The sequence below is a fragment of the Hippoglossus hippoglossus genome, chromosome 1 (genome assembly GCF_009819705.1).
Source record: "Hippoglossus hippoglossus isolate fHipHip1 chromosome 1, fHipHip1.pri, whole genome shotgun sequence".
Taxonomy (NCBI): domain Eukaryota; kingdom Metazoa; phylum Chordata; class Actinopteri; order Pleuronectiformes; family Pleuronectidae; genus Hippoglossus; species Hippoglossus hippoglossus.
Window position 1 is genome coordinate 10,279,272 of NC_047151.1, and position 59,366 is coordinate 10,338,637.

The 59,366-nt window shown below is 42.3% G+C and overlaps 5 protein-coding genes and 1 long non-coding RNA gene across 9 annotated transcripts in view; 4 read left to right on the forward strand and 2 right to left on the reverse strand.

The window, feature by feature from the left end:
* Positions 1-291: 291 nt before the first annotated feature.
* On the reverse strand, positions 292-4,700 carry LOC117761480 (basement membrane-specific heparan sulfate proteoglycan core protein-like). Its single transcript, XM_034585410.1, is given in 9 exon segments — positions 292-845; positions 943-1,209; positions 1,302-1,481; positions 1,576-1,657; positions 1,660-1,761; positions 1,855-2,027; positions 3,220-3,354; positions 3,795-3,941; positions 4,524-4,700. Coding segments are annotated over 9 exon segments (1,140 nt in total). The 5' UTR covers positions 4,573-4,700; the 3' UTR covers positions 292-840.
* Positions 4,701-8,325: 3,625 nt separating this feature from the next.
* On the forward strand, positions 8,326-14,584 carry mvb12a (multivesicular body subunit 12A). 2 transcript variants are annotated; one of them, XM_034585450.1, is made up of 10 exons: positions 8,326-8,447; positions 9,856-9,945; positions 11,209-11,292; positions 11,400-11,499; positions 11,954-12,083; positions 12,215-12,355; positions 12,502-12,608; positions 12,695-12,753; positions 12,920-12,985; positions 13,548-14,584. In XM_034585450.1, the coding sequence occupies exons 2-10, from the start codon at positions 9,856-9,858 to the stop codon at positions 13,632-13,634; spliced, it is 864 nt and encodes a 287-aa protein (XP_034441341.1). In that variant the 5' UTR covers positions 8,326-8,447; the 3' UTR covers positions 13,635-14,584. The 2 variants fall into 2 exon arrangements, with proteins under 2 accessions (XP_034441341.1, XP_034441349.1); XM_034585458.1 differs by having other exon boundaries at positions 8,389-8,545.
* LOC117761535 lies at positions 8,810-9,113 on the reverse strand. Its single transcript, XR_004613844.1, has 2 exons — positions 8,928-9,113; positions 8,810-8,870 (listed from the first exon to the last, which is right to left on the reverse strand). It is a non-coding gene; the product is annotated as an uncharacterized LOC117761535 (long non-coding RNA).
* Positions 14,585-17,212: 2,628 nt separating the features above from the next.
* On the forward strand, positions 17,213-26,244 carry LOC117761485 (transcription factor AP-4-like). The gene is made up of 7 exons (XM_034585424.1): positions 17,213-17,600; positions 20,119-20,284; positions 20,453-20,551; positions 20,887-21,057; positions 22,524-22,670; positions 22,759-22,929; positions 23,419-26,244. The coding sequence occupies exons 1-7, from the start codon at positions 17,512-17,514 to the stop codon at positions 23,572-23,574; spliced, it is 999 nt and encodes a 332-aa protein (XP_034441315.1). The 5' UTR covers positions 17,213-17,511; the 3' UTR covers positions 23,575-26,244.
* A 1,018-nt stretch (positions 26,245-27,262) lies between these two features.
* Positions 27,263-44,478, forward strand: LOC117761458 (sarcalumenin-like). Its single transcript, XM_034585378.1, is given in 10 exon segments — positions 27,263-27,350; positions 33,944-34,095; positions 34,097-35,036; positions 37,596-37,697; positions 38,344-38,442; positions 40,326-40,442; positions 41,129-41,157; positions 41,160-41,364; positions 42,228-42,577; positions 43,159-44,478. Coding segments are annotated over 10 exon segments (2,550 nt in total). The 5' UTR covers positions 27,263-27,292; the 3' UTR covers positions 43,657-44,478.
* Positions 44,479-51,372: 6,894 nt separating this feature from the next.
* The window catches only part of adcy9 (adenylate cyclase 9), a 36,369-nt gene continuing 28,375 nt past the window's right edge, over positions 51,373-59,366 (forward strand). For all 3 annotated transcript variants that reach the window (XM_034585351.1, XM_034585358.1, XM_034585366.1), the window contains exon 1: positions 51,373-53,465. In XM_034585351.1, coding sequence (XP_034441242.1) covers positions 51,578-53,465 — 1,888 coding nt within the window. In that variant the 5' untranslated portion in view covers positions 51,373-51,577. The remainder of the gene's footprint in view (positions 53,466-59,366) is intronic.

Genomic DNA, 59,366 nt, shown 5'->3' on the forward strand with positions numbered 1-59,366 from the left:
AACTCATAAATCAGTCCCGTAATATACCAGATCAAGATTTTTATCAAGATCCATGAATTATTCTCTGAGAAATTGTGTTTAAATAAAGAGAAAACATAATTGCTGGATCCGTCCACTGATCCAGATCCACGCCAAAATTGAATTGGTTCTTCCCTGAACCCTAACGCATCTTTCTACCAAGTTTCGTGGTGAAGGGACAGACAAAACACATTCAGATAAAACATAATAATTATTTACTTAACTGCAAGGGAAGACTTGCAGTTAAGTAAACAGAGAGGAGTGCAGATGACATTCCTTAATAGACTTATATTAATAACTTTTATTTACAGTCCCTAACTTGGATACACTGTAAACGACAGTTTCATAAATTATTTCCAACTTTATTGATTTAGCATTCAGTGGCACAATAAAGACTTCTTTTTATTATATCAGATTTTTGTATGTCTTGTGGCCTCCTTTCAAATTTGAACAGTGAAACAGCGTAAAGTCAGCAGATGCCATGAAGGGAGAAGGACGGGGGGGCATTCCAGCAGAAACACTCCCACGGACACTGCAGCATGTCAGACGTCAACACAGGCTTCCAAAGAAAAGCTCTCTGATATGTGACAGAGGCAGCAATAGCAACAGCATCCATTTTTTATAAAAGTATAAAATTAACTCATATGCACAATAATACCAAACGTCTAAACCATGTTGCTGTCTTCAACCTTCATTCATCAAAGTGTGAGAATCGATAAATATAATTCTGTGTTCAAACCATTTTCAATGTGATGGATCCGGGGTTGTAGAAATTGCAATGAATTGATGGTTTTGTCAATCAGACAATTTGACCACAGTGGATTAAGCTGTAAAAAAAAAAAAGAAGAAAGGAGACAAGATGAAGGAAAAGAAAGAGCAGATTTTAACGGTCTTTAAATTGGCTAAATATAAAGGCTAGCTCACCCTTTACGATGACCTTGGCCAGTGCCTCACTGGAGCCGATGTGGTTGGTAGCCTCACATTTGTATGTTCCGCCGTCGCTCAGTTTAACGTGGGCCACCAGCAGATTTCCATCCTTTGTGGTCACTGCTCCTGGGGGGAGGCTGGCCCGGCCCTCCCTGCTCCACACAAACTGCATGGGGTGCGAGCCGTGGGCGAGGCACTGCAGGCGCAGGGAGTCCCCCGGCTGGAGTCGCACCTGGTCAGGCAGGGAGGTGGCATACGGAGGAGCTGTGTGAAGGAGAAGACACTTTTTCTTAACCTGAGCAGGGACAAAGAATGTGGATCTACAGTATGTGTTGTCCTCTCCTCCGTCCACTCACTGTCCACCTCCATCTGCGTGAACGCCTCACTGTAGCCATGCATGTTGGTCGCGTTGCAGATGTATTGTCCTGAGTCTTGGCGCCCCACACTGGTCAGCGTCAAAACACCACCAACCATTGTGTGTTTCCATGGCAACGGAGCTCGGAGCTTGGACCAGGTGATGACAGGAGGAGGGGAACCTGGGAGGAGGAAGAGGAAGCAGGGGTAAAGTGAGAAATGAGAAATGAGAGCACAACTGGAACTGGAATATATCTACGCAAACCAACATCTTACCACTGGCCTGACACTCCATTGTGACTGTATGTCCCTCCACCACCGTCATCTCTGTAGTGCTCACTGTGGCCACTGGTGCTCCCGGCCCCCCTGAACAATGACTTCAACTTTGACCTCTGTCACCCCTTCATTGTTCTCAGCCTGGCAAATATAAACTCCTGAGTCCTCTGGACGCACCGCAGCCCACTGAGGATGAGATTGCAAGTATCGTATTATATCTGTTCAACTGAAATGAGGAAATGAATTCAAGTAATGCTGATGCACATGTTCATAATTCACCTGTATGGTGTTGACATTATTTGCTTCCGCGGTAACCAGCTGCAGGGTGGAGCCCTGGCGTATCCACTTCAGCTTGGGGCCTGGCCTGCCTGTGGCGCGACACCCAATTGACACAGGGTCACCAATCCTGACATGCAGGGGCCCAGTGGGTGTCAATCGCACTTTAGGAGCGTCTGAGAAAGAGAGAGGAAACAGTGATTTGATAACATTCATCCTTACATTTTTTAATAAACAACATCAGGATCTTTTAAGTTGATTTGGCAAACTTGTTAAGAAACTGTTGATTATATACTCATCTAGTTTTGGAGCAACATTATTATTCATTTGTGGTGACTTTTCAGGTCACCTGCCAAATGTTGGTCCAGTATTTCTTCTCTTTTAGCTCTTTTTTTTTATCTCAACCAACTAACTATGTCTACCTGCAGTTTGGTGCTGAGCAGGGAGAAAACAGTGGGTTTTATTACAGCTGAAAATGATGCAGTGAAAGAAGAGTGAACCAAAACAAGAAAGTCGTGGGCTGAACAACTAAATAAGCTGAAACTCACTGCGAAGCTACGTGAAGCTGAGGGGAACAGCGATTTTATGTCCATCACTGCCAGAGACCACTGGTACATAGTATAGGTGTAAAGAATATAAACTAAACACAAACCAAGTACTGCAAAAATAATTTGTGATGCAGTTACACACACACACACACACACAACCCCCAACCCCCAACATTTTGGTCTCAACTAAGAGTGAGAATTTTAGTCAAACTGCTTCTTTTTTACTGTTGCATTCTGTTTAGAATCATTTAAATAAATTTGTTATAAACAATTACTTATTTGCATACAGCACAAGCTAAGTACTAGACAGCTAACTATTGAGCAACAGACGTCATCATGCACAAAACAATATTCTACATTAGACTTTGTGCATTTTAATAAACAGATGTTGAAAATTGGCCACATTTAGCTGGTGACCACTTAAAATCGACAAGATCTGACTGTCAAATGTGTGTGGCATTATGTTCGGGGCTTTAGCATTGATAGTAACACTCCAAAGTAAACTCTCATCTGAAATCCATGAATCTATTTCCCGTTGTTTGTAGACATTGTTAGTGCACACTCTTTTCTCTGCACGTTTTTTTTCATAAAAACTTTGTACGGTGCTTCATTCATGGTTATTGTTTAACGGCTCCACTTTCATATCATCAGCAAAATCTATGTCAAAACAAAAAATTCAGAAATTTAAAACATCTTATTCCATCTATCTTATACTTTTTGATTGTATATATAGTGGTATAGTATGCCATATTTGTTCAGGGGCCCCAGAGTAGCACACACACACAGTTGTGGAGAAAGTGAAGTGTGAAGGCGGGCTCACGTTTGACGTTCAGCACGACTGTGGCGACGCCGCGGCCTGCGGAGTTGGACGCCACGCAACGGTACTGGCCCTGGTTTGCAGCTCGGGAGTTGGCAATAGTCAGCACAGAGGAATCAGGACCAACCTTAGCATTGTCTGGAGGAGAAGAAACAGAACTCACCTAAAACTTCACACATGCTGATGTTGTCTGAGCAATACCTGCAGTTACAACATTTTAAATTAGAACTCAAGAATTTCCAATAATCAATCTTATGGTATATGTATAGGTACTATAGGGGGAGGTATGTATGTTTTCGTGTAGACACCATGAGCATGTACATGTGCTTCTGTGAATGGATATGTGTTTGCGTGTGTATATGTATACATATGTGTACTCTGGTTAGTTGTACTGCTGCATAATAAGTCTAATTCTAATGTTTTCTGTTTGTTGTCCTAAAGGCTCCTCTACACGCATCAGGAAATAGCAGTTGCTACAATTACTGTGATGCATTGCATTGGATTATTACCGTGCAATTCTCTATTTATTATATCTGACCCTATGAAATAAACATTCAAATTTGATTACTGCCCCTGACCTGGTAACGCTTGGTTATTGAGCCTCCTCCACTCCAGTTGGACTGGCTGTGCACCGCTCCCCACTTGGCACCTGAAGCTGACAGACTCCCCCTGGCGCACTGTGGCAACCTGGGGCTCCACTGAGACGACAGGAGCCTGGCCAGCCACTGCACAGAGAGAGGAGAGCTGGTGATACCTCACACACACACACACACACATGCAATTCTGTGAACCTTTAGACAGGTCTGGGATAAAACAGTGTAAACAAACAGCAACCCAAAGCAAACAGCCTGAGCAAATACACTGATTGGACAAATGTTTTTTTGATGACAAAGCAAAACGGAAAAGTACAAAACAAAGTGCAAATTTATATTAAGAAATTGTCAAGTCTCCATGCAGATAGTTTTTTCTGATATATCGGGAATCTGAGTTTTCTAACTTTCTTGTGGAGCCATAAAAAAAAAGGAAAGAACATTTACAATGTCACAAAAAGACAGACAGACAAAGAAAGGAGCAAATGATTCCAATAAAAACTACTGACAGCGATGTTTGTGGATTATCCAGATCAATATCATATATTGGTTTTATTGCTGTGCGACCCTTTAAAGTACCAAAATAATTCACTGCACATCTCTACAGGCATCACGCAGACCAACAGAGAAGCTGTGATAATGAAAGACAAACCTGCTAAACCCACAATATTGCGACAGACGTTTCTCTGTTGTCTTTAAATCAAATTAGATTCGTACCTGAACATAACAGTGAGCAGAGGATCAGAGCCCCAGGTGATAAATCCATGGTGAACAGAGAACAACCTCACTTTCTCCCCACAGTTAAACTCTCTCTCTCTCTCTCTCTCTCCCTCTCTCTCTGTCTCTCTCTCTATCTCTCTGTCTCGCTCTTTTTCATACAATCACTTTCGACCTTTAACCCCTGGCTTACCATTTACCCCTTCTCCTACTCAAACACTGTCTGTAAGTTTCGGTCACTTATGAAGCATTTCATTCAAAGGTTGTTATTTTTGTTTTTTTGATTAGTTAATATTTGTTTGCTCACAAAAATGATCACTGACATTACATGTGCAGACTTTGTAGGATATGTTCTGTTGAAAAGTACCAAAGCTGGACTTAATGACTTCGATAATTGACATGTGATTGCAGCACACAGGGATGTGGATTTCATTTAGTCATTCTGCTTTCCAAGAAAATGATTTAACTCCATGTGTGTGTGTTGACCTAAGGCCTTACAGCGGCTGATCAATCAGACTCTCAAAGCTTCCGCCGGCACGGAGGCATAAAAATAAAGAGAAATAAACCGACAATATCAAAAGGAAACCACTAAACTTCCAGATCAACATAATTGTAAAATGTCACAAAAATCCAAATGTTTTTTGAGTTTTTGCTTCGGAAACGACATGATTACAGACTTACTGGAGTACTGATCACTATAATCTCTTATATTATAGCCTGTATCATGAGATAAATACACACACAAATGAACAAGTATCCTTCACGCACACTCACACACTCACACAGAGCTGTTAATTAACACCAGCTCTTAAGGAGTCACTAAACACCCTTTGAAAAATGAAGGCTCGTTTGAGGGTTTTTTAATTTGCACAGTTATGTAAATTGTCTGGCAATTGGAAGGTGGTTCCAGAGATCGTCTCACATTCATAATCCCATAAAGAGTGCAATGACCGCCCCCACATCTGGCTCACCTCTACAGCACACACACACAAACACACACACACACTCCATGTGATCACCTTTACCGGTCCATCTTGCAGCAATGACATCTGATACACTAATGTGGCAGGTTAACTAGATCTCTATAACCCTGCAAAGAAGCACACACACACACACACACACATGAACACACACACACACACACACACACACACACACACCACACACACACACACACATGCCAGTACAGTCAATATTATGTTGTGTTATAAGAATATTTTAGTATTAGTTCTTTTATTTTGAAATCAACTTTGATTGTTGATTACTTGACACAGCTCCCCGTCACTATGTCGCTGGTCGCCATGGAAACAGTGGGGTTGTCAATAATAAAACTGTTTTAATTGTATATATATATTTATTTGGTTTCATCAGTTTCATCTTTATATAACAGGTCATTGTGTCATTATTGCCTTTGATTATAGGTTTTGTTTTGAAATACTCCATTATGATCAGTACACCCAAGTTGAAGGGAAAGCCTTCTATGTGGTGACATGTTTATTTCAATCGAAAGTGAGTCAGACTTTATACTTTTTGTCTTTGTGTGCACATTAGGTTAACTGCATGGGTCTGATCCTCACAGCAAGACACCAACTGGAGGGAAAGATAGATTAAAGGGATAGTCCCCCCCCCCCCCCCCCCCCCCCCCCCCCCCCCCCCCCCCCCCCCCCCCCCCCCCCCCCCCCCCCCCCCCCCCCCCCCCCCCCCCCCCCCCCCCCCCCCCCCCCCCCCCCCCCCCCCCCCCCCCCCCCCCCCCCCCCCCCCCCCCCCCCCCCGCTATCAGTTATTGAGGAAATCAAGCTTAATAATTTGGATAGTAGGAGACACATATCGAGATTTTATAACCTTTTGGCAGAGTATTCAACAGAATCAACATCAGATAGACTAAATGCTTGGAGAACGGACACTCAATTAATACAAGGTTAAATGAGTTGTTGATGAGAGTCTACATAACCCCTGTTAAACTTCATTATATCTCCCCTAACATTCCTGATGTCTGTGTTAAATGCCTAAATGAGAGAGGAACTCTGATTCACTGTAGTTAAATGTCTATCACGGTTGGTTAAAAGTAATATTCCACTGAGGCCAAAAATATGTATACTGGGAATCCACCCTGAGGACTTTAACAGAACAATGATGCCAACAGAAATGATTGATTTGGGACTTCTCCATACAAGGAGAATGATTGCTTCATGTTGGAAAATGTAGAACCACCATCACTTGAAATGGAGAGCTTGACATATATGGTTAAATGTAAACAGGAAGAATTTGTTTGTATTTGGGACTGATTTATGTCCTTTCTGGCAAACGAAACATGTATCACTGACTGAAAAGGAAATGTTATACGGGTAACATGGAATTATTGATCTTGCCTTTTTTATTTTTATTTTTTGTATGTGTGTGTGTGTGAACCTGTGACTGTATGAGGTTTTTGTTCAATGCTGTATACGTTTTGATATATACTCGAAAAATTCAATAGAAATATTTAAAAAAGGGATAGTTCACCAAAAAAAGAAAATTCACTCATCTACTCACCACTATGCCGATGGAGGGCTGAAGTGTTTGAGTCCACAAAACACTTAGAACTGTAGTTCTCCTTCTTCAGACGTAAAAAAAACACTAAAACACAGTGTAAATGAAGCTGTTTCGAGTCAAATTTGAATGCCGTGGTTACAGACACTTGGATGAAACCACAGGAGCAGTATGGAGGCATTTTATGTTTTTTTTATGTTTGTAGAATCAGTCACCATTTACTTTAATTGTATTGGATTTGTCTGCAACGCTGTTTACCCCTGAAACTCCTAAAGTGTTTTGTGTACTCAAACACTTCACCCACCCCTCCATCAGCATAGTGGTGAGTAGATAATGAGTGAATTTTCTTTTTTTAGTGAACTATCCCTTTAATCCCTGTGTTTAGAGAAAGCACCAGGGCAGTTTTAACCCACTCTGTCTATACCACTCACTAATAGGCTGCGTTCACAAACAAGCAGGCAGACTTTAGGACACACTCTCTAATTCCCCCTGTGTTTAGTCAAATTACAGACTCATCCTCATTGACTGGCCGATCACCCAATGAAGCTAAATGCTCTAAATTAACACTGATTTTCTTCTTCACCGAGATGGAACAGTCCACCTGCTCACAACAACAATCCCCTACAACCTCCCCCTGTGGTCCGTTCTTCATGTTGCCATGCCAACAGGGAACTGAGCACCTCTGGATGCTCCAGTCACGAGTCTTCTTCTCAATTTCACACATGTACACACACGACATTAAAGTTGATTCAGACGTGTATTTGAGAGAAGGTGTGTTTCCTGTAGCTATCAGGCAGTAGACCCTCAGATCAATATGTCCTCATGATCCATACTGAAATATGGAGTGAACCTGTGTTTTATGTATTAAAAGATAAGGCAAAATGTTTCTCACTGTCAAAACCAGAAAACCAGAAAATCATACATGTAGGTATGTATGTGTGTGTATGTATGTATGTATGTACTGTATGTATGTATGTATGTGCATATATATATCTATTTATGTATGTGTGTATGTATGTATGTGTTTTTATATGTACAGTATATATACATATATGTACTGTATGTATGTATGTATGTATGTATGTATATCTGCATATATGTACTGTATGTGTGTATGTATGTATGTATTTGAACGACAGCTGTGACATGGACCTGTTTATTCTAACACAGCGGGGATGCTGCCCTCTTGCGTTCAGCTTCAGACTTGACTTGGTGGTATAGACACGTCTGACCGTGTGACGTCATGCCCCGTGGCCTGATGGGAGTTGCAGTCAGATGGATTCAGTACTTCCTGCTTTGACGAGGAAGACCAAGACATTTCGACTGGTCGCTAAAAAGTAGTTTTCCTGTGGAGCCACAACCCCACGAAGAGACAGAAGCGAGCACACACTCAAAGTAAGTTTGTTCTCAAAGGATTGGACCTGTTTCCTCACCAGAAAGGAACTGGCCTCATTTTAAACAAGAAACAGCGAAGTTCAGTCAAAGGAACAAAGGTGAGCTGAGCTCTTCTTCTCATGGAGGGTCATGGGAAATGACTCAGAACCAGTTCACTCATTATTATTATGAATCATGTGTAACTTTGGAAAATCAAAGTGTGATCGTGTTGTTGTTAAAGTTTCCCGTGAAGCAGTTAAACTGTCAACCTCCAGCCAGGATTGATTTACCTGTGTATGAGTCGCTTTGACCTCACACCCTGATACTAACTCACCAAATAGGTTTAGTACACTGGTGTCTGATTTGAGAAATAAGCTCTTTGCTCAATCCATATTAACTTAATTCATATTCTCATAGTTATCATTCACTACCTTTTCTTGATTCCTGATTGTCATTTCTTTATTTAACTTTAAAATGTGTTGAGTTTTTTGAGGATACAACAAAAATCGTTAGATTATCATCATCCAGAATGATTGAGATAAATAAATAACAATAATAAAATATGTAATAAATAAAACAGAAACAAAACAAAAACAGCCATGGTCACAAGTGTTTATTTTCTGAGGAGGATCTATATAAGAATAATGTCTTGAAATGTGTACATCAGTTTCCCACTGTGTCATAATCTTATATAAATTCAAACCCCTGTTAAATAGTCAGGGTTCAGAGACTTGAATTTCATTTAATTTAATTTACTAAACTTTTCTCCATCTCGTGAAGACTGAGGGCAGTTTCAGCCTCTGAACATATGCAAAAAAATTCTACATATCAAACAATTTCCATACGTATATGGAAATATTTCATGAGGAGAACTGGTCAGCAATTCAAATCAGCAAACCAGGAAGGATGTTTTTGACTAGAATATGTGTTTTTACAAAACAAATCTCATTTAAAGGAAATGCAGACGGTCCCTGGTCAAACAGTCACTTTCTCATGAACTGACTTGCTGCTGGAGTTCGGGATGAATTCTTGCACTGAACACTTTCCCCTCTGTCCTTGAACGTTTAGCGCTGATGCAACTATTTAGACTGAATTGGGTCTTTCTGTCCCAGACAATGTCGCCTTGAGAAAACATCGATTATCAGACTGTGAATCGTAGCCTGCTCATTTCTGTGAGTCCACACTTTTTGTCACATGGACACAACAACTCTCATGATGCCATTAAGTTCCAGACAGAGCACGCACTCCTGCACCTAGGCCACCACAATCGTGTCGTCTGCACAACCGTGAAAATGCTTTTATTGGAATGTAACTGCGGACAGTGAGAAGACTGACAAGATTTTATTTACACATACATGTACGTGCCCACCATTCTGTTCTCTTTTCCTCCAAACTTCCTGATGTACATGTCTTTCCTTTCCTCCCTCAGATGTCTTTGATGGAGCGTGGGGCCGTCCGGCCAATTACGGCAGTGGCGTGGACCTCCAACACCAGCACCTGCCCCAAAGACTTCATCATGGTAGGAGCAGAGATGTAGAATAAAGGTTTATACAGTTAGTCGTACACAAGCCACTGGAATTCCATGTTAGACCATTTAGCTTCCAAATAAGTAGGAGGCGTAATGTGAGAATTACCAAATCTTCCATTCCTTGCTTTAGTGACGGATAAAATGAAAGATCTGCTCCCTCTCTCTTGTGGATTATACACTGAGGCCTAAAATAATGTTTGAAAAAACTCAAGAGTGGTATATTTTATAATAGATTATATCTGAAGGGAAAGAGTGTTGCAATTGTTTCTTGTGCTTGTAACAAAGGTGTGTTCAATATTTCACAAATAGAGAAAAGTCAAATTTTTTACACTAGATTGAAATGAAGAAAAGATTAGATGCAGCCTTACATTGGAAGTTAAAGTGGAAACACACACTGACATGATGTTTACATGCACAACAGTAATCTGACTGTTGAACTTATTCTGAAGAAACCATTATTTCTATAATCATGTTTACATGAGTCACTAATAGAACATTCCATATATATTCATGTTACACAGCATAGTCTGATAATAACATCAAGCAGTTGGCAACTGCTGTGCATTTCTCAGTTTATTGCCAAGTAGGTTTCCACATACATGGAATTGGCTGTGGTGTGTTAGTGCAATTATAAATATAAACAAATGTACTCGCTGTAGCCACCAGCTACAGTATTTCAGTGTTTCAAGTTGTACTGTAGATAGAGGGTGTTTACAATGTTATGTCAAATACTAAGAAAATGGAGTAACAGTTGACGTAAAAATGTAATCAGACGTAGCTGCACACTTCACGTAGGTCACTTTGTGTTTCGATGAGCTGTAAACTTGACCTTTAGAAACACACTGGTTGTTTAAACGTTCCATCAACTGACTGTAAACTTCCTCCTCAAAACACCCCGACAGAAAAACAAGGATGTTCTGCAGCCGCTCAATGTAAAAGTCTCGTGTTGTAACTTGATTGACCAACATCGACAAACTATAACGTAATAATTGTGTTCTTAATGGCACCCATTGGCGCAGGGTTGGTTTTTATCTTCTCTTCAAGTGGACTTAACACATTTTTGTTTCTTAATCCCTGCTTGCTTCTAATAAACAGGTACTTACTCAGGAAAAGCTCAGTCTCGTTTTGTTGACTCTCTCTAGTCTAAAGTCCAGATGCTTTCTCTTTCAATTTAATGAGATATGGATATGATGACAGATGTTTTATATGTCTCACTGCTCCCCTTCTCTCTTCTCTCTCTCTGTCCCTCTGCAGATCAGCATCACAGAAGACGGATCAGCGGCGAACTTCACACGCAGCTTTGCGATAAAGTCTGGATATTACCTCTGTTACAGCAAGGTAACGGTTAATCAGATTTCATAAGCATATTATTTTTGTCTTGTATGTATTTGTGTTTCCTTTGTTCTCTGCACTTGCCCCCCCCCTGAGTCTCTCTCTTTTTATAGGACTTGATGGGTGGTATGGTGGTTTCAGACATTCAGCTTCTCTCAGACAAAGATGCAATTCCTCATGGTTACTGCTTTATCGCAGAGCACCTTGAAGCAAGTGAGTGCGCGCACACACAAACACATTTTACACGTTTTACATAAACATTCCTAATATTTATTGCAGATTGTGTCTTATGTACTTTTTTTTTTAGATTGTTTAATGTTCTCTCTTTAGCAGCTTTAATATGTGCACTGAACTCTGGGCCGAGTGAGCACGTGTGAGAATACAGCAGGAAAATGTGTGGAAAATTCACAGCATGGGGAGTATTGATGGACGCCAAAAATAAAATAAAAACAAAAGGAATACAAATAACTTAAAACCTCATGTCCTGCCTCCTGCATGCTCTACCCAGACGCCACCACTCGCCTGAATGTTCTGGACATTTCCCCCAGACAATCCCCTGTTGTGTTCTCAACATGTGAAAGGCAAACTCTGGAACATGTCCAGAGCCAATTTTCCTGACTTTTTCTAGAGTTGGTGTCTGAAAATGTTTTTCCTGTTTGTGTGTCAGAGGCCTGCGTCTCTAAGAAGAAGCGGGTGTGCGTGCGTGTCGTCCCAGTTGGCAGCGTGGACACAGTTGTGCTGGACATCAAACTGACAGCCAAAAGCAAAATGATGTTGCAGCATTACACATACGTGGGGTATGCACGCATTCAAACCTTTGACTTGCACCTGTTGTATCAATGCATTTCTTAAATCCCATCAACAGAGATGTTATTTTCTTCTCTACTGTACGTTTATCAGTGTATCATTACATGTGTCTTCGCCACAGAGAAATCAATGGTTACGTGTTGTGGAGCAGAAAGGGACCTTTTTCTAACCCCATGCCTCAAGCCAAACCACGCAGTGTGACCTTGGACATCCGCAGAATCTCCCTGGATCAAACGTTTCCTCCTCTGCCCCTCAGACCCAGGTATAATACTTTTTATAAGATAAGAAAACAAGTGACAAGTTTGAAACCTCATCATTTGACTGTATATCTCTAAATCAAAAAGAAATAAGAGCGCATGGATTATTATTTTGTTCTTGCCAGTAATATCTTTCTGTTTGTTTCAACAGCAACCCCCCTCCACAGCCGCATGGTAAAGTGAGTCAGAGACGTCACAGCCTCCAAATCAAGGACAACTTGGACAAACCTGCTGACAGCAGCCTCCAGGGAATCACAGGTACTCAATACTGTAATGGATGTGTCACAGTTTGTCACTGGAGGCAGCCCACTCACTCCGCTCTAACCCGCCCTCACTCTCCGCAGCTCTCGATGGAGTTCCTTTCAGCCTGCACCCAAAGTTTGATGCCCAAGCGAACGGGGCGGTACGTTTGACATTTTCAACAATGTTCGATGGATTCCTTTTCAAAATCAAGCAGTTTCGTTGTTGTGGTCACTTTATCTCTCACTCTGACCTTTTTCACCTCAAGTGTAATTACATAATCATGTGCTGACATTTCTTTCTTCTTGTTGTATCTCCCTCTCTCATAGGCTCTTCAGCTGAACTCTCAATTAAACAACATTCGTATAAAGTCTCTCCAAGACATTGAAAATGAGGTAGGCTCACATGTGACCCTTCATTTCAGCCAAATTGTTGAGAACATTTTGTTCTCACCTCTCTCACGGACAGATTTTCACCAAACTTGTTGGGATTAGTACTTGGTAGGGCGTCTTTCTCTATATTTTGGTCAAGGTCAACAAATGTATAGTCTAAAAAATATATTTGTCCTAATTAATTCATGTATAGCTTAAAAAAATATTTTATAGATTGCATCTCTGCATCCTATAGGACTATACACATGACCTGAAGCTTATATAGATGGAAAAAAATATTTTCAAACTATCTAATTTGCGGGGAAATGGCAGAAATGAGCTCAGATGGGCTTTATCCCTGTGACCCTGAAAGGATATGAAGTCAGAAAATGACACCATATAGTGTAGTAAAGCATTACTTTGCATAACTTTATCAACCAATAAGATCAGAGCCATCATCTACAGCTAATTTACATCAACCAATCATTCGTCATCATATGGTACAAAAGACGTTATGATGTCATTATAAAATGGTGTGAACTGTAAACTTTTGTATGAATGTACTAACTGTGGTATTTTTTTTTAGTATAACTACACATTTGCTGTGGAGGAAATTGCTGCCAAGAGGACCAGACCATCTCTGCCAGCAGGAGGCGTCACATCAGATCAGTGATCGTTGCACTTATATCAGGGTTTCATGTTTTACTCTGTCCAAAGGATTTTTTTTAGGATGACATCTCATTGTGGTACATGGTACAGATGAAGGATTATCATACCTACATTTAGATTAATAATATTAGGCTTTAAAGATCATAATTTATCATAACGGAGCCGGTTGAAGGGTCATTGAAGGGCACTACTATTCTGAATGACAGTCAGTTGATCATTTCAGATGTCAGGTCATGCTTTTTTTTTTTTTCATCTTTCATGAAAGGAAACGCCTGTTTAAAAGAGATTATACGTGTCATCATATCGTCTGAACACATGTTCAACTGTTTACCTTTTGTAAGAATGCAGCCTTTATAGATGTTATGGGGTTTCTTATGTAATGTATCTATGAACCTGTAGAGTATCTGCTGTGTACCTGCTGCTCATCTTCACTTTTACTAATGTAATTATCGAAAAAAGAATTGTTACAAATGAATGCACTTGCCATTTATTTAAGATGTGTTCTCCTGCTCTGTTGTGAATGTTGCCTGCGACGCATCTTGAATTTGTTCGATTCTTAACTATTTCCTGACGTGGAGCTGTAACACTGTCAGTGCTTTGTGGATGAGCTCTGCTGCATCTGATAATCTGCAGATAGACTAACATATCTAAATGTAGGATGTAGTGCATTTCTTGTATGAGGAGTAGCCTATTATCAGGTGTGTAGTATTTCAAAAAAATATCCTATTTTAAGGTGTAAGGAGGAAAGTTATATATGTTACACTTTGTGTTTGTCATACTAAAAGATATGTGGAGAAAAGGGGAGAGTATCGTTTTTATAAATGTGGGCGGGATTAAGGGCCAAATATTTGTATATCTCCTTGTATAATCTATAATATATATATTTTTTTGTTTTTATTACGGTGTTGTAAAGTTTTATTGCATGGGGAAAAAATAAAAACCTATGAAACCCTACTTCAGGTGTGTTGGTTTTACGCACAGCTTTTTGTTAAGGAACAAAGTTTTCTGCATTGAGGCAGATGTCATGCTTGAAGACTGAGAAACTCAGAGATACGGTTTGAGAATGTGGATTGGTGACATGCAGTCGACAAGGAGAAGAGAGACAATACAATACAAGTACGTCTTTGAAAAATATTTATTATCGTAGCTCGGTGTGAGCAGTGAACAGTCGGTCAAATTGAAGACAAAGAAAAAAAGTGAGGAGTGAGCATGTACTAAGTTTGTTTTCAAGGCTTTGCGTCAGTTTCTGTTTGCACATTAGTACACTGGAGTTAAAAGCCTCAACATCCCACTGAGGAACACCAGGCCGTCTAGCAGGTGGACGAGGATGTCATGTCTCAGGAATGCCTAGAGGGAATGTCTTCAGTTTTGGCACATACATTGACTTGGCCTTAAGGTTGGACTGATTAGATTTTGGTGATCAGAGATCAGAGGTCACTGTGACCTCACCAAACACGCGAGGAATTCAGGCAATAATTAAATTCGACAGAAATGTTGAATAAGGTAAAATGATGAGGTGCTGACATTTTATATCCAGAAGGTCAACTTCACTGTGATGTCATTATGTTCGATTCAACCTGTGATGAAGCTCACATATCAGTCCTCTGTAAAAAAAAAAATGAAGACATGTTTGAAATTATTCACTGGATTCATATTAGTTTGACGACAATATATTAAAAACTTACATTTCACAACAAAAAAAAAACTTACACACAATACTTTTATTAAATTACTTAAATTCTAAAGTCTTCACTACATACACATGTATGCATAAAACCATGAGCCGGTAACTTTTAGTTCAAAAAGGTTTTTTAACATGTTTTATTTCTATGTTTTTATTTTTGACACCAATGACAGGACCAGCATGAGCGCTAAATCAGAGGAGCCTCTGAAGGAGATTATAATCTCTAGATATATCAGACCAGTCAAGATGAGAGAGAACCGGGAACATTACAGTAATTAAGAGGTTGTGATAATGATTCAGTCGAAAAGATCCAGCAAAAGAAATCCTGTCTGTCCCTGCACACATAGATTTTACACTCCAATTTAATAATACAAATATATCTCAGGATTTGCCATTTTTCAATTCAGGGTTATCAACTGAAAATTGTTGTATTATTAATTTTAGATCCATTCTATTCATTTTTGTTTCTACTATAATCTAAACATTGGCTTCACTGACAGGTTGACACCTGTAGAAAATGTAGCCCTACAGTTTTTACAGGTCTTTACCATTTTGACAATATTTGTCCACGTAAATGCAGCAATCCACGTTGTTGGAAACAAACGTTTTGGTGCAGTACTGCCACCTGCTGCTCGTTGCTGGTCTGTTCATGCTGTTTGCTAGAAGACATTACCTCATCGTCTCCCTCCATAACTAAATGTTCCAACCTGGAATTGAATGCACCTTTTTATAAATAATCTTTTTTTCAGTTTGCAACTTTCGTGATCAAGGAGTCAAATTTCACTGCTGCTAAATTTAATTACTAATTATTAATTGTGTATAACAGGTTCTAACTATAAAATTAAAAGCTGATTTTGATCGGGGGGGATTTATCTACCGGGGCAAAAAAAAAAAGGTGGGCGTCTATTGATCTGGCTTGAAGATGTCATCGTGATAATACAGGTGTAACCTTTAGAGCTCTACTGATTTCAGTTTTCAATGGGATTGAGTCATGGATTGATTATCCAAAGTAAGGCACTGGCCCATGGGCCCAATGGCTCAGAGGGCCCCTGTGCCAAATGCCACTGACAGACACACAAACAACCACAAAGAGACCCAAGGTGACAACAAGGAGATGCAAAATGACTACAAGACCAAAAAAAAACCACAACATGGCGTAAAACAATCACACGCAAGATGACCATGAAGATTGTATATGTCCGTGTCCATGGATTAAGTGATTAATAACCTATTAGCAAATATATATATAATAATATAACTAGCAGGGACATGATGAAGCTAAAATGTATGCAACCTATAATGTGAACATATGTCATTAGAGTAAAATGTAATAATTCTATATTATCTTTATCTATAGTAAACTTTCAGCATTAGTGTCATAGAAGTGACGTAGTGTTGTTCCTTCATCACTGAAGATTCAAGCTGTTTATTGACACACTGGTTATACATATGTTATCGTGCATAAAACCATAGCAACAATAAAGTAGCTATAGCCGTAAAAGACAAAACAGAGAAAAAAAGTGCAATTGTGAAATAAATATACTATAATTTATAAGAACACTCAGTATGAAGATGTGATAATAGTCAGACTTTTGTGAAGTTGAGCAGCCTAATTTTTGCAAACAAAAAATACACAAATATATATATATATATATATGTGTTGTATATCTCCTTGTATATATATATAGATGCATAAACATGTATGTATTTTTATATAATGCCTGAGGTGTGTGAGGGTCTGATTTGTTCCAGCACATTTACACAGAGAGGTTTGTTTGTTCTGCTTTCCGGAAAACGGTCTCTGATTCCAACCAGCTGTTTCCCGCCTCACACGGATCAGCTGCACACACACACACACAGAGTAGTAGGCGGAGGCATCAGACACACACACACACACACACAGTGAGGCAATAGGCGGAGGCAGGAGGCCACACACACACACACACACACACACACACTGGAGGGAACCCCATCAGCTGTGGCGAGAAGCAACACAGCTTCAACTTACGTGTGTTTTTGTGAGCGCAGCTGTCGACCATCCACACGCTCCTGCCGCGGGATCTGCAGACATGCGCCGCTGAGGAGAAGCGTGAGATCCGTGCGGGCGAGGACCAGAACATCGCAGCGTGTGAGCGAGGGACGCGGTGGAGGGAGAGGACACGGAACACACGGGCTTGGAGACGGCGGCTGTGAAAGCATGGAGTATTTCATGATGCCCACCGAGAAGATGTCTTCCTTGCAGCAGTTCAAGAAGACGGAGAAGGACGTGATCGGGGGTCTCTGCAGGTGCGTGAGCAGCTCTGCGTCTCCACACCGCGCCGCTCCTTCATGTGCCCGTAGCGCGTGTCTGTCCCTGTTGTGTGTGTGTGTGCGTGTGAGAGCTGCGGTCCGTCTCCGCTTAGCATGCTAGCCGTTAGCTCCGCCGCGGTGCCCTGGCAGCACGGTGGTTGTGGACATTAGCCGCTTGTTGTGGCAGCTGCCGCCGCCGCCGCGCTCCTCGGCGAGGGGACACGCGGTGTGTCCCGCCCGTGTCGTTACGTGTAACTCCCCCCGCTGACATGTTGCAACTCACCGGGCGCGTTTAGCCGCCGCTCGGCTCTGGGATATGTAAATCCCCCGCACGAAATCAATACATTTGCGTCCAGTGGAACAGCAACCACGTGGTAGTTAACGTGCTGCCCGCTGCCGCGCTGCTCCGAACACGATCCCCTGTTAGTAAAGACACGTTTCATCACACGGTTTAACTCGGTTTTATTGCAGTGATGTGGCGGCTGGTTCGGTGTCGAGGGGGTGAATAAGGATCTGAGGAGTTGGTGTTTCCGCGTCGTTGTAAAGCTCCGTGGCTGCGTAGTGTGCTACAATTAGCTTAGCCTGGCTAGCTACTTGGCTGCCAGTGTTTTCCTGCTGCACCGTGGATGTACACACCGACTTATTTTCCCTCACTTGAACCCGCTCGTTTCACTGACACACATACTGTTATCAGCAGGCGGGCGTGTGTGTGTGTGTGTGTGTGTCTGTTAGCAGCAGGCTAACGACGACGTGCTAGCTCGGTTAGCAGGAGGAAAGCATTGTTCTCCATGATGCCAGGGGGCCTGCGGCTGTAGCGGAGTCACATTTCCCCGCTGCTGCCGTCCAGGTGCGCCCTCCTCCGGCCATGGTGGAGGTCCGCAGCTCCTGGCGGCTCCAGCTGTCAACAGCGGATTTGTTCCCCTGCAGGAAACCAGACACGCTCACACATGTGGCTGTTTTCTAGCTGATCGATCGGAATCAGTTTTTTTTATTAATGGCTTGTTTATTTATCAACAACAATAAACAACAATCTTCACAAATGTTTAGTGTCAAGAAGTAGAGCGAATTGACTTGAAGGAGAAAAGAGAAAAACACTCAGAACCAGGTAAAAGACAAAAACATGAATATGCTCACGTGTATGTAAGAGCCAGTTCACGGTCATACAAGCAGATACTTTATTATTATCAATAATAAATATTATTTGATACAATTTCATTTATGGTTATTTTTATGGGTGGCACAGCCCCCATTTCAAGTCAAAGTCCTCCGCCTTATCAAGTAGATCTGAACCATTGTTTTAAACATCCTCATGAAGTGAGCACGTGTTCAAGAAATCATCTTTCATGGTTGGTTAATTTAGTCCCAATATAACATTTTAAATGTTGCAGCCACCATGAGGGGTTTAACCAGCAGATGTGTATATTGAGGGACTTTCCACATAAGATACAAGTACAAAATTACTCCATTTGAGGAACTTAGAGCTTTTGACATTGTCTCGACCGCTGTCTGTGCTTTTAGTTACTTGTAAACACTCGCTCACTTGTAAACACACAGCTTTAAATCAAGTCAGACTCTTTAAATTTAGCTCAGAGACCCCCCCCTCACACATACACACACTGATCTTTTTGTTGAAGCAAGCTAGAGCTGTGCCCTCTGTCAGACCTTTGTCAATGTTCTAAACATCCCAGATCTGGTTCTTCAGGTTTGTTGTCTTCTTGGTCCGGTGACCGTCTTTTTGCCTTAATGGTTCACCTATTTCCCAGCCTGAGTAAATATGTTAAGAGATGGTATTGCCCCCATAACATCCACCCTCGTGGGGTGGAGTTGAGTGAGAGGGCACAGAGTTCAGTCAAACTCAGAAGACCTCCATGCAGCTCGCCTCAGGAATGTAGAGAGTTCAGGAGGGAGGTCCGGTAAAGCCCCAGGTTAAAGGTTCTGAGTGTCAGAGATTGCAGGTGATCATGAGCTTTATTGTCGCAGAGCATCAGATTTATTAATCCAGGATTTGTCTCTGCTTTTATCTGTAGGGCTGCAACAATTAGTTAATTTAAACACATTTTAAACTACCTATTTGAAAATATTTCAGTTTAGTTAATTGGAATCCAATAATTTCCAGCTATTTTGGAAAATAAACAAACATTTGATGGTTTCTGGTTCTCTAGTTGAAGAAATGATTGCTTATCTTGATCGTACATTATAGTAGACTGAATGTTTTGCGGTTTTGGACAGTCGACAGTTGATAATGTCACCGTATGCCAATATTTTTGTGGACAAACTATTCTTTTATTACCAAACAATCTAGTAAATAAAATAAAATAAATGTAAAAAGCAGTCTGATCAAAACTAAAAACAACATTTAGTTCCTTATTTTTGATGCACTACCTCATGCAAATTTTTAGGATATTTCCATATTTTATTTATAACAAGATTATGCAAACAAGGAGCTTATACAGCCTCACTGGGAACAACTCTTGCATGGACAGAATAGTGATCATGTTTCTCTTTCTGACCTCAGCCTGGCCAACATCCCGCTCAGTCCGGAGACGGCCCAGGACCAGGAGAGACGAATCCGCCGCGAGATCGCCAACAGCAACGAACGCCGGCGAATGCAGAGCATCAATGCCGGCTTCCAGTCCCTCAAAACACTCCTGCCCCACACAGACGGGGAGAAACTCAGCAAGGTGCCAACACTTGACCTTTTGACGGTGTAGATCATAGCTCAGGATGATGAATCTTTAAAAGCTGGGGCACAGGGGTCATTGGTCTTGATTGGAGTCTCCTCTCTGCTTCAGCAACGGTTTTGTCTTTAAAGTTAAATGTCCTTGTGCTGCTCTTTTCATCCCTGCCAGGCGGCCATCCTGCAGCAAACATCGGACTACATCTTCGCCTTGGAGCAGGAGAAGACACAGCTCCTGGCACAGAACAACCAGCTCAAACGCTTCATCCAGGTAATAGCCGGTGCCTTTTTTCCCACCTTTGTGTCTCCATGTGGATAAAACCAGGTTGCTTTATCCCATTCTAGACTGATCATATATACCGTACATTACCACTAACAACTTTTCCCATCCACTGGCAGGTTTGACCTTGTTCACATGCATGATACAGTAAAACTGCAGAGACTTAACTTTGTTGTTTTTTAGCTTCTGATTTGCTTTTTGATAATGCATCTCAGCATTGTCAATCAAAGCTCTCTTTCAAAAGTATTTATGTTGTGGCCAATAGTTTGAAATATGCACATTGACTCTTTTAAATTGAACTCTACATTGTCTCGGTGTCCTTTCAGGAGTTCAGCGGTTCGTCACCAAAGAGGAGGCGAGCGGAGGAGAAGGATGAAGGGATCGGCTCTCCAGACACTCTGGAGGAGGAGAAGGTGGAGGAGCTGAGGAGGGAAATGTTAGAGCTGCGACAGCAACTGGACAAGGAGCGCTCGGCTCGTATGCAGCTGGAGGAGCAGGTGAGACTTTATGACTCATAAATGGCTAAATTGCTCTCAAAAGGTTCTCAGCATTTATTTCAGTAGTGAAGGAAGAAGTAGATTTAACAAAGACGGTACGTTTTTGATTCTGAGACTAACTTCTCAATCTGATCCGTGCTTATGGTCTGTGATGCTTTGTTTCTGTGTCTATTGTCAATTGAAGCTGAAGGCCACACGATGAGGATCATGACCTAAGACAACCATAACCTCTTCCTGCTGAACACTGCTTCTATTCCAAATTTAATGTTTACATTTCAAAACAGACAATTGCTCAAGCTTCAGTTCAACTAGAAATAAAACATAATAGGTGAACATAGAAAGAGGAGGAAACGCAGATGAAAATTAAGTCCACATCTTTAGGTCACAAACTTATCTAATCTAGATGTCTCACTGGATATTAGATGCCAACATATACAAACCCGATTTCAGATATAGCAGCCATTTTTACCCTACGTGATCACCCGTCCACTTTAACACGGTGGGAGCTGCTGCTGGTGACAGATTTACCTGTCACCACCAGCCAATGCCTGGCACCCAGCTCACATCCTGGATCTACCTGAACAGCAGGTTACCACGGAGGCGACTCAATAGTTGGTAAAGACAAACAGAAACTTTAACGGGCAGTGAAAGAGGAATGTAAACAGAAGGTAAGATGCAGGAGTGAGATAATTCTCATGAGTCTTAAATAAGTAGGGAACATTTCACTATGTGTGTGTGTTTATCATACAATGAAGGTCCCATTTTTTTAACACTTAGATCTGAACTGAATGCTTGTCTATCTTATTGTGTGAGGGGTCGAGAAATGACCGTAGTGACTTTATTGTCAAAGCTTTTACGAATTTTCACAACACAGGACTTTTTTAAAGGGGGATTCCAAAATTTTTAGCATTGCACTTTTTAAGTTATTCACAAGAAGGCGAACATTATTCTCTTTGTTCCAAAAGTTTGCAGTTCTGAAATGGAGTCGAGCAGTGAGGAGGATTAGGTCCATCCAATCCTGATAAGCCGTAGGGAACAAAGAGAATGTCATCCTCTGATCAAGGAGCTGGGAAATTATCTTGAACGCTTCCAAGTCTATTTCTGGTTGTCAGTGGTCCAGTTATATGCACTACCAGCACTGAGACCACATATTAAACAGATGAAAATCCTTGATCCCAAACAACTCTCTGGATGCATTTGGCAGAGGAGAAAAAAAATTAGGCAAATCAAACCTGTTCGTAAAACATTAATGGCAGTGAAAAGCCAAGTGTGTAAACGTTAATCTTTTTATTTCCTAATATGTAACACCAGTGCTCAAGATGATTGTGCTAGAACTTAAATCAATTGTTATATTTGCTAGGTTTTTATGTATATTTGCTCAGTAATTTAAAGGCCTTGTATATGTGTGAATTGGTCTTAAGTGGTTTGATATAATAAACATACCTGTGTATTTTGTGTGTGCACAGGTGCGCTCTCTGGACACCCAGCTGCACCCAGAGCGTCTGAAGGTGATCACCCAGCAGGTGGAGGAGGAGCAGGCGCTCATCCAGAGCCAGACGCTGTTACGGCTGCAGCAGATCCACGCTGCCGACCGGCAAACACACAGTCCGCAGGTGAGAGCCGTAAACACCCACACACAGAAAAGACACAAGGAAAAATGCATTCTTATTTTAACTCATTCATATCTTGTCTGTCCTCCAGGTGCTGGCTCCTCCCACTCACCCTGCCCCAACCCATCACGCCACAGTCATCGTCCCAGCTCCGACACTAACCCAGCACCCCCACCATCACGTCACCGTGGTGACCATGAGCCCGTCTGCCCACACCAGCACTGTCTCCACGTCCAGACAGAACCTGGACACCATTGTGCAGGTACATGTTTGTTGTACTCTATGGGGACGTTTTAAAGGGTATTGTTTTTCTTCTACTCTTGTCTGATTGGGTGCTAGTTTGTAAGGAAGATTACACACAACAAATGAACTGATTACCACAAACCTCCGTGGAAGGAGGTGATATGGGTCAAGGAAGAACCCATTAAATTTTGGTGTGGATTCAGGATTTTTTTCCCCCTTCAGTTAACATTGAAACAAAAGTTGTTATTCAACACTTTCACAGTTTTCCCAGACAAAAATGTATGGATTTTGTTGGGGGGGAAATCAGGTACATTTATGGGACTGATTTCAATGACTGTGAAAAAGTGAACATTGAATGTAAGGGGACTGTTTTAATCCTGGCATTTGTAGGACCATTCTAGATTTTATTATTTAATACTCAAAATATTTGTTTTCACCTAAGATCTGTCTCTGAGTGGAGTGAAACTTTTCCGCATCCATCAGTGTTTTCCATCGTCTCTCCTCTCAGGCCATCCAGCACATTGAACGCACTCAGGAGAGGAGAGCCAGCGCTGAGGAGGACCAGAGAAGAGCCGTCATCGTTAGCCCCGCCCACGCGGCCATGGACACCGCCTGCTCAGACACAGACACCGACACGGAGGGAGAGGACTGCTCAATGAACTGACCCACCCCCCCAAACAGACACACACACTCTCTCTCTCTCTCACAAACACTTAAAATGCCTACTCACTGTAAAATTCCCTCCAGGAGCTTGACTACTTTTTAAAAAGAGAATTTGTCTTTGGCATTATCCAAACTCCTACATCCAGTGGTTAAGCTCAGTGTCAGTCTTGTACTGTAAAATCTCTGAAGATTGAAAACATAGGATGGTCAGCGTGCGCAGGAGGCCCCGTGGGATTTCTCGAGGCTGTTTTTAGTGTCTGAGCCGGTCTGTCGCTACTTGAAAATGTTAGGGTCTCCGCTCGTAAACAGCTATCATTCATCCGTCTGCCCTTCTTTTTTGTGTTGGTGTGTGCTACCGTCACAGCATCAGTTACCCGTCGTCTCTGGCACGCTGACAGTATTATTTGTGCTACATGTTAATGGGTTTAGTGTAACGGAGAGTTGAATGTAACGACACAATAAGCAAGCAGCTCTTGATTCTGTAAAGGGATGTGAAGTGGCAGTTATTTCTTCCCCTGTCTTGACCTTGTTTGTCTTTATTCCCCTTTTATGTCCTTTCAAACCCGACAAACTACAACAGAGGGCATTTCAAAATTTAAACTTTTGGGAAAAAACACACTTAATCACAAAGTTAAATTGAGGAAACATGGAAAGAAATTCCATCAGATTTACTTGAAGAAAAAAAAGCCCTTACAAAATAAGCTTTTGAACAATATACATGAATCATCTTTTGGTTATAATGTTGTCCACGTGTTTGTTAACTTTTTTCCTTGTCATTGTTACTGAATGTTTAAGGTGAACGTTTTGTTATAACGAGATTAACAACTTTTAAATTGGAGGTTTGGAGGCCTTCACATGAATTAAGAACGGTTTCAACCACAGTCGGCCCATTCATCTGGTATTAGCTGGTGATGGTGGTTGTAGCTCCCCTGACTTAAAAAAAAAAAAAGAACCAAATTTTGGTTTGTGACTTGAAAACATTTACCAGCATTTTGTAACCGACTGGCGTTGATTTTTAATCAATTTCATACAGTCCCACTGAATACAGTTTTGAGAAAATGTAAAGTTCGGCTGATGTTGAAAATCTGAAAAGCAGATTTTGAGGATTGACATGCGAACGAAGCATGAAGGCTTCCAGTGTTCCCTCCAGACTTCAGTCTTATCTTCTGCTCTTGGTTTGTAGATTTTAGTGACTATGCACTAGAGTTTTTTGCTATTTATGCAAACCTATCTTCAGTCCATTTGTCGGTGCCATTTATACACGAGGTGAAGTTATCTATGCACCGTTGGTAGGTGTGTACATTACACCTACAGTACATGTATGAAACTTGATACGCTTGTATCAAAGAATGTAGGCGTCTCTTCGTGCAAAGAGGATTTGTCAACCTGGTGCTCCACAGACGAGCAGTGAACCCAAGGCCAGAACTATTACGTAACTTCACACTTAATCATGTTTCCTGAATTTGTTGTTTCCATATTATGGAATTAAAGCAGGGGATCAGGGTGGATAGAAAAATGGCAGCACATTCTATGTTGAACATAATAGGTTAACTTCTTTCTGAACTCCATCCCAAAAGCATCACTTAACAAAAGAAAACTGTCAAACAAGGATTCAGCAGCTGAAGTTATTAGTTATTAACTAAGCACGGTGATGATAGGTCGATGTATGTTTTCAGTGCATTAAATGCCCCAAAAAAGCGCTCCTCCATCATTGAGACGGAAATATAAACCTAAAGGACTGAACTGCAGATTTTCCCCTACAAACCCCATCTCTCTGTAAATCGCACCGAGTCTGTCCACCTCATGTTTCGTCGTTTGTATTTCTCCCGGGAATCTGACTGGAAATCCCTGCTCCGGGCGTCTCTCCTGTCACACTCGATTTGATTCGCCGACTTGATGCTGTAAACATTCCTTTTCTTTGGATTTATATCTCGTCTTTTGATCTCTTTACGTCTTCTGTTGCCAATTGAATGCATGTTACTAATTGCTGTTTCCTCTTGTCTAAAGTGGGATTTTGTTTTGACATTTTTTGTTTATTTTTTTTATGGGTTTTCCATATAATTTTTTTCTATAATCACATGACTGATGCGTTCAGTGTGAAACTGTCTTGTGTGGACGCTTCAGTCGCTGACATCAGTTTCTATGTCTGGTTAGATTAGTGTCTTTCATGCCAAACCAGGAGGGAGGGGCTCATTTTGTTAAAGCGCTTGTTGTTCTGCAGACAAGTTAAACCACAGCCGGAGTGTAGCTGAGGTTTGTTGTTGGTCAGAAAAACACTTGTACTTTGTGTTGCAGCACTGCTGTCGTTTGGTGGAACTTTGCGATATTTGATATGAAGCACTTGCTGTTCTGTACTGCCTGAATCAATGATGAGGAAGGTCGTTTTTTTTGCCATTTATTTTTCGTAAGCCCTTCGCTGTGACGCAATTTCACATCTGTCTATTGTGTTCTGCTTTTCTGACTTTTTCATTCGTTTGTATTGGTCCCGTTTTCCATTTTTCGGTGACGAGCTATTTTTTATACATTTATTTGTGATTTCTGTTTTGTTTTATTTTTTTCCATCAGTCCAGGTCGATGAGAAGCTGTTATATTTTGTTTATAAAAAAAAACTTGGGTAAACAGACCTTTGTAAAGATGAAAAAAAAATAAAATTTGTACTTTTTTTATTACACCTCTTCTGATTACTGGAGTTCTTCAATTATACGTGTGACCTTTTCTGTCCACCAGGTGGTGATATTGAGCAGCACCTAAGGGAAATTTGGTTGTTTCAGAAGAGCGCACAACTCCACCAAAGCCCAACCGTCCACTTACAGAACAAAATTTAAATCCACTAGATCTGGATTTTTTATTTTGATCTGCACCAAATTGCACATATTTGTAAATATTAGCCCACTAAACATGTAAGAGCTTTTTCATAAAGATCCATAATTTCTCAGAAATCAGTGGGGTTTTTTTTTTTAAATCCTTGATTCAAATTAATGTCTTGAGTAGTTTTTATGTGAACTTGGTAACAATCAAACAAACAAAAACATAACCTCCTTAGCGGAATAAACTACAATGGACAACTCCGCCAAGGCCCAACAGTGGCACACACTCCGATATCAGTCCCCTAAAGAAGCTGGATTTTAAAAAATCAGGATTCAAGAATTGTTTCCCTGGCAAATATCAAAAAGTCATCATGTCAGTTTCTGCCCCTTTGTGTGGATCTGCGCCAAAATTGAAACTTTGTCGAAATTTGTTCAGTAGTATCTGCGTAATCCTGCTGACAAGCAAACAGACAGGAGAAACCTCCTTGGCAGAGGCAAAAGACGCAGGTAACTGAGGCCTCATGTTGATCTCAAGTGATTAAATATCTTTGTGTGTGGGAAATGTCTTTATCCACCAAGATTTGAATATGCTATGAAAGTGGGTGAAGTTACTAATGAATTAATGTGTAAATGTTGTACAGATAAGTTCATCAAAACAAATGCAAACTCTCACTAAATATCATTTGTCATTTACAATGAATGTTAAAACCACAACACTATAACAGATCCCACCAGGCTCTCCCTGTTTCTCTCTGCGCTCAACATTCCTGATTGGACCGGGCAGCTGCTGTGACACACAATGTCCGATGCGGGTGCAGTTGCTGCGCCCCACCTCCACTGGCATGCCCTCTGACCTTCAGCCGGAGGTATATATAACGGCGGTGGACGAGGGGACGGCCCCTGCCAGTCAAAATGAAGGCTCTGGTGTCTGCGTGCTGCTTGCTGTCTCTGCTGGCCCTGTCTGCTGCAGGTATGGTGGAGGACAATGTGGGTGAAATAATAATATGTGGCTCTGTTAGATGCACTGAGGGAGTTATTTCAACAGGTGTGTGAGAGTGAAATGCTGATCCACTGCATTTGGATGGCTGATGAATGAATTTGGAGTGTCATTGAACCTATTGGAGCTTTGTGTACCTTGTGGGGACCTGGAGTGACCGGGATTTGCGAGTCATTAATGATGGAACAGCTAAAAGATACATCTGTAAATGAATTTGTTCAATTTATTACCTATGGATTGATCATACTCAATTATTTTTGCTTCACACACACCACAGTGTAGTGTACTGTGTATGATGTGTGTTAGGGGTTCTCTGCCAAGGGTCCTTAAGGTGGTCCCAGGGGAATCATTTATTTTGACTATAATTTCATCCATAAGTAGCACAGATGGAATGTATGAGTATTTTCTGGTACAAAACCTGTTATAAAAGAATCCAAAAGCAAATATATTGTCAAAAGGGGGTCGGTGATCTCATTTGTGTCAGTTAAGGGGTCCTTGAGGTGCAAAGGATTGAGAACCACTGCTATATGTTACTGTGTGGTGGAAATGTCAGAGCTGAGGTGTGACACCAGCTGATGGAAACTGTCCTGTCGGCTGCTCAGTCTCTGTGCCCTGGAGAGAAACACAGCGACAGCACTGACAGAGTGGGCTTGGACTCACTTCTGGTCTCACACTCTGTGCTGCAGCCAAAAAGCTGAAGCTGGCAGAAATGGCTTCATTTCCCTCCCCCCCCCCACTGCATCTCTTTCACTGTCCTTTCACAGCTGTTTCGCGCCTGCATGCAACTCCACTCTGCCAGTGAGGAGGATTTTTGGCATTTCACAGAACCTTTCGTTCCCTGTTAAACAAATAAATTATTGTTTGAACTGAGCAAATCTGAAATTACAGCCATTGCCACGCTCATTGGAGGTTTCCAAAAGTTTCAGGAAACTGTCATGTGATCTTTGGTTAAAGCTGAAGCAGAGAACACCCTTGTCTGCCCTTGGCACTGGCTCATTTTGGTCCCAGCAAGTTGCCGTAGTCAGGTGTCTCGCACCGGTCGTCATTAGATACTGTGCACTGATACACGTCTCTTTAAGACTTCCAGGAATGCACACACGTGTTTATCATGTATATATACACATGCACAAAGATTCACTCACATGCTTGAAACTATAACACAATCATAAAGGCATACAGGAGTACAAGTACACTGCCTTGAGTCAGCTTAAGCCTTCGCTGCCTTGAATGTCTCAATAGAGCTTCATCACTTCCACTCTGCTCTGTCTGCAGAGCTGCTAATCTCTCATTGCCGTCAGTCGGCTCCGAGCACAGGGGATGTCCCGGCTAAAACAGGCCTGAGAGCCGCACAGCAGAGGGCACGTAGGACTGGGGTTCAGTAGCCCAACTGTTGGGCTGTTAAAAGCTACTTAACTAGAGGATCAACTGTTCTTCAAAGTCGACGTAAGGGGGAATAAATTTAAATAGTGACAAACCTCAAGGGACAGCAGCCGCCCCAGTAAGATTTGTGTGCCAGAAAGAGTGAGATTTTATAAAAATCTGCATGTACATCTGAATGTCACTCAGTAGAGCGCAAACCACCACCAAGGCACAACAGTCCCTGTTTCAAACCACATTTAAATTCTCTATATTTTTATTTGGATCACAAATAAATAAATATCTGTCCTCCTAAGAAATCAATGAAAGTGCCAAAATCCTTAACATTAAAGACAGTGAAAAAAGATTCCTGGATCCACCCCTTGATCCAGATCAGGACCCAAATTTAATGAGTTCTCCCCTGACCCAAACCACGTTCTGCCACCAAGTTTCATAACAATCAGTCCTGTGGATGTTGTGCAATCCTGCTAAGTAACAAAGAGTCGCAGATGAAAACATAAGCTCACAGTGCAGTCAGCAGAACTCCAGCAGGTTGTGTCGACTAAGAAATCAGAAAGCAGCTCACCGTGCTTGGGTCAGAGCCATAATTAATAACAACAGGTGCTATGATGGGTGCAGTTCCTTTTTTCCCCCCATAAATGAACCAGAAATGTAAAACCACTGCTGTTTGCATTCCTGATTACTCACAAAAAATGTGCATGTGTGCGAGCAAATCAACTCCTCATTCATTCGGTCTGTAGTTACACGCTGAGCAGGTTGCATGTCATCACCCCTGGTGCTGATGCATTTTACTGTTCTTGGTCTTTGAAAAGATCCTGCGTCACGCTCGGCGGCACCGTTACAGGAATGTGCAGCAGCAGGCCGGCCTCATGACAATCACAGGGAGGAGAGGAGCGTCACACTCTCTGAAAATAGGAGTGGAATTATCTCCCCTTCTTTTCACCCACTGACTCATTGTGGGACTATTTCTGTCTCAAAGAGGCACCATCCAGCACCGCAGGCACCTGTCCCACTCTGTCCCACTCTGTCCCCACTCTGTCCCACTCAGTCCCCACGACGCTGCGCGCTACCCAGGCTTCACTGCAGCAGCAGCAGCAGCAGGGGCCTGGAGAGAGGAACCACCACAAAGGAACATTACTCTATACTTCAATAGTGAAAAGATATTCACACTGCAGAAACAAATCCTCTTGTAATGAGCACACTAGATTAGATACAACCACTAACCAAAAATACATTGATACTGCTTCAAAAAGGGGGAAAAGATGTGGAATGTTCTGGAATCACTGATAAAAACAGAACCTACCTGAGAAACTGCAAATGTGGTTTTCCAAATTGTATCTTATTAGAATTGATTGTTTTAGCTTCTCCCCTCTTTATTCTGCCAAACCGGACAGAATCTCTCAGAAATTCCACAGCCTTTTTTTCACATGTGTTGTGTCTCTCATGTTTTCCTCCCCTGCTGCCACATCTTTTTCCGTCTTCCTAATTTTGTTAACTTTAATTCAATTTGGCCGTCCCCAGCTCCTCGCCCTGCAGAAACTGATATCTCTAGTTTGTCTTCATAACTATAGCTCAAGGCATGCAGCGTGGGGGGAGAAGTCGGTAAACTAAATTTAGCTGGTAAGATGGCAAAAGCCATCATGGGAAAAGCAAGTGTTCTAAATCAAACACTGTGCGCTCTTTCAGCAGTGAGAAAGAGGGAGGGTTCGTCTCTAATTAATGACGTCTAATGACTGTGTGGCTGCTTCCTACACAAACCAGGCAATAAATGGTTCATTTATCTCATCAGATAAAAGAGAAACAAACTAGTAAACAGTCATTAGGGACTGACCTTGTTATGGAGTGTCACTTAACTCATCCTCACCAACTCACTTCAGGATCTTGGCCACCGGCCTGATCTTCCTGTTACAACACAGACGTTGTCTCTGGACAGATTCCAACTCGCCCTAATGGCTCAATCAGATCAGCATCCAACCGCCCTTCTCAGGTTCCCCCTTTACTAATGCCCAGGTCATTTTGTTTCACTCGTTTAGCGACACCTACGGTACAGTTAAGTCTGGCCAAGACACGTTTTACGAGCCCCCCGGGCCACGCTGAATACCAGAGAGCTGGACAGGTCTGGCTCATACCTCGACCCCTGGCAGTTACAGCGAGCGAATTTACGATGTCTCTTAATCATCTGCAGTAGCTTCCTTGCATCCACTCACTGAAGCTGTTGAAATTCCAAAGACGATCAGCAGATCTGTGGATCTTCAGTTTCTGCCTCAGGCGACCTGTGTTGGACATCATTCTCTCTTAGGATTTTGAATTGAGGCATAAACTCTTCCGCCTGTTAGAAAATGTTTTCACTGTGATCAGTGATGGCCAAGATGAACACTGGAGATCTGTTTGTTCCAGCTGTACAGTTTGACTGCCATGGCCACATTCTTAACTTTGCTCAGACCTGAAGTAAGACTATATTGATTGTGACTCTTGGTAAAACTAAGCCAAGATCACAGTGCAGAAAACATTATAGAACCAAACAGTTTCACATAGTCTTCAAAGAAAGTGCTATGAGAAAAATCAGGTTGATGTCCTGGTCACCTATGCTGACAATCCCGTTAGGAGGCATCAAAGCTTCCAGATGCTAGAGGTGACAAGCAATGCAATGATGCAGCACTTGTGTCCTTCTTGTGGCCCGGACTACATGGATGTAAACCTAATGTGGCCCATGTAGTAAATTGTAAATATGGCCCAAACAGCACACAACAAATTTGGGCCACCTTTGGCTCCTTTGATTGACATGCGGTAATTGCTATGGCTCACTTGTGGCCCAGATCTGGCAAACAGGAGCGGACCACCCAAGTGCCATGATTCGACACAGTATGAGGGCCTGATGACAGTGTGGGCCAAATTTGGGCCAAAACTATTTTGCTATGTGGGAAGAAGCCATCGTTGAAGATTGTGCAAGAACAGGAGAGTACATGGGGCCCTGCTTGCATCATTTAAGACAACTGATTAAGTAGAAATATCCCAACTGAGATGACCCTAACCCTGATTTCAGTTTTGTGGGCTCATCTTCAAGGCTTTACACTGGTACTTTTACACCCACATTTAATACAGACAGTAGCGTTTGGTTTCACTTTGCTAAAGTAATCACATCTGTATAATTAAGATGTCTGCCAGGTTATCACGATAGAGGGATTTCTTCTAAAACAACTTAATTAACTTCATCATAGATACACAGAGAGCAGTGCACCTGAAGGATGAATCTGCAGCTGATGGTACAAGTCTCATTTTGACAGTGTGGCTCAAGTCAGCCAGAGTAGTTGCAAACACCTGTGAGGGTGTGTGCGGCCCTTTAAGAGTCAGGACTACAGGTTGATTGGTTGATTGGTTGAACTCCTATTGTTGAAGCAACTTTTCTCAGGATGTGTCCAAAATCACAGTCATTCATTAACCCCTACTTCACTATATAGTGACTTATATGTAGAGGACTATGTAGTCCTCTATATAGAAGTGTTTGTGCTGCTCTGCTCGTATTAACATTTGTACGACACAACGAGCTGTTCCTGCTGCCGTCTCTCATCTTGTCTCTCCACCAGGAGCACAATGCATGATGGTAGATGTTGCTCAGTTAGTGACCATCGGTTGTACACTACTTCTCATGATGCATTGTTGGAAACAATGAGTGCACTCTACAGGGTTTACAAATTCTCACCGAACATATGGACATCACTACAAAATGGAAAATCCCCTATATTGTGGACTATATAGAGATTAGGGATTGAGACACAGCCTCAGTTTAATTATATGCAAGTCGAACAATTTAGCTGTTGAAAATTGAGCATGTTGGAAGTGGAGGTCACATGACTGCTGCCACAAGCACTTACCTGAGCAGGTGAGCACCTGTGTCTGCTGCCTCACACACATTCACAGTTACCCGCACCTTTGTTGGAGACTGTTCTCCGTTCAGTTGCAGGGTGTGTTATGTACATAGTTCTTTTCAATATGTTGACGTTGTTTGATTAAGTAAGATGATTTGATTACCTTGAAATATGTTTGATTCAGAGCTGTAGATTGATTTCTACATTTCGGGAGGATCTAGATGCTGATTTGTACCTGTTTGTTTTATTGTAGAAAATTAAGCCACAATCACCTGGTTTATTCACCAACTCATCATGATTGAATCTGTGTGAATAAGCTCCACAAATATACTTTGCCTCGCTGCTCAGAAACAAACAGACAATGTTAGCGACTTGCCAGCAAACGTAGTGGAGAATATTTCTCTTTAGGAGTTGGTGTAGACCAAAAACAGAACTCAGAGTTTAACAGTGTAAGACGATCTGAAACTGTCATCACACATGCTAGCTTCTTCCTTAGCATTAGTTTGCTCTTGATGGGCACTCGTCCAGAAGCCTTACGAACGTGTAAAACCCGTACCAGCTGCCTCCAGCTATCAGCCTTTATCCTGCTCTCTGACCCTGTCTTGTAACTCGAACTGTAGACTTACATCTAGCTGCCTGATATCACACTGTGTGCCCCTATGCGTTTCTCTGTCGTAACCGCTCACATGCAGTTATAATTAAATAGAGGTTGTGGCCTTGTGCTCCTTGTGCACTGTGGTTGTGTAGAGTTTCTTATGTACATGTATGCATATGGTGCTACAGAGAGGGAGTCCCCTGTTTTAGATATGATTGCTTTGAAGCCATAGTGACTGTGATGTACAGTATAATGCTGAGCAGAGTTGATGTCTGTTTACTTGCATCTGATCTGGACTGTGTGATTGAGCAGCTTGTAAATGTTCTCTGTTTTTTAGTGACCTGAAAAAAAGAAATTAAACCGTCTTTAGTTGTGCACTTGATGAAACTTAATGTCAATGAAAACATACGTTTAAATCAAACTAAAAGCCCAATAAGCCCAATACTTAGTTTAGTTAATTGGCCTATACAGTAAATCAATGTTCTATATCAATGGCTGTTTTTTCCTTCACATAGTGACGAGGGTTGGACCACTGGATGAAAGTCTTTAATTATTAATCACATCCCACAACTCAGTGTTGATTAAATAGCCTGTATCTGAAGCATAGTGGTTAATATATGTGGAGTATAGGTGGTCTACTGTCTGGGAGTCAAAGCTTAAGCTGAACTGTTTGAAAAAGTAACACATGTCTGTGAAATCACATCGTCTTTCTTCTGTCACCCTCACAGATCTCCTGACAGGAGCCTCTATCCATGATGAGGAGTCTCTGGTGCATCTGCAGCTCCAGAAGCCAGAGGGAGACCTCTTCTCCTGTGGCCGTGACACAACGGAGGAGCACTCTAGCCAGAGCTCCTCCAATGACACTCCGGCCCCAGAGAGGGCCTTGGTGTCAGCCTTGCTCACCATCGCCGGTTTTAGGCACCAAAGAAGAGGAGCCAACCTCCACTCCAGAGCATGAAGAGGAGGAGGAAGAGGAGGAAGCAGCTTCCACTGAGGAGGTGGCAAGTGATGCAGAAGATGAGAAGGAAGAGGCACCTCTTCAGGAAAGGGTAGAAGAGGAACAAGAAGAGGTGATGTCAAAGGAAGCAGCTGAGGAAGAGCCTGAGGAGGCTGAGTCATCGGAGGATCAAAGTGTGGAGCAGGAGAAGGAAGCCGAGGCTGCGTCATCTGAAGAAGAGGAGGAGAAAACAATGGAAGGAGAGGATGAAGCAGAGGATGAATTGTCTCATGAGGACAAGGAAGTGACAGAACCTCAAGAAGAAGTTGCAAAAGAAGAGGAGGAAGCTGCTCAGGAGGGCACAGAGGCAGCAGCTGAGGAGGAGGAGGAGGAGAAAGGAGTGGAAACTGTGGTTGAAGCCGTGGAGGAGGAAGCAGTTGCTGGGGATGCAGTCGAGGAAGAGGAAGGAGTGGAAAGTGTCCTGGATGAGGCTGTGGAGGAGGAAGCTGCTGTAGATGCAGCCGAGGAGGTCGCAGAGGCCGAAGCTGAACCCCAAGCAGAACCAGAGGAGGTTGTCGCAGCAGATTCTGTACCTGAGGAAACGGAACCAGAAACCACAGCAGAACCTGAGGCTGAACCTGAAGTAACTTCAGAGCCTGAGATCGAGGTGGTTTCAGCGTCTGAACCAGAACCAGAGCTGATTCCTGAAGTAAAGCCAGAGCCTGTCCTGGAGGAGGTTGCACCAGAACCTGTTGAGGAAGTAGCTGTGGTGGATGTCCCAGTGGAATCCACAGAGGAGGAGGCTCCTGTTGTGGAAGAGGCACCTGCTGCTGATGTTGTTGTTGAGGAGGAGACAGTCACTTCAAAGGGGCCTCATACCAAAGGTACATAATAATATAATACCAAAACTCTTTTCACCGACACCTCAAGCCAATGTCTTGTTGTCTTCAGTCTCAACTCAGGTTATAGGAGGGATCCTGTTAAAGTAAAGATGGCCCCATCCTGTCGTACCTCTTGTAATTAATGAAGTGATCTGGTGTCTGGGTGTTGACCCCTGCTATAACAGATGATGGCTGAGTCTATTTCTTATTTCACTTTGTAAGACAAGAAATGACGAAGCAGAGTGTGTGATGATAATAACTATAACAATGATAATGATGATTTGGCGGAGAGCATAAGAAGGGACGTTCATATACTAAAAATTGTATACTACTAATAATAGTTATAATAATAATAATAATAATAATAATAATAATAATTAACAAAAATCATCATCTTGGAAAATAATTATGTAAATAAAATAAATATAAATCAATCAATCAATTTTACAAAATGGTGTTTTAATACTTTGATTCTTCAGTAAATTGAGTTAAACAAAGATAAATTATATTTACCCATCTTCACATTCATTAGCTATACCATCCTTTCACTCCTTAGTAGTGTGTAAGAATGATATGTGCTGCATTTACACAGGGTTCTGAGCCAGTAAAGTAAATAGTCCAGTACATAGCCACATTTAAAACCACAACATTTGGTTTTTACACCTGTGTTGTTGTACCAAGGCCACTTTATCACCATATTCTATAAAAATGTTTTTTAAATTGGATACATCCGGCCAAAATTTGGCCTGTTCATAGATATCAGCACTCCACACATGCTTGATCTTTTGAGAAAACAAAACATTTGATAAATGTCCTATCTCACAATGTTAAAGAAAGTGAAAAGCTGGATCTGCCCCTTAATTGAATCTGCTCCAAAGGTTTGATGTTTCCTTCCTTGATCCATAACACATCCTTCCATCAAGTTTCAAGACAATCAGATTGGTAGTTTTTGCGTGATCCTGCTAACAGACAAACAGCAATGAAAACATAACCTCTTGGCGCAGATAATGAAACGACTTCAAGAGGTCCAGGTGGACGGACATTTTTTACCTATGGACAGAGGCCTGGCCAGCTTTTCCCCCTGTTTCCAGTCTTTATGATAAGCTAAGCTAGCTGGCTATTGGCTGTAGCTTCAAACTTCAAAGACATGAAAGAAGGTGTCAATGTTCTCATCAAAGTCTCAGCCAGAAAGCAAATAAGAATATTTTCCCAAAATGTCAAACTAGTCCTTTAATTCAGATAGACGTAGATGGACACTGAAAATGAGTTGCAGGCGATTTAAACCAAAACAAAAATCATGTAAAGCTGGAGAAGTGCACTATTCACATTCTGGCAATGCAAACATCAAACTTTTTGTAAAGGCATTGATAATAACTTATAAACCGTATGTAAAGCATGTCTTATGAGAACAAAATCCTGTTTGGAAAGGTGAATAGTTTCACTGGATTCATTTAACTGGGTCATGAAAATGACAGCAAAGGTCTCGCTCATCTTCTCTTTCCCTCTCAGGCATGCCGAAGAGCCCGAATGTGACACTGTGTGTAGCTAAAGAGGAATTAGCAACAACCTCTGCTACAGAAATAAGTGGACCGAAATAGCAGAGGAAATGAGCGGACAGATACAACAGCATGATGTAACAGTTGGGGCCTGTGCTCAGCCCAGGTGGTCTGGTCACTCACAGCTGAGGAAGCCACTTACATGCGGCGTCACTTATTCCCTAACCATGTCTGAGTTCTTGCTATGAGTTGTGTTGGCGAATGTTGGTGGATAAGAGGCTGTGGTTCGTTCCACACGTAACATTGTCAGCGTGATGCCAAATATGTACGCTAAATAGTTTTCAATGCCGTCTTTGTAAGATTTCTAATTTCCTGTAGTCAGTGCATGTCAGGACAGAATCAATCCAAATCAATCCAAATCTTAGTTTTGTACCGCTTGGAGAATTTAAGTACAAAGAAAGGAAGATAATTTGCATAGATGCCTTTAAGAATGGAGTGAAGGTGGTACTTTGTGATATATACAGTAAGCACCTAGTGAAGAAGATCCTGACTTTATCAAAGGGCTGAACAAAACATTGGGGGCTAAGGAAGGGTAAATTATTTTGTCTGGGGATTTTAACAAAGTGCTGGATCTTATTCTTGATGAAAGCTAATTTCAAGTAGCACGGCCCTACACATTCTCACAGAGGATCTAAGTCTGGATTTATGGCGGTTGGTGAATCCAGGTGACAAATACACTTTTCTTTTCTCACAAACCTATTCTGGACTAGATTTCTTTAGTTTTTCCCTTTCCACAGGTGGTAGACTGTAAAATTGGTCAGATAGCGTTATCAGATCCTGCATCAGTTGAAACTAAAATGAACTTCAACGCTAAACGAGGAAGAGCGGGAGGTGGTGAATGAACACTGAACGATACGTTGCGGAGTGAAAAGTTGGCTGAGGACCTAACTATGTTTTTTCAGTTAAATCTAGGAACCACAGATAAACTGTCATCTGTATGGGAGCATAAATGAGATATAGGACCTTTGACCTTGACAGTTGACTGACAGTCTCATCCTCTGACCAGGAAAAGAAGCGAATGAGGCAAAGGGCCGGAAGCAGAGGGACCGCTCCCACATTGAGGACACACTGAAACTGGGCACCAATGAACCATCAGCCGAGTTCTCAGGTGAGAGACAGATTCATAACCACTGACATGGGACAGTCCCGTCCCTATATGCGAATGAGAACAAGCTCTACCACAAGCATATATGCACCCACACATGCCAACACGTCCCCCTTGATCAAAAACTGTCCCTTCAGTAATAATAACCATTTCCAATGTTTTTGGCTGCGGAAGTGCCCGAAGTTATGGACTGAAATGAAAATGCGGCGGAATGTTTTGTGGACGGAAAAGAAAAAACAGATGTTGTTGAAAGTGAACGAATGGAAGTTTGAGGTAATCTTCGGGGCTTTTCTGCTGAAACTGTTGTGAAAATTGCTTCATGATGTCTCAGTCCTGAGGCCTTTGTATGTGAGTGCAGCGTGCAGACATGCCTCAGGCAGGTGATTCATCAGTGCAAATGTGTAGCTCGGCATGGACGCCTCTCTGCTCTGCTCAACCACACTCATCCCGTGCTGCAGCCAAGCAGAGCCAGCCTCTTAATTCACCTCAGCTTAATTCAATCAACTTTTCGAGGGCAATTCATCACATGCTGCCAAAGCAGATGTTGTAATCAGTAATGGTAGCAAGGACATTAATAATCCTCCTTTCCAAAATGACTTCTCACATTATATCCCGATTATTACATCCCATTTCCCCTCTCCCTCTGCAGCTGCCATGAAGAAGCTGCTGAACATCTACTACACGGCCATCAAGCCAATGGAGCAGGCCTACAAGTATCAACGTAGCTCAGGCAGGCATGAAGTCACAGGTAACATGCATTCACAGTACAGCAGTTTGCTTTAATTGGCAAATATCACAAACAAGTGTATCAAGGTTTTATGGGTCATCTGCAACGAGAGAAAGCTATGGGATAGATATCATGCCATATTCTATAGACTGAAAAAAAGGCTTTGAAAGGTTTGCCTCTAGGATCCCAACTTTTCTTCAGACCGTCAGTTTCTGAGTTTCAGATCAGATCAGAGCTGCAGGACATAGGCTGCAAAAATAAATCTCAAATACAAAATTAGTTTTGCAGGGGTTTAAAGGTTTGTTCAGTCCTTCAAAGCATTATGCAAGGATTCATAATTTTGTTTCAATTTCAAGCCATTTTTTAATGGTTTCCACCTTTTTCTCAGTTTCGTAATCTGGCACAATATTTATCCAATAGAAAACCAGCTCTTGGTAATGACCTGTTTATGTCTATTTATAACTTTAACCATGGTTCAGTTCATATACTGTGATGCAAACTCTGAATTACAGAACAGGTATTTATTAATTTCCAACGCCTCCCTGTGACTTGCATAAATCATGTGTCGTGTGTGTGAGTCAGATACCACAACTCCACTAAACCAAACAAAAACACAAATCTGCAAATACACACAGCGCAGACACTGCTCTGCAATTAATCTGCTGTTATAATTGACTTCTCCAGTTTTCAGAAAAGTAACAGTTGTTTTATAAAACCATAATGAGCAGCAAATCAGACCTGCTCACCTGTGTGCCTCTATCAGCTCACCACACTGTTCACTACAGACAGAACGGTGGGGAACCAATGTCGTCATCACAAAGTAGAGAAAGAGCCAGGAGCTGACATTATTCAAACCAGACACACACACACACACACACACACACACACACACACACACACACACACACACACACACACACACACACACACACACACACACACACAGACAGTCTGTCTGCTGAGGATTAAAGGGGACGTTGTGTTGGCCAGACTTCCGACTACTTTGTTCCAGCACTTGAGGCCAGAGATGAGCTTTATTTATGCTAAGGAGCAGGATGAGGCAGGATGTGTCCTGTGACTCTGGGACACCTTGTGGTGCAGAGGGGAAGGACACACACACAATCAGACGAACAGTCATCGTCAGCTTTTTTTTTTTTAACCTTACCATTAAATTAAAAAACTTTGAATTTGAGCAACATCACGGCAGTTGCATTTTATTCTTTGAGGTTTCACGTGTGTTAAATTTACTTTTGGCCTGAGGGTGGCACTAGAGAGAAGCTCATGAAGTGTCAGGGGAATATGAGAGTATTCAGCAGTTATTAGAAATCGCACCAGGGATATGGCCATAAATTATATAGAGAAAAACAACTTCCTATCAGTCGATATTGATAATTATCACCATAAATGTCAGATTATTATTTCTTTCAAGTTAAAAGACAGATTTTGGCTCCTGAGTGAAGGCTTCTTCAAGAGCAGAGAATGACAAACACTTTATCATCATTTTACATATCAATTAGCTGATGTTTTTATCCAAAGGGACTTACAATAAGTGCATTTAACCATGTGGGTACAAACCCAGAACAGCAAGTGCTACATGTAAGTGCCATATATAAGTCCAACTAGCTTTGTTTTCCATATAGTTGTGGCTGCAGCTTAATAATAACCATGGCTGGATCATTTAAGAAAATAAAATAAATTAATAAAACAGTAATCAAATCAACAAAATGCATGATGAACTATTTTGACAAATCAAATGCAAAGATTCAAGATATTTTTATAACTCATTATAGTATACTGAAAAATGACCATTTCTGTGTAAAGTAGATTTTTTTTCCTGCTCTATGTCTTTTCTCTCAATCCTTCTCGTTCTGTCTCTCTTTCTCTCACACTCACAATCCCTGCAGACGGTGAGATCCCCTCTAAGCCCATGATTTTGTTTTTGGGACCCTGGAGTGTCGGCAAGTCCTCCATGATCAACTACCTGCTGGGTCTTCACGGCACCTCCCAGGAACTCTACACAGGTTCACACTGAAACTTAAAAAATCATCAGTTCACATAAAAAAACGACACAGCTACTATGCGATAATTACAAATGTAAATGCCTTCGTATCCAAGAGTGGCAACTGCAAATAAATGGCAGATACATTTTGATGTCTTTTCCAATATTATCATGAATCAGTTACTTTAAAGGTGATTATCAGAGAAAAGAGAAAATCAAGAAACAAAAACATCTTCTGGTGTGGTACACTACAGCTAGACATGTTAGACATGCACTGAACTCTGGAGATTCTCCGCATTTTCTCTGGAGAAGTTGTATGTGTGAAGGCAACTGTCCGAGTGAGAGCCTCCAGACTTTCTGCAGACTTTCTCCACGTGGACCCAAGTATAAAGTCCGCAGAAAGTCTGTAGAAGTCAATTTACCGCGAGCAAGTGGGGGATTTGAAGACTCTTCTAACACCCGACAGAAGCAAAAATGAAAAAACTATAAGATAACAAATATCTCCCAATGAAAAAGCGGTGTCATACACTTAGAAGACACAAATTTTCAAATAATAACATCTACTTATTCAATTATATCTTATTTATCTGGTAGGAGATAGTTAATCATAATGTGAACTAATAGTTAAACCTTCAAAAAGTTGAATTTAAAGTTACCTTATGTATATTTTTATATATTGAAACAGTTCCCTCTTTATTCTTCCACCAGGCGCTGAGCCCACCACCTCTGAGTACAACCGTCCATAACGCACGGTGAGAAGTTTCGGTCCGTAGAGGGCATCGTCATGGCAGCGGACAGCTCACGGTCCTTCTCGCCCCTGGAGAGGTTCGGGCAAGGCTTCCTGGAGCGACTGGTGGGTGTTGAGATGCCCCACAAGCTGCTGGAGCGGGTCACCTTCGTTGACACACCCGGCATCATTGAGAACCGAAAGCAGCAGGAAAGAGGTTATTGTTACTGATGGAAATGTTTTCACATCAAATCAGCAGGAAGCCAATATTCATTCGTTCATCTTTGTCTTGTTCCATTGTTGTGATAAAATATTTTAGATTCTAAAATAGCTTTTTGGTTTCTGGCAGCATGATTCACTCCAGGAAGACCTCAGAACAGTCTTGTACATACATTTATGTGACGGTGCTTGAGGTGAAAGATCAGCTGAGTCTGTTGTTAGCGTGCTACACTCAATACGTCAGTATCAGCATCAAGCCGACACCATCATCTGACTGTGATTTTCCACTATTGAATTAATTCAACACAGACAAAGACACACATAAAGCATTGACTGTATATAAAGATATACAGTGAGTCTTCACTCTCTTTCACTATCCAGAAATGCATCCAAAATATCAAATTCCCACCGCGGTGTAGAGGACCCACTGATAAACACGGTTCAGCTGTCAATCGTGACGCTTCCCCTGTTTGAATAGCATGTAATAAGTAATTAAAACCAAACTTAGCAGAAACATGAATACATGAACAAACATCAGTGTGATAAGAACAAGAGGAACCATCTTTGCGAAAAGTTTATTTGGCGGTTACTTTTTTTTGTTTGTCTTATCCATGTCCCAACATCTAACATGGAGGAGGCAGGGTTTCTAACTGATACAGCAGTCAGCCACCAGGGACATTTTAGACACTTTGGCTTTACTTTTAGGGACCAGTCATGTCGTTCATCTTTATATACAGTCTATGGTCTGAACCGATACAAAATAATTGAGTGTCTTATCCATCGTGCTGCATTTTTGGAATTTTACAGAATTAGAAAATTATATTTTTTTAGGTTTTATATTTGATCCCTCCCCTTCCTCAGGTTACCCTTACAACGAGGTGTGCCAGTGGTTCATCGATCGCGCCGATCTGATCTTCCTGGTGTTTGACCCCACCAAGCTGGACGTGGGCGGAGAGCTGGAGATGCTTTTCAAGCTGATGAAGGGCCGCGAGTCCCAGATCCGTCTCATCCTCAACAAGGCCGACAGCCTCTCCACCCAGGACCTGATGCGGGTCTACGGGGCCCTATTCTGGAGCATGGCACCTTTAGTCAAGGTCACAGAGCCCCCTCGGGTTTATGTCAGCTCCTTCTGGCCCCAGGACTACTCTGACGACACCAGCAAAGAGCTCTTCATGAAGGAGGAGATCTCTCTGCTGGAGGACCTCAATCAGGTACAACAAAATATGAGTAATTGGATAAAGGGCTATTTTTCAACCATGTTTATAAATGCGGATGGGTAAATGAACAGTACTTTGGAATCAGTCCAGTGGATTGCCTCCGGCGGTAGCCACGACATGGCGGCGTTGGCTACAATGTAATCTTATGGGGCAACTGTGACAGTCCACAAAATGTCCACTCAAAGGGCTTTTTCCAGGTCTTTGCTGAGAGTCTGACTGGCAACATTGCACACCTCACTCAATGTGGGCCTAGGTTAAAAAATACATGAAAATGCATGAAAACATCAAAAATTCCATTTCACAAAAATCGATTTAGTGATTGTTTCACTAAACAATAGGTTCAATGGATCTCAGTGATACACTGACAGTAACATTTTTTTTAAACGTGCAGTACACATCTTCTCTGTGATCTACATGATTTGAAAATGGTAGTGCTCTCTGGGACTGTCATTTTCAGTTCAGTGGAAATGAATCTATCAATAATTCAAATTTTGTGTCTTTTTGTTTCTCCCCCTCTGTTTATCATTTCTTTTTCCCTCTGTCTGTTATTGCTCCTCTCTGTTTTTCCCCTGCAGGTGATCGAGAACCAGATGGAGAACAAGATCGCTTTCATCCGCCAGCATGGCATCCGTGTGCGCATCCACGCCCTGCTGGTGGACCGCTACCTCCAGACCTACTACGACAAGCTGGGCTGGTTTAGTGACCCCTACGAGGTGTTCCAAGACATTGTCAATGACCCCGACAAGTACTACATCTTTAAGTCCATTCTGGCCAAGACCAATGTCAGCAAGTTCGACCTTCCAGACAAGAACGCCTACCAGGACTTCTTTGGTGTGAACCCCATCTCCGGCTTCAAGCAGCTCTCCCACCACTGCAGCTGGACCAGCGGCTGTCTGCTGGAGAAGATCGAGAGGGCCATCTCGCACGAGCTGCCTGCTCTGCTCAGCAGGGTCGGCAAGACCGCAGGCACTTCCGCCCCAACGAAGGCTGCACCAGCAACGCCGCCTCTCCCTGGCACCTGCGAAGGTCCCGGGTGTGAAGAGAAACCCAAGAATCGCTGGAGGAGGCAGTGAGATGGAGGGGAAGGGTGCAGGAGGAGGAACAGAGGAGGCAGATGGCAGCGGCAGAAGCAGCAGCCAGAGGGTTTCCTGAAGTAATCCCCACTGCTGTGATGTTCAGGACTGGATGTGGGGAGACTGAGCAGAGAATGAGAGAGAAAGGGAGTAGAAAATGTGAAAAGATATAAAGCACCAAACAGATCTGAAGTCAGAAAGTATTTAAAAATACTTGTTAGTGTTTGTTTTTATCTGTACGTGTCGTATGGAGGGGTTTTACCAAACTGACCCAAATATACCCAATAAAAATAGACCCAATAAATATTCAAATACTTTTTTATGACTGTATAGCAACTCTCTGCTACTCTCTATGAAAGTGTTTGCCTTGAGTTGTTTTGCCTACAGTTTGAAGCAAATGAGGCATGTAGTCAACTTTCTGAAGCCATTGCAGTCTGCAAGGCGGGAAGGTGTGCAGAGGTTTTCTTTATTTTCTCCATCCTTTTTTTTCTCAAACAGGGAGAAAAAATAAAAAGCCTTTATTTCTACATAGCTGCTTGTGATACAGTATGTTTGTGAAATCTGAGATTGTTGTTTTCTTGTGTTGTTGAAAGTTGTTGTTTTCTTATTTCTCACTGTTTTCAAGTTTGTACAATATGTATTCAAGTGTCTTTCTTCAGATAAATGCTGCCACTCCATCGTCTGTTTTGTTTGGAAAGTCTGAAGATATTTGTCAAATCTGCTGTGCTGTGTATTTACAGTTAAACCAGTGTGGGGCATTGTCATGTCAGGGCACATACTGTATTTCCTCATTAGTGGGACAATAAAATAGACAGAAGGGTTCTCTGTGTTTTATTTAACCATGATTATTTACTAACTAAAAACTACAGTAACTTAGTTTTTTGTATTACACTATTCAAAGTTTATTATAGAAACACATTTTTTATTTGTTAATTCTCAGTACTGAATTGGGACAGAAGTGATTACATTCATATTGGTGGGATTGTTGCACAAGCATGATATTAAATGCTACACTATATTATATACAATACAATATGTTCTTCTCAAGTAAAATACAAATTTTATCACAGTTATTCCGTTTTTTATTGTTACTAATTGTACTCACTCCAACACAGACAACCCCTTTAAACTTTGAAACGCTCAGCTTGATCAGTTTCAATATATTTTACATTCTCCAAAATACTCAAAGTTTTGGCGGAAATGTTTTCAATTCAGATGTTTTTTTAATGAAAGGGAATTCTCTTCTCTTGAGAGTTGAGAGTGAACTCAAAACCTCTGACACTGACAGAATTAGCTGCAATGGTCAGATTATTTGTTCTTGATTATTTGTTTGGAGACTGGAGTGGTGAAGAGGAATATATCCTCCCTCACTGACTCACTGCACAGAGACACACACTACACAGTCAACTGCTGCTGTAAGAAAACTGACGGCAGCTTTAAGACAGTTTTGCAATTGAATTGGTCAGATTTATATTCTTGTGTGAATTATTTTTGGACATGAACACAAAAGCTTATAAACAACTGCAGACAGAGAAATGATCTGTGAACATCATTTCACAAGCTTCACCCATTTCTTATATTCTCTTCTATATTTTCTAGACACATTCTACTTCAACTGCTTCTTTATATAAATTCAGTTTAGCTTCAACTTTTGCAGAAGCCAAAATCCCACTTCTACATCATTTGCTAGTTTTATTGCCATTCATGTACGTTTGTATATTTGTGTCCCTTTCAGCCGTCTGACCTGTAGGGAGATTTACCCCGACATGGCTGCATACTACCTGAGTATTTCCTTTGAAACTGCAGTTCTTTTTTCTTTTGGTCTGGTTAATTGTCATTCTTTTGAATAAAAAACAATCTGCAAACTTGTTTACCTTTTGAGGCTAAAGATACATAACTGATAAGATCTCTTCCAACGAGATAATAGATAATTAATTACATTTAGTTGTGGGAATTGTAGGACATACACAAGCTGCTCTTTTTACGTACAATATTGCAGAGTAATCATATGGAATAAACCAAAAAGCCCCATGAACAGTAAAATAAAAATTATTTTCGTGCATAGCTGTTGATTAAATATCCCCTGCAGTGACTTAAAATAGCCACCAGTTGGTGTCTTCATTCAATATGTAATTTACACTGACTGCATCACATTATTTGGCACAAAGTTTTATTTATTTTTTCCTTTAAGTTTTTTTTATCAGCTCTTAAAGTTTTAATTCCAATACTGAACTAAGTTATTACTAAGTAACTAAGTAACTAGTAACTAAGTACTTATGCATAATCTAAGGATTCCACAGACATTTTGGGGGGCAGGGGCTCAAGTGAGAAAAAAGGCACTTCTCATAATTATTTATAGAAACAATGTTTTAAAACAAAAAGTTAAAAATAGTATCACATCTCTGACTTACTTACCAATTTATTTTAATACCCTTACACTCACACAATTGTTTAAGACTAAACAGTTCCCACAGAGACAATGGTCTTCTTTAGTATTCACTAGGTTTATCACAAGAGCAGGCAACAACAAAGGAAACTATGCCACAATGTGCATGTTTTCTATGCTACTAGGTTCTAGTGTATATTTAGAATAACACACACACCATTACTGGTGACAAGGACTTAGTTTTAGTGTACCTACAATTCCCCCCTTTCACATTTTTCCAGGGTGCCTATCCCCTAACCCTAACCCTAACCCTCGCCCCCATGCTCGACCCCGTAGAGCCTCTGAGTGCAGGCTTGCTTCCACTCCTGGGGGGGGGGGGGGGGGGGGGGGGGGGGGGGGGGGGGGGGGGGGGGGGGGGGCTGATGTGGCTATGTGGAGGTAGCTGGGAGAGCACCCATGTATGCTGTGTGGAGAATAAAGGATGCTGAAAAGCAACAGTTGTGTCTCTGGCTGTGTGTGGGAGAGCCCCCGTGGCATGGTCAGTGGTTTCACATTTTTCCAAACATAGTGCAAACAGGCAGGAAAAAAGACTTGCAGAGGGTTGTAAGTAATGACAGGGTTCCCGTGGCTCCTTAAAAAGTCTAAAATTAAAATCAAGGAAATTAAGGTATTAAATTGACCATAAGTTGGCTGCAAAGTATTAAACTATACTTTGCAGGCATGCAATTTAAGGCTGATGGGAAAATGGTCACATACAGTTTTATGTTCAAGTCAAAGAAGCTTTATTGGGAGACATGACCATGACATTGTACAACAAACAAACTTGGAAACAAACAGACTAAGAATGATATGATATTGTAAACACCACAACAATGTTTATAAAGATAATTGTAATTAAACAGGATATTAACACAAAAGAATATAACGTGTGTGTATATGAGTGTGTTCTGTTGGTTCTCGGTTCTCCCCCTCTGTTTTGTGTCTGTCCGTTTTGGTTGTCTGTCTTTGGTAATGACTGCTTGGGAAAGTGTCTTTGTGTGTTGGGTGAATTCAGGTACTCATTGTGGGACACCTTAACTCCAGTCTGTTTATTTCCTGTTCTAACAAAATCTAGTCAACAGGACTTTTACTATAGGATTAGCATGGACATCATCACATGACTACATGGGGGTGATGGAATTGCATGACAAGGTCAATGACATAGGATTCTAACAAGATTAATGTTAAAGATATAAATAAGAGAATGTTACTAATAGTTAGCAAATTATGTTTGTGTGTATGTATTCGAGCAACAAAATATGCATTGAGTTTTTTTAGTTTAGTACATTTCTTAGTTGTCCCCATCAAATCTGATTGATCATGTGGTAAAGTTCATTTCACCAGAGCATTCAGTATAATATCTGACCATGGCACAATCACACACACACACACACTACATCGACACACCTGCACATACATAGTAGATGTTGTGAGAGTAAATATGTGTTCGAGCTCATATTCTGTGTGTAATCTGTGTTTGCTGAGCTGACAGGCCGTACTCCCAGCTTTTAGTCATAGTGTTAACACAGACTTATCAGTGTGGCTTTATCAACTCTGCAAACAGACCTCTCTTGTAAGCTCCTCAACATAAGCACACACACATTTCTGCAATGAGGGTTATTATTGGATTCAAAGTTTAACCATGATTGTTTTTTCAAAGGCCGAGTGGACACACACACACGCGCACACGCACACACACACACACACACACACCACACACACACACACACACACACGCACACACGCACACCACACTCATTCTGCAATGAGGGTTATTATTGGATTCAAAGTTTAAACATGATTGTTTCTTCAAAGGACTCGCTCGCTCTTTTCCTCTCTCTCTCTCACACACACACACACACACACACACACACACTGAATCAGCAGTATAGCCTTATTACTATTGACCTTCTGTTTACAATCTCATCACTTCATTCCTTAGAAATACAGAATGGTCCATAGAAATGCTAATGAAGCACTTATCACTTTGGAAATTTCATTTAAAAAGACTTTTGTGTCTCCTCTGCAATATTTGCCAGCTTTGTACTAAACTGAGAAATTCCTATCATGAAGTGTTTTACTATTTTTAAACTCCAAAAATACAAAACACTTGATACAAAATATTTTCATCAAACCTATCAAATACAAATGACAAGATACTATTTTGTATTTCAAATACATGTAACATAAATACTCCACAATGACTATAGAGTTTTTATGAAATTCAATAATGGCCCTCTAAGCTTGATGTGTATGATGATACATGATATACATGATACTGCATGATATGTAGCCAATGATAGCAAACAGCAGTTAGCTTTTAGCAATTAGCACTTTGTTATTATAATAATTATTATTGTTATTATAAATAATTCAAAAATAATAAATAAAGGGTACAGAAGTTCAATACATTGGTACAAAGATTCAAACACTGATATGTGTTAAGCTTATCTTGTAAACCCACAGCAGAAATATTACCCATAGAGCTCCTGAAATCAGCCCAATTATCAAAAAGGATTTAGTAACATTTAGTTACATCTAGAGGTGAAGTTGTATGTTGCAGATGAATACTCCTCACCTCACCCTCCTCTTCCAAACATGAAAGAGAACCTGTGGAAGCCTTCAGTTGTCATAAAAACTCAAAATGTGTTTAAGTTTGCCCCTTATATAAATATAAAGCATTTAAATATAAAGGGCTCATTCTAGGGTAAAGAAAACAACAATTCGTACAATTGAGATGATTAATCGTTAGTGAAAGCATCACTAGGATATTTCTATATTAAATTTCTGCCAATAGATCCCTTTCACCTAAATCTTACACACTGAACCTTTAAAGGTTAAAAATATTTTTTTAAGATGCCATGTATGAGGAAAATTCTGTAAACCACAGGGAGACAGGAGGAGGGTCGTTGTGGTTGGTTGATTAATTGGTTCATTGATCGATTGACAGATGTCCTTGTTCTAAATTGAATAGCCAGATTTTCTGAATTTATAACCTTGTTATAATTATAAATTTGTTTGCAACTTTTGCTTTGCTCCTTTTAAATAGTTTAATTAAAACAAAAAACTCATGAGAGCAAAACTCCATTCATCTTTTTCTATGTCAAATGGGCTCATAAACGTCATCTTTGAGTCACGTGTGAAACATTTTAAATTTTCTTATCGACCGGAAACCGTGTTTTTCCCGAACACTGAGGCTCGCCTGACACGCTTTTCCCACAAACCCACACCGCCAGCTGAGGGAGGATCTCCGACCCCAGTCGCAGCGAAGATGGTGGCAGGCCACGGGAGCGCAGTTCTCCCGGAGAAGACGGAAACCAGCCACGAAACTCCCGCTGAGGGTCTGCTTTCAATTTAGCCCCCCCCTCCCCAGGCCCGGCAGAGAGACTGGGTGGAAAGAAAAGGGGGAGAAAAGGGTGGCAACCCAGCGGCGGACGGAAGAGGACGCAACCAGAGCGCACAGTGTTTGTGTTTGTTGACCCACGCATGCCAGCGAAAACTAGCGCTTCACAGAGCCGAGGGCCACTGGCTGAGATACGGAGGCATTGCTGTTGTTCGTGGGCTCGGTTTTACGTTTCAATATACTCGGATCGAGGACATGTCCGAGGGTCTCCTGCAGCGCTCTGGGGGATTTTCTACTTCTTTGCTCTGGGGGAATGCGAGGGCAGGAAATCCAGCCTCAGCTCCAAATAACCAGAGAACTGGGTCTGCTCTCCGAACGCAGGAAATACGGCCTGGGAACGAGGAAAAAAAGTTTGGCAGCTTTTGGAAACGAGAGACGGGCCAATCGCTGACGTTTCACACGCGTTTTGCCACTTGTTTTTTTAAGTGTTTGCGTGTTTCTTCTTTTTTGTGTTAAGCGCTCGTGGGACTGTAGTGAGTTGAAGAAGATCATTCAAATGTTCACACGCCGTTGGTGTTGTTACTGCAAGAGTTTTGATCATCACTATTTATAGACCAGCCCGTTCCGACCGAGGCAGTTCCTCATAGCTGTAGCCCATGTTTTGCCAACTGCGCGCAACAAGTTGCAGACACTCCCAGCAGAGGCAAACCTTCACCAAACCGGGGCCAGCGGATGGTGTTTTCTGCGCTTCTCTTCGCGGATTACGCGTCTTCGGGTTGCGCACACGCCTCCCCAGACCCCCCCATCGGAAGGCAGAGGGGGAATAAACGGTGGAGATCCGGAGAGGGAGTTCAGGAAAGGACGGGGCTGGATCCGTGGGAATAGGCCTGCCTGTCAGGCTTCCCTTGATCGGATTCTTGGACTACATGGACAGGGCTCCGAAATAACCCAGTCTGGAATATTTGCGAGGGCCCACTGGATTACAAATGGAAGAAGAGTGTATGAGAAGAAGAAATGCAAACCCATAGTGCAGCCGAGCAACACATGAGAAGGGGTGTAGTGGAAGGTAAAGCCCCTTGGATTACAAATGTTCCACTTTTTTCTTTTTTAAACAGTGTACCTACTTTTTATTTGTCATTATCTTTTTTAGGTAAAACACTCACACCGTAGCTCTGAGGTCTAAAGAGCAAGAGAACAGATACATTACTACTTTACTATATTCTTCTTATAGTTTAGATGCTTTATAATCCAGAATGTCCACATATTTCTTATCTGAGCACTGCTAGTTGTTCATAACAACACTGGGCGTGTTTTCACGAAGGGAAAGGACGAGCACATTGACAGTTGTGGAGATAAGAGAGACACAGTAACTTTTGGAGCTCGCTCGCTGCGCAGTACGCCAACTGTTGACAGCCTGTGTGTGTGTGTGTGTGTGTGTGCTCCTGTACAATGAAGCCCTGGACCTGAGCGCTGTTTTCCACCTTCTCCCCTCCACAAAAACACAGTTCTCTCGGGATGAAGACAGAATCGGGGTCTTTTCTCCTGAAGCTGTACTGACTGTGTGATGCCAGCAGCATCGAGATATTGCGCACGTCCAGAGGAGGCGACTTCCAGTCATGTAACGTCAGGAGCGACTGGATGAAGGCGTAAGAGCAAGAAGCCCGTTGCATCACCGACCGGTCCTTTCCGAGAAGGATGTTCAGTTCAGGAGGAAGAAGGAGTGATGACAGTGTTTTTTACCGCAGCTGGAGAGAGAGCCGGGATCAAACCCAGAGCCTCTTCGGAGGAGGACGCATGTGATGTGAGTACTGACGCAAACCGGGCTCGGATAATGACCTGCTCAAGAAACTGGAACGGTGCGTCTTGTGTGAGTGAGTGTGCAGGCTGCTGTGTGCGTAGAGGAGACGTCTGTTCGGCGCTCACCATTCATGCAGCGTGATTCTTCCAACAAACACCTTTGCTCTCTCTCCCCCTTCCTCCCTGTCACTCTCCCGCCGCCGCCTCCTCCCCCCTCGCCGTGCCACATGTGCACACGCGGCGCCCACGCACCGCGTCTTGTTGCCTGAGCGGCATCAGAAGATATTATTAATATACCCCCCCCCCCCCACACACACACACTCCAACCATCGTCTCCGCATCTCACAGCAGTCAACATGGCCACTCTGCAACATCACCGGCAGCTTCTCGTGCGTGGCACTGAAGTCAGCTGTGACTCCAGCGGGGATGGCGCCGTGACCGTGCGAATTACCAACAGCGCGCCACACGCACATCAACGTGAGCCACTGAGGGCAGTCAACAGTGGAGGAGGAGGAGCTGGAGGCTGTGGGGCTGTGAGTAAAATGAACCCTGACCTCCACAAATACAGCATCTCCTCCAGCTGCAGCTCAGCAGAGTCCAGGCCTGCTGGGACCTCCATTTCCAGGGTGCAAAGGCAGGCACCGCCTTTGTTCGAACGCTCTGCTGCCCAGTGCTGGGACCCCAAGTTTGACTCCCCGATCCTGGAAGAGGCGTGCCAAGAGAGGTGCTTTCCTCAGACGCAGCGCCGCTTCCGCTATGTCCTGTTTTACCTTGCAGTGGCTGCTGTACTCTGGGGGGTGTACTTTGGGGTCAACAAAGACCGCTGCAACCCCATGATCTTCCTAGCCCCCACAGCATCCTTTTTTGTTCTTCTAGTGCTCTTCTTTTTGTTCACCTTCACCCAGCCATACACATGGCTGTACAACCAAACCTCTTTGGTCCTGATAGCGATCACCTTCGCCATCACCTTAGCTCCCCAGATACAGACTGCTGGTTTCACTGAGCTGGAGTGGGCTGGTGGTGGGAATGCCTCATATCGCTCACTAGACGAACCAGCACAACTTACAATCCATTGCATCTCCCCTGTAGGCACCTTTTCCCTGTGCATGGAGGTTTTGCTGTTGTTATACAGTGTCCTCCATGTCCGTCTGTATGCCTCTGTGATGCTTGGGCTCCTCTATTCTATATTATTTGAGGCATTAGGATGGCTGCCATTGCTTCAAAGGAGTTATGACACTGCCAGATGGGGAACAGGGACAGAGGGTTCAGATTCTGATTGGGAAACACTCGGCTGGCTCGGCCCGGCCAAAGCTCTGCTTCACTTGTGTGCTCATGTCATTGGCATCCACCTGTTTATCATGTCGGAGGTTCGTTCCCGCAGTACTTTTCTCAAAGTGGGCCAATCTATCATGCACGGCAAAGACTTAGAAGTGGAGAAGGCCTTGAAGGAGCGCATGATTCACTCTGTGATGCCACGACGAGTTGCAGACGAGCTGATGAAGCAGGGTGATGATGAGGGCTGCGGCGAGAACTCTGGCAAGCGTTATTCCTCCGGTGCTTGCTCTGCCTCGGCCATCTCAGTGGGTGGTGGAGGAAGCTGTGGAGTCTCACAAGCCCAAAGTTCCACAAACCCCAAAAATCATGCTCACAACAATCACAAACGCAAGAAGACCTCCATCCCCCGTGGACAGATAATATTTAGGCCCTTTAACATGAAACGCATGGAGCCTGTGAGCATCCTCTTTGCAGACATTGTGGGTTTCACCAAAATGTCTGCCAACAAGTCAGCCCCAGCCTTGGTGGGCCTTCTCAATGACCTGTTTGGACGTTTTGACCGGCTCTGTGAACTAACCTGCTGTGAAAAGATCAGCACCCTGGGAGACTGCTACTACTGCGTGGCAGGGTGCCCTGAGCCCAGACCGGACCATGCCCACTGCTGTGTAGAGATGGGCCTGGGCATGATCCAGGCCATCGACCAGTTCTGCCAGGAGACGTGTGAGGCTGTCAGCATGCGTGTTGGCGTCCATACGGGTACCGTGCTCTGTGGGATCCTTGGAATCAAGCGCTTCAAGTTTGATGTATGGTCTAATGATGTAAATCTGGCTAACTTGATGGAGCAGCTAGGTGTGGCAGGCAAGGTCCACCTGTCAGAAGCCACTGCCCGATTCCTGGATGACCGTTACCAGAGCGAGGATGGGCGGGTGGCAGAGAGAGCTGGCCAGAGTGTGGTGGAGAAACTAAAGGGTAAGTGGCTGTTCTGCTATGACTTCCTTGTAAGTGTTTAGGAAAAACTGAGCCTCCGTGTAAAGACGTTAGATGTCAAAGAAACTCCAAGGTTCTCACAAATGAGGTATTACTGGTCTTGAACACATGTTCCACAGATGAATGACTTTAAGAGATAAATGAGCTATTTATAACTTACCTATGAGTTTATCTTCTTTCAAAGTTCAGTGAGTTGGTGATAACGCTTTGAGCACTGAACAGGTGATAAAAAGCTGAAGAGTGCTGCAAAGGCTAAAAACACATACAATAAGGCCATTTCACATTTCTCACACATATACAGGGTAAAGGTCAAACAGCTGTGCGTTGTCTGAACATGGTCACCGGGGCTGTGTGGGGTCACTACATGCCTCTACGGCACTAGAATATGCTATCTGAGGAGATCAGGGTACAAGATCAAGACATTAGAGCACCAGGAAAACAGAGGTGTTTGGGTTCATATCAACTGGATATCATTAAGTAGCAGTCAATTCATTCTTATTGCTCCTGTTTTACGTATAGAAACAGAAATTAGAACACAAATGTTTATCTCCAAGTACAACAAATGAATATAAGATGCCTGCTGCAGAGAAATGTTGGAAACTTGCATAGTAATACTATTAATGGTTGGCCAAGGCACAAGGATAACATGATGAGTATACATTTGGAATATACAGCGGCTAAATGGATGCAATACGTGACTCACTTGTTAGGCTGATTTATTCCAAGTATATAACCTCCATAGGCTGTTAACTGTGCTCTCTCTACTGTTTGTGACTTGTCGCTGTGGTTGGCCAGAATGTTGAATCCTAGAGATTGGAGTTGATAACAGGAGGGCTAACCAGCTTTACTGTGCCGTGGCAGGTATTGTCCTGGATTCTATTGGATTAAAGAGTTGATCATCATATTGTCCCCACCCCTTGTAGGAATAGTGGTGGGGTGGTGCAAATTTAGACTTGCCTGTCTGCAATTTGTCCATCTTTGCCAATGGAAAAAAAGAAATTTTCAGTGGTGTTCAGTAGTTCAGGCAACTAATAAAGTCATAGTTTGACAGAGAACATAAAAGGATTGAATTAACAGGAGATATTTGCATTTCGGGGCGAGGAGGTGCAATAATGGCTAGATACATTTTTCAAAATTGGATGGTTACCAGTTCAAATGCCAACATTTGTTTGCTTTTTTAAAAACCAGGTCTGTATTAATACTCTGTGAAAAGCAGCATCAATGGAGCTTATCTCTTCAGCAGGGAGTTCCTGGTGGTCCTGTCTAATCTTAGGTCTCCTGCAAACAGAGACTGTCTGTTCTATTGTCAGGCCTTATGTCAGAGTGTATTCACACTTGGCTCTAAACGGTACCATCACTCTCTATTTCCAGACTAGTGAACAGCAACAGAGTGGGATATTGACAGCCTTTGTTGAGGGGGAGAAAAGGGTAGAACGGCATCAAGTTTGCCTCTGAAACACAGACCCACAGGTTGCTGCTCAGAGCAAAAGACAACCTCAACAGATGGTTTGTGTAGCACGGAGAGAGGAGGTTTGTGTAGATAAATCACCATAGTCTCTTTCTGAGAGAAATAAACATAATACCTCTTGTTGAGAGAAATAAATAGAATCACAGATGGAGTGATGCCACCACTGTCTGGCGCTGAGTGGCTGGAGAAGTGTATCTATAAGGAGTTGAGCCCAAAATGATCAAGATCAAAGAAGAAATCAGTTGTTGTAGCTGTTCATGATGTTAAGCCTTGTTTATGCTTGCTGTTCTTTTCCTTGCACGCAGCGGCATTCACCAGAAATGATGTCAGTTGTGCTGGAGCGCATCCTCCTTTCGACTGGTCTAGATCCAATTAACTTTATGGACTTGGTACATTAATGTCAATTAAGAAGCATAGATAATCCCAGATGGCTCCTGGAGGGAGATTGCAGACTATGATTGCAAAAATCTGTTCTGTTTGCGTTTCCTTTTTCTTCTTTGCCTTTTTTGTGTAAAGCGCCAGTACGAAAGGGAGAGGCACCATGTCCGGGTTGGCGCGCCAAATGTTCAATTCGTCAATCATAACCGCAGCCTTACTGTGCTCATCTTTAATTAAGCCAGTTGTCAGAGATGTTTGACATGACCAGGACACAATGTTTTAAAAGTGTTGCCAGCTGGACACTTTCCACAGTTCCTAATGTTCCTAATGTTCCTAATGTTTCACCCTGATTACTGAACCCACTGTCAATTCTGACATATCATTTACTCTTACAGCACTCATTGACTTATATGGTCAAATACACATTGAACTACCCCTCCTCTCAATTACTTTCCATTCTCTTCCCTTCCATTTAAAACTTACAGCAGTTACCTGGTTCGAAAGAAGTTGGACAGTAGTTAAAACAAAAATCCCAAGATGAGGTTTCTGCTGCACTTGTTTGATACGTTCAATATAAGCGTGAGTGATAAAATAAGTGATTTGGTTTACTTCTTTCATCCCCCCAAACTCCCCTAAATGCTTTGTCTTTCATTTTCTTTCCCTTCCACCTTTTCATTAGCCTCTGTTTTGTTATCATATGTATTGCCTCACTCTCACCTGTCACCCAGGCCTGTGCATGTGGTCTGTTGTGTAACACTGCTTCAGTGCTATCTGTAGTCAAGACTTTGCTACAGATCCCACAGCAGGCAGAATGAGTCGCCTCAGATAGTATGTTGTCAACCATTCTCTCTCTGTTAGTCCCTGAACACCCATCATCCCGCTCTCCTTTAAAACAACAACGACCAGCAAACCCTGACGTCTGCCAGGTGCTAAGATACTGTAGTTTTGCCAGGAGCACTCTCTGGGTAATACGTGAAATGTATCGTGATGCAGCAGCAAACAGTCTCCCATCTCGGTGCAGTGCATGTAAGGGATGAGTCATATCTCTGTTGACAAATGCATTAATTATGCAGGTATGGAGTGAATTGAATACAAGGCAGAAATTTCCAAAGCTTGCAGCTTTTCAGAAATGATTGAAAAATGTAGGCATGTTAAAGTTTGAACTGTGCAAAATCTAAAATAACTGCACAAGTTAAGTGTACAGGTTGTATCATATTCACATTCAAAAGCCACACCAACTGTTTGTGGATTTCCAAAGTCACCTCTAAATTGGCTCACAGTTAATTTTGAACGTTCATTGCTCAGCTTCATTTACACGTTTGCTTGCCACAGACGGGTGATTGCATTAATGGTTGCAATTTCTTCTGAACCTGTCTAATGTGCTACATCCCTATTTACACAAAACACTGTCACGATACACTGAGCGACCATGAGACTACCGCGCTGTTTACACACATTGGATTCTGGAGGTAGCGGCTGTGGCTGGATGTTCTGCTCTCGCTGTGGCAGCACGGTCACAGCGCTGCAAATAGGGACATCTGTTTAACTGTCGCTACCACTCGTTAGTAATTAATTTACCAAATCTGTAAAACCAATCCGTCAATTAGGGTGTGACATTCACGCTCTTAGACCACTCACTCTTAAATCCTTAAATGGTAACCCAGTGATCATCACCCTCTTGTCTTGACTACATACCCTTCATACTGTGTGTGTGTGTGTGTGTGTGTGTGTGTGTGTGTGTGTGTGTGTGTGTGTGTGTGTGTGTGTGTATAGGTCTTTATATGAAGTCTTAAGCAGCAGGACATTACTTTCATGTCTCAGAAGAACACGTTTTTGTTATTTCACATTGTACTCCCATTTATTTCCAGCATTAGACAGTTTTTTTTTTTTTTTTTTACATCCTCCATTTTTTTCAGTGCTGCCCTGTATCTGAATCTCACTTGGGTCACTGGTTGCTGCTGGTCCCCCTGCTCGTCATGCTGGTTTCTCCTCCATTCTCTCTAATCCAGTCCTGCCTCGTCTTTCTGTTTGCAGCGCACAAACACACTCGTATTTCACTGCAGGTGTTGAAGACTGCTTTTTTCTGCCCTGGGTTTTTGTTTAGCTGGTCTTTATATTCTGCCTGTAACTGCTGCGTTAATGCCTTTTTTAGGCTCCACTTCTTGAGTGCTTGGTAGCTTGGGTGAATGAGTTTGTGGATTTTCCAGGCGTCAGTGTGTGTTTGCATTAGACCGTATAGATCTATATTTTACAGTGTAGAGTAGCAGGAGATTGTACATCTGCAGACTCGAGTGTTTGAACCCTGAACTGTTCTCAAGGTATCGAAAACACTGACACTAGCACCTTTTCTGTTTCAGTCTGTGATTCTGCCCGAAGCCACTTGCCCGGACCCATTTGTGTGTGCAAATGGGTCCATCTATCCGTCCCATCTCATGAACCCAATATCTAAGAAACATTTGCCACAGATGTCCACTCTGACTCAAAGGTCAAGGTCGCTTCAAACGATATGACACATTTGTCCTTCATGCCAGATTGCAAATATATTTTTCAGACCTTAGTGAAGACAAAGGGGCAACAACTCCGGCACTATTATTAGTCAAACTCTTCCTCATTCTTTTGTGTCTTGGCAAGGTAGGCGCTTGTTGATTTGAGTACTGCACAATTGGGTCAAACTCACAAGAGTCACCAGCTTTTAAACCTTTAGAGTGATAAGTCTTTACTTACTTTGATGTCAAAATGCGTACAGGTTGGCAGGTCTGCCGTTATTTAACACCATCACTCAGGAACAGAAGGCGGGACTCTCAACATTTTTCCCTGCAACTTGAGTGGTGGGCTGAGACATACGACCACGAGGCGGTAACTCTACTGTGACATTCACCCATGTGCACAAACAAGTCCATCCAGTGCAGTGTGGTGCAGTGGGACGGTCATGTCCTCTGACTGGTTGGTCTGTGCTAAATCAAATGTGTCACCTAAATGTGCAAATGACAGATCCATTAACCATAAACAGGCCAGATCCACTGGGTCATAGACTTTGCCATCCTACTCTCCATCTGTCTCAGTCCACTGTTGTCCTGCAAAGTGAACACTGCAACTGTCTAATTTTCAAACATCAGTGAGATGTTTGTTTGCCAACTGGGTCACTGTGATGTTTCAGTACAAGCCACCATTTGCCTTCTGCCTCTTCGTAGACTTATTAATAGTGGTGTTGATTGGCAGTTTCTTCTCTGGAGACTGAGGACAGTGGAAATCACCTCTTTCCCCTGGTTTTCTCCTCCGAAGTCATGTCACGAATCACGTATCCTCCTCGGTTCTTCAACTTTTGATGACAGCGGCAGTGCTGCGTGGCCAAAGTGTGTGTGTGTGTGTGTGTGTGTGTGTGTGTGTGTGTGTGTGTGTGTGTGTGTGTGTGTGTGTGTGTGTGTGTGTGTGTGTGTGTGTGTTGTAAAACAGATAAGGCATTGAAAAAAAGACTGATTAAAGACTTGAACACATACACAAAGAGATTTATCACTTGAAGGTGGGCACAGGGCTTAGAGACTGATCTAATAAACTCCCTGTGTGCACGTTTCTTTTTCTTTTCTCTCTTTTCTCTCTTCTGCTTATTGCAGTGCCCTCCTCCTGCACTGTCACCCACACCACTTCAGACATACCCTCTGTTTCCTTGTATGCACACAGTTGTCTGTCTCCCTGTGTGTCTGTGTTCCATGTGCCTTTGTGAGAAAGTGACGCTCTGTATAAAGTTGCCTGCTGGTCTGTGAGCCATCACGGGGCTGCTTCTCAGAGTTGCTGTCACTACAGGGTTCAGGGGTCAACCATAATCACCTGGGTAGGTAGTCTGTGTGTCTGCGTCTGGCTCTCGTGTGTATGATAACAGAAAGAGAAGAAAAATGCCATGACAGAGTGGAAGATGTGAAAGCAGAGAAAAGACGTTGGTGACGGAAACGAGAGATGACTTGCTTCAGTGGTGATGATTTATAGGTGGATTTGATTCAGCAACACCACAACTTCAGTCTTTATGCTACAGTATCAGTGAC

Coding starts and splice junctions, on each gene's coding strand:
- mvb12a (XM_034585450.1), top strand. CDS start 9,856: ATGTCTTTGATGGAGCGTGGGGCCGTCCGGCCAATTACGGCAGTGGCG. Junction 11,293..11,399: donor ATTACCTCTGTTACAGCAAG/GTAACGGTTAAT, acceptor CTCTTTTTATAG/GACTTGATGGGTGGTATGGT. Junction 12,754..12,919: donor ATGCCCAAGCGAACGGGGCG/GTACGTTTGACA, acceptor CCTCTCTCATAG/GCTCTTCAGCTGAACTCTCA.
- LOC117761485 (XM_034585424.1), top strand. CDS start 17,512: ATGGAGTATTTCATGATGCCCACCGAGAAGATGTCTTCCTTGCAGCAG. Junction 17,601..20,118: donor GTGATCGGGGGTCTCTGCAG/GTGCGTGAGCAG, acceptor TTCTGACCTCAG/CCTGGCCAACATCCCGCTCA. Junction 21,058..22,523: donor GTATGCAGCTGGAGGAGCAG/GTGAGACTTTAT, acceptor GTGTGTGCACAG/GTGCGCTCTCTGGACACCCA.